The sequence below is a fragment of the Scardinius erythrophthalmus genome (assembly GCF_964197995.2).
Source record: "Scardinius erythrophthalmus genome assembly, chromosome: 17".
NCBI classification, from domain to species: domain Eukaryota; kingdom Metazoa; phylum Chordata; class Actinopteri; order Cypriniformes; family Leuciscidae; genus Scardinius; species Scardinius erythrophthalmus.
Genome location: NC_138237.1, coordinates 23,617,413 through 23,667,993, shown reverse-complemented (window position 1 = coordinate 23,667,993; position 50,581 = coordinate 23,617,413). Strand labels below are relative to the sequence as shown.

Genomic DNA, 50,581 nt, shown 5'->3' with positions numbered 1-50,581 from the left:
AACAAGTGTTCGGATGCAGTCTCAGAAAGTCTTGATGACTCCGTGAGTCGATGGTGTTAAAGTTTCAATAAATTTCTTCCATGTTGAATGAAGAAATTATGATGAACTTGCAATGTTAGCCTGACTCAGTCGTTGTCGAGGAAATTACAATAGTTGTTACTTGAGGCCCCTCCGGCTGCGCACCGGAGGAAAGGTCGGACTGGATGTTTCCAGCCTTCTCAAACGAACAGCAACCACGAGAAGAAAGAAAAGAGAAGAGTGCTGCGTGGGTTCTCTTTAACCTCTTCAGAGGTCACACCTCTCGAGTTTGAATTGGCCAATGAGAAAGGTGTAATTTTCAAGTGGGAAAAGTTCCTTTGTTTGGAAGTTGACTCATTTGTATGATTGGAGCAGTTTTTGTCCCTTCATGCTCTCATTAATATAACAAGCATAAAGTGCATGCTATAGGAAGCATGATACATATCAGGTTCCATTATCTAATGCTTCAATCACAAAGCATGCCTAAAACAAAATACAATGCAAGAGACAATAATAAAAAACAGTAATAATGGATACACTGTCCTGGGGATATGAATTTTCACTTATTGAACAGTTTGTCTGTAAATTAATGAAGAAAAGTCTGTTTTAATGTCTTTCTATGGCCTGTGCTTTTTCATGTGGTCAACTTCCACATTCTTTTGAGCAATAAAACTTATCAGATGATAACCATGGTAACCAGAGGCCTGTTCTGCCTTTTTGGGGTGTTCACATTTCACATTTATTTGTATAGTTTTTTTTTAAAATGCATATTGTTTCAAAGCAGTTTCTGCATTCAATTTAGCATTGGTGCATGTTGGTTTAGAGTTTGCATCATCTGAAGTCCTCACAGGAGTTGGGGCATCTGAAGTCTTCCGAAAGGGTTAGTTCACCCAAAAATGAAAATTCTGTCAGTAATTACTCACCCTCATGTTGTTCCAATCCCGTAAGACTTTCGTTCATCTTCGGAACACAAATTAAGATACTTTTGATTATATCTGAGAGCTGTCTCACTCCTCCATAGGCTTCTATGTAATTGAAACTTGTCGGCCCAGAATAGTTAGTAAAGACATCGTTAAAATAGTCCAAGTGACTACAGTGTCTCAACCTTAAGTTTATCTAGCGACAAGAATACTTTCTGTGCGCAAACCCCCCCCCCCCCCCAAAAAAAATAACTTTATTCAACTATTAATTTTCGTCTGTGTGGGCCTCTGAGTGAATTCACGTAATGTAACAGCGCAGCACTTCTGTGTTGTACGTCACACGCATCACACACATGACCAGCGTCAGCCAATAGTGAGCCTACGTGTGACGTACAACACAGAAGCGCTGCGCTGTTACATTACGTGAAGTCAGAGTTACCGTAAAATAATAATAATGCAACAAATAAGGAGCTTATGTTTTATTTATTTTAATCAGGTTTGTTAAAAGTGTGCTTGAATGAGGTTAGTTAGTTTGCGCAACCATGCATTTGCTATAACAATGAAAATATTTGAAAACCAGATAAAATCAAGTAATGATGCAATTATTTTCATGTCACATGTGACATATGTGACAGAAAAAAAGACAGTAACACCAGTCACACAATGAATCACCAAAGATCATTATTCTTCAATTATATCTAAGTAGATGAGACTAAACTGTTACATTTAGCATACAATCTAAATGAATAGCTTTGAATAAATTTTATCTATAAATGGGAGTCACTGGTGTTACCCATAAGAAAGGTGACACCAGTGACAGTAACACCAGTCACAATTTTCATGAAAAATTCATTTTTACAAAATGGCTGCTGCAAGGTATCAAACCACATGTTGTCAATCATGGTATACTAACTAAAATAAGTAGTTTAATCCATTTGTATTTTAGTTTTTTTTAGTTTTTTTTTACAATTCCCTAACAATAAAGCAGTTCAACTAAAGCTCCATATGAAATCATGAGATAAATGAGAAAATTTCAGATAACTGAAAAAAAGTGACTGTGGATTTACTATGGGCCTTTCTTCATAGATATTCAGGAAATTGGAAGAAGGAAGTCAAGTGATGTCATCAGTGTGACTTTTATTTCAAAATAAGAGATTTTTTTTTAATGGTAACACCAGTGACACAACTCCAGGGGACCAGTTATAATATTTATTCTGCATTTAGTTTTTTGATGTCATTTACATAATATATTTGATAGTTATGTATACATAATTGTATTTTAAATGGTGTAAAAACCTGAAAATAATCCTCAAAATGGACTGTGTGGACGAGCACTTCTGTGGTGCTTGGAATTCTATAAAAAAATCTAATATTGCCACATTGATGGCTCAAGAAGGTGTAATTGTTCAAATAACATATTGTTTTACTTTAAAATGTAAAGAAATTGTAATCCTAAAGTGTTTTTTAAAGTGTAATATTTATATAAATGCAAGGGACAGAAAAAATTGACATTTACATAGAATGACCCTTTTGGGTGAACTAACCTTTAAGAGGCTGGATCCAAACTGAAGCTGAGGTACTTTCTATTTAGGGATGGGCATCTTGAGATAAAGCAGAAAAGCAAATGGAAAATAATAAGCGTAGTTGCTGTTCATAACATTGATTATGCAAAGACAATCTTGCATTTGATCTCATATAACTGGAGTATAAGGTTATGAGATCAATTATGTGAATGCTTGGATGTGTTTTAGTCTAGATTTAAGCTGGGAGAGTGAGTCCGAGCACAGAACATCATCAGGAAAGCTATTCCAGAGTTTAGGAGCCAAATGCAAAAACGCTCTCCCTCCTTTAGTAGTCTTAGCTACAACCAGAACTCCAGAGTTTTGTGATGGATTGTAGGACGATGGAAGATTGGCTACATAAACAGGAGCTAAACCATTCAGGGCCTTAAAGGTCCGTAGAAATACTTCGTAATCGATACAGAACTTAGTTGACCAGTGTAAAGATGATAAAATTGGAATTATATGATCATATTTTCTTGACCTGGTAAGAACTCTAGCAGCTGCATTTTGGAATAATTGTTGCTTGTTTATTGAGGATGCAGGGCAACCAGCTAGTAATGCATTACAGTAATCTCCAGAGGTCATGAATGCGTGAACTATGCATCAGAAACAGCATGTTCCAGGGAGGTGGGAGAAGGCTGTTTTTGTAACATATGAAATATGATTTTCGAAAGTTGCTGTCTAATATAACACCCAGGTTTTTACTGTAGAGGATGAAGTAACAGTACATCCCTCTAAATGCAAATTTTAAGAGATTCTGTGTACAGGCTTTTGGTCCAATAATACAGTCTTATCTGAATTTAATAGAAGAAAATTACAGGTCATCCAATATTTTATATCCTTAATACACTGTCAACTTGGATAATAGATTGGTCCAGACGCTACAGTATTAATAAAAAATCTCCATGAGATTTGAGTGAATTAAATCGTTATTTAAATGAATTAATTCAATTATTTTTTGTGGCAAAAAGCTGATGAGAGATGTTATTTCTCAAGTAGCTCTCAAACTATTGGTGTTTACCTCTTTCTCAAACAGCTGACACCTGTGATGGGTGACCACAGGGTTTCTACAAAGACAATCATACTCTGAATGAATGTGCAACTGAAATGTTTCTTGATTTCACCCCTGAGAAATTCATACATCAAACCCATTGACACTTGTGATTGCCCTATAGAGAAGGAAAACTGATTGCCCTGAGGAAAACTGCCAATTTAGATTTAAGTAGCACACATCTGCTCAGGTAGTCTTTTCAACATAAATGAAAGTTCATAAGGAATGTGTTTATCTCACATGTGCTTCAAACCTTTTTTCTTCCGATACATACCTTCACACTGTACACAATGTCAACCCACTTCAAAAGCTTTCAAAAGCTTCAAATTGCTGCGTAACTGAAGTAGTCAAAATTATTCTTTTCACTATTTGAGCTCCAAGAGTATGCTCAAAAAAGATATGTAATGTGCACTTTATTTGATTTTTTTTTTTTTTTTTTTTTTTACTTGGTACTGGTTTTTCTTTTTTTTTTACTTCTTAAAGGTTGTAAAGTAAGGGTGAGCGGGGCACAACCTAACGCAGGGCTAGTTGTAACACACTTGTTTTAAATACTTCCACACATGCCAGCATGAAGAAACTTAGAGTATTTACTAGATGCAATATCAACAATGGAGAAGAAATTGCACCAGAATTCAGAAATCTTTGAAAGATATCACTGAACATTTACTTAATGAAAAGTAAATTTCTTACTTATGTTAATTTTGTTCATCTCTGTTTTTTGTGTTCATTTAAAATTAGTCAAATCTGATATTATTTTAACCTTATATCTGTTATTGAACGGTTAAATCCCATTTACGCAGGTGGGCCACATTGTAACACTGCATTACAATGTGCGCCTATTAGAACTATGCTATTCTATTACTTTTATGAATTCCATTGAGAAACCATGAGAAAAAGTTGAATAAAGACTGAGTCAATGATCAGGAATTATTCTGTATAGCTGTGTTTTGTGGTGTGTTTGTTGTCAAACTCAAAAATTAGTTTATTTTTAATTATTAAAAAATGTATATTATTAATGTTATTAATTAATATTAATGTATATATGTTATTATTTAATATATATATAAAAAAATGCTTTTTTTTTTTGAGAAAATATTTTAGTTTGTCTTGTATATTTTTTATTAGATCAGATAACATCTTAACATTTTAACATTTTACCCCCCTTTTTAACATTTTACTAGACGTGTGAAATTAATGCCAGAACTAATGGAACTATTTTCACTGTCAATGCAAAATTGAATGGCATATTGTATCTAAAATGTAAGTTACCCAATATTAACTTCTCCTTTATTGAACTGTTGAGTAAAAGCACTAGCAAGAATGCTGTTGGCCTGAATATCAGTAAGACAGTGAGTATAGTTTACTTATGATAAGTTACCCAGAAATAGTGCAAAATCAATGATATTTCACATCATAACTTTTCTTTGTTTATCATTTTTCAAACTTCTGAAACCTTAAATAAGATTTGAAATAGTTTTTTTTTTAAATGTGATCTCAGACTTTAGACTCCACCGTACATAATGCAATGATTTATTTAAGTGAAACACTTTGTTGTCATGTGATATGTCCTGCCCTGTGTAATTTTTTTTATTGCAACGACGTGAGTTGTTTTGCTCAGAGGTTGCACACATTCCAGTAAAGACTTAATGCTTCATCTTCACATCGTTTCCCTCTGTGCCACAGTACACAATGCTGCCCCTCATCAGATTAGTGCCCATCCGCCCCCGGTTTCCCCCCGATCTGACCCCGTTCCATCTCTCACAGGGAAAGCAGGACTCATGTGACTCCTTTCTCTCATTTTCCTAACAGTAATCAATGAGCATGCAAAGTGGACGCCTCCCAGCTTTTAGTCACTTCACCAAAAGCTCTGTTCATTTAGGGTTTGTTTCGTTTTTTTCGGCCTGAATGACAACCGACTGCAATCATGGTTCTCTGAAAAATGTATTAAGCTTCTCGCTTGAGTCCTGATGGTGATCTCTGCCAAATGCAGTTCTAAGCGTTTTTTTTTGTTCCCAAAGTGACATCTTAAAAGCTTGTAAACAGTGTGTCCACCACAACATCACACTATTTGTTGTAAAACAACTGCATCCTCTGTGTTAGGTGTGTCAAGAGCGGAACGTGGTGCACATGATCGGCAAGATTTTCCTCAGAGGGAATCTGCTATTCTGTTTTATTCTCTTTGAAGTGTGTCTCTGGTCATTGAACACGATGTATCTGTTCTCAGAAGCCAATTGCGGAGAAGTTTTTCAATAGCTTTCAAGTAGGACAGCGGGATTGCTTTAGCTATAACTACCAGTTCTGTCAGCGCTCTTATTAGGGAACTTGGTTTTAGTTCCAGAATATAACCCGAATGGGCTTGTGGAGTACATGCCCTGCGGCCCGAAGCAGAGAGGATCCATATGAACTGGAGCCCAATGTGTAACCAGGGCACCTGGACTTGAACAATTCACAATCACAAACAGTATGCATCAAACAACTTAAACGAAATCACAAGCGCAAATTTTCACACATCCTCAGGGTCTATTAACTTGCTTAACCTGCTCTTATACTGTGATAAGACGACTAACCAAATGATTATCCATTTTTGTTGATTATTACTTATTACAAAAAATAATTTATATAGTAGTTTTCGACTTTTAGTTTTATGATAATAACCCTGAAAATATCCTTAATATCCCTTTTTATACCTGTGGCTTTTGTGCCACAGGGTCTTGTTGTCCTCTGATCCAGCCCTCAACTTGAGTGAATTGTAAATAGAATCCTGGGTAACACTTTATTTTACAGTGTCCTTATATGTTACATGTACTCGCCATAGTAATAACAGTACATTATGAATAATTACATGCAACTAACCCTCAACCAAATCCTAATCCTACCCTAACCCTATAGTAAATATATAATTACACTGTAACAATGACACTTTAAAATAAAGTGTAACCGAATCCTGTACATAATGATGATAAGTTAACATCACAATGTTAAGATTTGGAACAATAATTCTTTGCCAAATAAGGAGAAACAATAGCAAAATAATAAATGAATCATTCTTATTTGGCCCAGAATTATCAGCATTGGCATATAGCCTAATCTTTGATTTTAAACATGATATGAATAAGCGACTCTGTCCAACTGAGAAGTAAATGCTATGGACATTTCATTACATAATTAAGGTGGCATTAACATTTAAATTACATTTAAAAGAGGATAATCAAATTTAGACTTTAAAAACCCAGTTATCCTTGTCATCTTATACAGCCTTTGACTGATCTAGTTCATTTTACATCATCAGATTGGGGGGAGGAAAAAAGGAATATTGCATGTATTTAATGGCCTTTGGATGACAAATTCACAACCAGGTTTGCTTTGCAGGCCTTTGAAGCCCGTCAGGACCGAGGACAGGGGCAAGAAGTCAGGTGTGCAGTGTCATCACAAGACTGGAAAACATGTGCTTCTAATCAACAAACAGTTGCATCGTTCTATCTGGTAATTGGCTATTAAATATTCCGAGATTTTAACAGTTGAACGTTTTTGTAAGTTCATTTCATAAACACGGGTTCAAAAACTTTATTAAAACGTCTCACATTAATGTCTTTGTACACTGAAACAATTTCAGGAAAGTGTCTGTGTCATATCTAAGATTTTTTGATCCAGTTGTGCAGTATTTTGAACATGTACTCCTATGAATTATGTATAATTTTTACATTTGACCTGGTCACCTGTGTTTTTTCGGAGGAAATAAACATACGGTATATTTTAAGTTCAAATCTCAAATATGAATACACTACATTTCAAAATATGTGCACAAAGAGCAAGAGAAATGCTTAGAGATCCTGTAAAACTATTTGCAAAGCACAGACAAACTCAAACAAACACAAGGCAACACAGACGATATATATGGGTCAATGACGACATTTGAGGTACTGAATCAAAAATACAACAATAAAGCAATTTATACTTAAATGCACCTTTTCTATGATGAAATGTTTTACTAAAATAAGTCACATTTATGTGGCATAAAGAAAAAAATGTCATGGTAGTGTAATAGCTGGAGATTGTAAACTGGGCTTTGTAAAAATAAAAATAAAAGAGAAAGGTTGGCATTCGTTATATCTTTCACTACAAAACAAGCAGTAAAGCAATTTGGTTTAAAATATTATTAATAGGTCCACCAAATCAAAATCATTGTGACTAACAAGGAGAAAGCCATTTTGTTTTCATGTGACAAGCCATAAAACCATATTACTGTGTGTGTGTGTGTGTGTGTGTGTGTGTGTGTGTGTGTGTGTGTGTGTGTGTGTGTGTGTGTGTGTGTGTGTGTGTGTGTGTGTGTGTGTGTGTGTGTGTGTGTGTGTGTGTGTGTGTTTAAATGCATGCTTGTTATTAAAGGGCATGTTTTGTTCAGCCAAAGAAAACTTCTTGATATTCATGAATCACAATTCATGATATGATAATAAAATATTGTTTGAAAACTGGTGAAGGAAAGAATTTAAGACATTAAGGCAGATGTGTTATATTATATTATATTATATTATATTATATTATATTATATTATATTATATTTACAAAAGATTGCCCCTCTGACATTGTCACTGACCCATATACATGTACGTACATTTACGTGCGTGTAGAATGCTGACACATTATCTTCTTGAACGCTTTCCTAAAGTCTCTGTTGAAAATGGTATAAATAATGGGGTTCACAGAGCTGTTGCAGTAACCAATCCAGAAAAAGAGATTGAATAGAGAATCCGGTATTGTGCAACTTTCTCGACATATTGCATGAAGGCTGTACGTGAAGAAGAATGGAAACCAGCAGAGCACGAACACCCCCATGACCACAGCCAGCACGAAGGTAAAGCGCTTCTCTCTCATCTGTGCCAGTTTGGACTTGGACAAAGACAGCTGACGCGCGGTCGGCTCCTGCTCGAGCTCCGACCCGCGGCTACAAGCCCATGACAGACGTCCATTTTGCTTTGGGCACGATTGTGCACCCTCCACCTTCCTGCTCTTGGCGAAGCGCGAGGTCCTCTGTCTGTTGGAGACGGTGCTCTCCTCCAGATCGATGTCGTCGAGCTCGCCTTTGCGCTCTCGACTGCCTGAGCTGTGGCTACTGGGGCTCCCCGTCTCGGACTTGCCTTTACGCACGAAGCAGGTCTCGGACTGCGACGGTTGTCGCTGCATCCCGTTCTTGGCCACGAACACAGTGGACGCGCGCTGTTTGGCCACCCTGTAGATCTTGCAGTACACCAAAATCATGATGAGACAAGGGGCAAAAAACGACACCATGCAGGAGGAAAGGATGTACCAGGTCTCGTTGTTCAGCAAGCACTCCAGCTCGTCGTGTTTGGTCATGAGAAGCGGCGGGAAGGAAATCACCGCAGAAATGATCCACACCACCGTGATCATTAACTTTATTCTCCGTGGGGTTCTCTTTAGGTTGTAGCTGACCGCTTTGGTGACTGACCAGTACCGGTCCAAACTTATGGCGCAGAGGTGGACAATGGACGAAGTGCAGAAGAGCACGTCCAGAGCCAGGTAGAAGGCACACCAGGTGCTTCCAAAGTACCAGTAGCCCATCACCTCGTTGGCTAGGGAGAATGGAATGACCAAAGTGGCCACCAAAATATCAGCAGACGCCAAAGAGACCAGAAAGAGGTTCTGTGGCGCACGCAGCGCGCGGCTGGTGAAAACGGCCACCACGACTAATACGTTCCCCACTATGGTCACCAAGATGATCACGGTAACCACGAGAACAATGAGCACCGCCATGGACTGTGAATGCGGAGGTGGTCTCGGCACGGTCGTGCTATTAGTATCCGCGGATGAGTTCGGCGATGTGAAGGTGATGGTGGTTAAATCCATTCTGATGACCCTTGGTGCTGATCCCCCATTTCCAGGCGTATTCTCACCCAAGATGCGCTTCGACTTCAAACTTGTAGCATCCAATCTTAAGCGCTGCGCAATCCGCCAAACACTCCACGCCAAACGTATCATACCAAAGACGGTGTGCTAACTTTTAAAACTCCCCGATGATTTGGATATGTTTATCTGTTTTAGCTGCCTTTTTGATGAGGCAGTAGTGAACCACACTGAGCCAAGACATGTTTTGTTTCCTAAAGAAGCGCGCGCCGAGACAGGCGGATTGAGTCTTCGGTGCGCTCCAGTGTGTCGCGGCGCTGAACATTTATGCGTGTGTTTGTGCCTCTCTCTCTCTCTCTCTCTCTCTCTCTCTCTCTCTCTCTCTCTCTCTCTCTCTCTCTCCATGACACGGGGCCCGGGGGTGTACTGTTTGTGCTGTCAAACTACACAAGCTTTCGAAGTGTGATTAATTAGCAATCAAGCATTTTAAAAACCATAGTCGGACGTTATAATAACTTTCGTTAATAAGGCATGAGTGTGCATTGTATATATATTAATCAAAGTTCGATTCCATTACCCAATAATGAATTATATAGTATTACATAATTATAAAGAATCATATAATACTACAGTTAATGTTAAAGAACGGGCAGCTGTTATAAGATGGCAATAAGGTAAAATGCAGCATGAAACCCCCTAATATACATAACTTTTCATAACAAAATGGGTTTAAGTAATAAATACGTAATAATGTATTAATAAATAGCTTTAGCAACAAATATCCCCATTTATCTTTAGAGATCTGTATTCACAAAACATTTAGTCTTACCGCTATGAGTTCTCCTAAATAGCAGTAAAAGTTCTTAGTTTCTTCTTAAAACCTATTCACAAAGCTGCTGAGACCAACTTTTCCTAAGGAATAGAGAGAAGGCTTAAGCTAAGAGTAAGGGTGGGGTTGACCTCGTTGCTATGATGTCATCACGCTTACTAACTATGATCACACAGTGATTGGCTAATAAATAGAATATTGTGATCAATATTGTAGAATGATGTATCTGGCTAAGTGTGACTAATTTAACAAGTATATGTTCAGATAATTGTCAGCCTCTTACATGTCTGCATCTCAAGAGAGTTCAACAAAGTTCGGGAGGAGCGCGTTCAAATTATCTATCAAATCAGCTTGAGAGGAGGCCTCACTGCTCACTCTCGGCTGGTTACTATTCCCAGCCGGGGATACGGGGGGCTAAATTCAGAGCGTGGAGCCCTCGATCCCCTCAGACAGCATGGCAAATAGTTCAATTAAAAACATTTCAAACACATTTTCATTATTAAAAATTCAATAATCCATATTCACCTTTCATATTTCACTTCCAAAATATTCAAACTGTTTAAAAATACAACCTATAATATTCAACAGGGAATTTTCGGTCCATTTTATTTCGCTTGGCAAAATTCGCTTCCACAAATTCAGTGGTTCAAATTCGACAGTAAATTCAACCGAACTGCAGGAAAAGCAATAGATTACCGAGATACTCTCCATCTGCTGTTAGTCAACCTCACCAGCAGGTGGTGCAAAAGCGCTTGTTGTTGACGAAGACAGAGCAACAGTTAGAGCAAGCCATTCAGTCATAAAACTCATTTAACAGCAATGCGAGTGTATTTGTGATTATTATGACGGCGGTTTTATGTTAAATTCAGTGTCTTCACGGTTACTCTCCCTGTGTAGCCTACAAGCATCTTTCTCTACCGTGAACAAGATTATAATGTTATTCCCCGATGCGGATATACAGATCCAATATTACATTTTTGAGGTTGACATATATTTCTCTTGGTTGTTTAGTTGCCTTAACTTTATATTGTGGCGATGTGCTGCATGCAAGCTATTAGGGTTTCCCTCAATACTTAAGGATTCCCCAGCTGGACATATAAAACGCTTAACGTATAGCTTAATGGACACAGTGATATAAAAGACCAAACTCGCAGGAGAGCAGATTGACTTGAGAATAACGCGCAAAGTTTAATGCTGAGCGTTTCCCAGTGATAGACTGGCATTGACGTTGGACATTCGCACATTTAGGGACCGTCTCTAAAGTGTATACTACTTTGGTATACACGTTTCTAACTTCAATAGCATTTGAATAGAACGACTTACAGTCATAAAACCAACTGTAAAGTGTTCATGTATGGGGGTATTATTGTTGCAATATTCCAAATAAATAGATTAATAATCACAAATAAATGTAAAGAGATTCACAAAAATGTATCGAATTCACAAATAAATAGATTAAGATCCACAAATAAATGTAAAGAGTTTCACAAAAAAATATAAAATACACAAATAAATAAAATGAGATTTGCAAATAAATAAAATATTTACAAATGTTTTATTATTTTACAAACACAACTCTGCAAAGCATTTATTTGTGAACCGCTTTCTGTGCATTTGTAAATAGCTGCACACATTTGTGAATCGGTTCCTGTGCATTTGTGGATTTTGAAACACTTCTAGCGTTGACGTGCAGACAGATCCACAAATAAGTGGACTCCACCCACCGCCAACTCAAGCCAATCAGATAACGGCCACATCGAGCTGGCCAATCGTAGCACGTTCTCGCTTCAACCAATCACGTTTGGCTTTACACTGGGCGATCTTGCTCTGTGCTCATTCATCATTCATCTGCATTTCAAAAAGTGTACGCGTAAAGGCCCATAAAATATGTTTAAAATTTGGATTTTGTTAGAATTACACCAAGCCAAGCCACAATTTGTATGAGCCTTGAAAAAAGCCAGAGAAACAGCCCTTTACATCTCTGTTATGGGAACAACGCATTATGGACGCGTCACGTTATTCAAGATAGAACAGAAAAGCATCAAGTAATGAATAATTGGGTTCAACCCATAAATAGCTACACGGGTTTTTAATTTGCATTGCACGATTTTTATTTGCAGAAAACGCTGCCCAGATAGCAAGCACATTTGGGCCGATTCCGGCTGAAATGCGTTACTGTCGGCTCAGTGTCGGCATCGGTGAAAAGATAATGGGCCAGAGTCGTGCCGACTGTGTACACAACACTTCTGTCTGACATACGGCTTTTTATGAAGGGCCAGTGTCGGCTAAAAGCAGTTTTACTCGCGCTGGCTCATATACGGCGTTTTATGAACGGGCCAGTGTCGGCTAAAAGCGGTGGTACTCGCGCTGGCTCATATACGGCGTTTTATGAAGGGCCAGTGTCGGCTAAAAGCAGTGGTAGTCGCGCTGGCTCATATACGGCGTTTTATGAACGGGCCAGTGTCGGCTAAAAGCGGTGGTAGTCGCGCTGGCTCATATACGGCATTTTATGAACGGGCCAGTGTCGGCTAAAAGCGGTTGTACTCGCACTGGCTCATATACGGCGTTTTATGAATGGGCCAGTGTCGGCTAAAAGCGGTGGTACTCGCGCTGGCTCATATACGGCGTTTTATGAACGGGCCAGTGTCGGCTAAAAGCAGTTGTACTCGCGCTGGCTCATGTACGGCTTTTTATGAAGGGCCAGTGTCGGCTAAAAGCAGTTGTACTCCCGCTGGCTCATGTACGGCTTTTTATGAAGGGCCAGTGTCGGCTAAAAGCAGTTGTACTCCCGCTGGCTCATGTACGGCTTTTTATGAAGGGCCAGTGTCGGCTAAAAGCAGTTGTACTCGCGCTGGCTCATATACGGCGTTTTATGAACGGGCCAGTGTCGGCTAAAAGCGGTGGTACTCGCGCTGGCTCATATACGGCGTTTTATGAACGGGCCAGTGTCGGCTAAAAGCGGTTGTACTCGCACTGGCTCATATACGGCGTTTTATGAATGGGCCAGTGTCGGCTAAAAGCAGTTGTACTCGCGCTGGCTCATGTACGGCTTTTTATGAAGGGCCAGTGTCGGCTAAAAGCAGTTGTACTCGCGCTGGCTCATGTACGGCTTTTTATGAAGGGCCAGTGTCGGCTAAAAGCAGTTGTACTCGCGCTGGCTCATATACGGCTTTTTATGAAGGGCCAGTGTCGGCTAAAAGCAGTTGTACTCGCGCTATAATATAAGTTAGCTGTGTGTATTTACCATCGGCCCGAGTTCGTTTTGTCACAAGCGGGCCACTTGAAAAAAGGTTTTGGCGGTTAATTTAAATCCTGAGGAAGATCTTGCAGGCTGCAGACGCAGACCAACGTTTTCGAGAGGAATCATTCATCTGAAAAAACGAGTAAGTAATTTAAATAATTTGTTGTTATAGTGCTGTTTGATGTATTAATTGTCAAGATAAATAGTGTTTTTATATATATCTAACGTTAGATCAGATGTTTACGATGATAATACGTTACTTCAGAATATCCATTCGGTCCCGGAGAGAGTGTTGAGCTACGGTCTCTTTTTAGGATAAATTTAAGGGGTTTTTTTATTAGGAAAAACTGCTGTGCTGTATCCAGTGCACTGGATTTTGGCTAATGTAATGATATTGAGTTTTATTCCTGTGCTCAAACTTAGTCAATTCGTCTTTTTCAACGAGTAGTTCATAGGAGTCGAATCATAGTCAGACTACGCTATCGGCGCCATAGTTCTCTATACAGGCGATTCTGATTTGATTCACAAACTCTCAAAAGAGTAATTTATTTGTGAATCGAACTACATTGACCACAGTGTACTACACCCGCGGAGACAACGTGTAACAGTTAACGTTAGGCTACAATCTAAAATAAAAAATAAGATTTATTTGGTTTTAACACTCCTGGGGAACTCCGAAAAGCGTTAGATACATAAGAGAAGCTGCAAAATAAGTGCAGCTTCTTAATTCATTGTCTTTGGCACGTCTTGTGTTCTTGAATGTAGCGTATAATCTGCTTTATTTTATTTATTTATTGCGTAATCTGCTTTAGAGCAGGTGCATTTTAGAGTTAAAGAAAAATTTAAAGCGTATACCACTGTGTAATGTTATTAAAATGGTAGTTCTTAACATTTTACTGCAGAGGGGATGTTAACTTACAATGATTAGGCTATGAACGAACATCTGAACGCACTGTTTGGAATCTGACACCAACGCTTTTTACAGATATTTTGGTAACACTACAATAAGGTTTCATTCGTTAATGTAGGCTAGGTTTACATTAGTTAATATGGACTAAGAATGCACAATACTTAAGCATTTATTAATCTTAGTTCATTTTCATTTTGACATTTGCTAATGCATTATTAAAATCAAAAGTTGTATTTGTTAAGATTAGTTAATGCACTGTGAACTAATTTTTATTATACATTTTTGTTGTATTTTTATTAACTAATGTTAACAAAGATTAATAAATATTGTAACAAATGTAGGCTATTGTTCATTGGTAATGTTAGTTAACACATAGCCTAATTTTAACAATTGAGACCTTATTGTAAAGTGTTACAGATATTTTAAACTGCTGTATGAACTCTGGCAACAACATTTGTTAAACCTATGTGCTTAAACTAATGCTTAAGATTTAATATTGACCTCACAGTATCTATTCCTTTATTTAAAAGGTGCAGTTCAGAGAAACCCTCACAGCTAATGCTGCTGAGATGGAGATCGAGGGATCATGGACTGGCAGCAGAACGAGGGGCAGACACAAGATACGTTTAAATCTATTTAAAAACACACACCTCTTTAACCTAGCATAAACATAACACACTCTCACATTTCTAAAATTCACATCTGTTAAAGGATTGTTAGGCTGCATAAATTCAGTCAACCAGAACCGGAAACACTTCCCATTACACCGAATGTACTTGTTACATCATAAGAAGAATGGCATCTATGCTAATGTTAGTCTCTCTGTCTCAGTCTTATCCCAAGGTTACTGAATTCAGCCAGATCTAGTCCATATCCAGACCAGATGATGGACCTGCACCCTCAGATGACCACAACAGCCCTGAATGCCAGACGAGAACATCACAACTAGATGAGACCTAGAAACAAACGCCATGAAGACCTCGTTGACACAACAGTCCTCGACACAGTCATCGGATCAGATCCACGAGAGCCAGACCAGTCTTCCGCACAGACCCAACGGCCAGCTTCAACCCCAGATGCTGGTGTGATCTTATGAAGGTAAAAGAGTAGCAACACTCCAGAGCATGTAAATGTGAGTTTGTGAATTGTACAATAAATATTTGTACTTGAAAACCTATTGAATGTTGAGATTTTCACTCAAAGACAATAGTCACAAACCTGTATTCTTTCATTCACATTCGCAATACAACCTCAATTAGGCATTTGCAACTTCTCAAATCTGCCATTGCTATTTCAGATCTTCACACATTGACTTTGCAACTATTTTCGCGATATATTTAGATGCCTAACTACTGTATAACTTGTGTGCACTTGCAAACTTAGTGGCGGTGAGAGAGAAAGGCGGGGCAATTAAAAAAATTGCAATGGCAAATTTGAGAAGTTGCAAATGCCTAATTGAGGTTTTCACATTGGAGGTTTTCACATTGGAGGTTTTCACATTGGAGCTGTGAGTGTAAATAAGTACAAATATCTATTGTACAAGTTCTCAAATTCACATCTACATGCTCTTGAGTTTTGCTGCTCTTTTACCTTGATGTAATCTTTTCCAACCTTCAAGCAAAAGGAGCTGAATAAAATACTCTGAATGATATCAATCCACAATCTGACTTGTGAAGCAGCCTGGATGCTAATACACACCATGTCCGTTGTTTGGTCAGAGGAGAACTGGTCCTTCGACTGAGCCTGTTTTTCTTTCTCCATTCTGTCACTGATGGACTCTGGCTTGCTAAGTTGGGGACACTTATTCTTAATAATATTGATCTGCCTGCATTGACACCATTATATGAGAACTGAACTGAGCTGGACGATGACATCACTGTTTTCTGCAGAGCTGCTTAATAATGAAAATGAACTCTTTTTATAATTGATATACTTTATACAGTTATTGAACAGAACTGAATCAACACTGAACTGAATTCAGCTGAACAATGACACTATTTTCTTTTTAGAGCAGCTTTACAGCCAAATTGAACTGTTTGCATCATTGATCATTGTCCTGTTTGACCCTGTAAAGCTGCTTTGAAACGGTCATTACTGTATATAGCACTATATATTTAATGGTGACTTGACATTTGCAAAAGGAATTTATTTAGTGTTAAAGAGAGTGAAAGATAGTTTGTGTGTGAAAGAGTGATGTTTTTCTTTTAATCATATACAGTAAATATAATTTACTTATTATTTTGTAGTTTAAAAATTGTGTTGTAAATAAATGTTAATAGTGTATTTGTTCATTGTTAATACATGCTTATATTAAAGTGTATTTGTTAATTTTATAATAAAAACCCTTAATCTTTTTAAATGGTTGAATTTGTGTTTCACTGCCAGTTTCTGGGCCACATCTGGCCCGGGGACCCAGCCGACTCTCAGCCAGATCTGTCTTACTGTGCCTGGGCCAGACCTGGGCCATATCAATAAATAAGAGTCATTTTACAGGGTGTGGGCCACATCTGGCCCGGGGACCCAGCCGACTCTCAGCCAGTTCTGTCTTACAGTGCCTGGGCCAGACCTGGGCCATATCAATAAATGAGAGTCATTTTACAGTGCCTGGGCCACATCTGGGCCAGAGGAAGTTGTTTGAGTCCGTTTTCAGTGTATTGCGCCAGTTTTGGGCCGGGGACCCAGCCAGAACTGGGCCAGAATTGAAGCAAGGATGAGGGCCAGAGGTGGGCCAGACAAATTTTGCTATGTGGGTGATGCTGAGGCTCGTACGTTCCATATTGGGTGGTCATTTGGGCTCATATTTGGTATTCTACATTACATTTATTTATGTCCTATTGCTATTTGTCACCGCAATTGTGCTTTAAAAGGCAAAATCGTATGTCCTGTAATTTCTTGCATCGTGTCTACCCCGTGCGAGGCTATCTGTCTAGAAGAATCTATCTTCTAATGTAATCTTTCTTCTATCTAGAATAAGGGCGGGCATCCGTTTACTATCAATGAATGCCCCGCGTCCAGGACACTATCACGAAATATGATTTATCAAGTAACCAGCACTAGTCAAAGTAGGCTACGATCAGAGCCGTTAAGAGTACGATTATGCAGACATGTCTGCAACTAAGCAGACGTCACATAGGGAATATGTGTTAACGTTTCAAACATGCTAGTTTTACATTATTTGAAACTGCTACGGCAGCAGTGAATAGATAGTGCCTATTTGCTTTTGACGCGCTGTGTCGCGCCTCTTGCCGGTGTAGAGACTGTTCATGATGCTCGGGATCTCTGATTATCATAATTCTCTGAGTGTATCCTGATGGAAATATAATATAAACTCCAACAATCTTTTGAAAACAGAGTGTTTTTACCACACAAACAGTTCAGCGCTACTACTGCTCCTTTCAAGGATGCAAGAATCAGTTCCCGCCCCGAGTGTAAAGCCAAACGTGATTGGTTGAAGCGAGAACGTGCTACGATTGGCCAGCTCGATGTGGCCGTTATCTGATTGGCTTGAGTTGGCGGTGGGTGGAGTCCACTTATTTGTGGATCTGTCTGCAGGTCAACGCTAGAAGTGTTTCAAAATCCACAAATGCGTGAGGGGATTCACAAATGCACAGGAACCGATTCACAAATGTGTGCAGCGATTTACAAATGCACAGAAAGCGGTTCACAAATAAATGCCAGGCAGAGTTGTGTTTGTAAAATAATAAAACATTTGTAAATATTTTATTTATTTGCAAATCTCATTTTATTTATTTGTGTATTTTATATTTTTTTGTGAAACTCTTTACATTTATTTGTGGATCTTAATCTATTTATTTGTGAATTCGATATTTTTTTGTGAATCTCTTTACATTTATTTGTGAATATTAATCTATTTATTTGGAATATTGCAACAATAATACCCCCATATTCATGTAGTGTCAGGCATAATGCGCACCCTTTGGATTTTTGATATTTATTCAAATAAATTAAAGTTTGCTATTGAAGTTAGAAACGTGTATGCCAATGTTTTATGCAACTTTTGAGACGGTCCCTAAATGTGCGAATGTCCAATGTCAAGCCAATTTTACATTTATTAGGCTACATTTAGTCATTTATTTAGCAGACGCTTTTATCCAAAGCGATTTACAGTTAAACTAACAATAGGAGGACAACAATATGCAAGTGCTATGACTCTTCTCTTCTTCTATTGACTTTATAATCCTGTTCATGTAGAGAAAGCTGATGACATGCTACACAGGGAAAGTAACAATGAAGTTATTGAATGAAACATAAACACAGCTTTTGTGTCTTTATCATCTTTTCCGCATATATACTGACACAGCTCATTTTCATTTTATGAATGAATGGCTTGCTCTAACTGTTGCTCTGTCTTCGTCAACAACACGAGCTTTTGCACCCCCTGCTGGTGATGTTGACTAACAGTAGATGGAAAGTATCTCGGTAGTCTATTGCTTTTCCTGCAGTTCCGTTGAATTTACTGTCGAATTTGAACCACTGAATTTGTGGAAGCGAATTTTGCAAAGCGAAATAAAATGGACCGAAAATTGCCTGTTGAATATTATAGGTTGTATTTTTAAACAGTTTGAATATTTTGAAAGTGAAATATGGAAGGTGAATATGGATTATTGAATTTTTAATAATGAAAATGTGTTTGAAATGTTTTTAATTGAAATATTCACAGCTTAAATATTCAACCATGTTGAATTTCAGCCCATAAAAATGCAAGCCCTAAAAATACAATGCATTAAAATGCAAGCATGGTTAATGCAATGCCTATTTTTTTTTTTCAAGTAGTGCAATTCAACAGGCTTTTTGTTTCAAAAACATTTGACATTATTTTACTTCCATATGCAACAGCCATTAGGTTTGTCTGTGATTTTGTCTTATAATACTCTTAGAGTAAAAATGTAGGAGTCCTAAAGTTTCTCCTAAATCGGCATGTTTATAAGGCTACCTTAAGATGTTTTGTGAATATGGCCCCTGGTTGTTAACTTGCCATGCAATTATTAAGCCGGTAATTCTAATGAATAGTAATCGAAAGAGATTCGTTGACTGCTAGCAAATTAGCTAGCATTTAAGATGTCAGTATCCAACTAATAATACCCCTGGACTTTTGCTATTACAAATCAAACTAAAATTAAAATGTTTTTATATATAACACCATGTTTTTTTGTTTTTTGGGTAAAAGCAGAATTCATGATTAACATTGCTGACCTATAAGTCACAGATATCAATGAAGATGATGACCCTTAATGTTGAATACTGAGAAATCCACTCACCACTGACGCATAGAGAATTTTGGTTCAGTGTCAAAATGAGAGTGTTTGCAGAGCATGGTGCTGAATTAATAAAAGTGCATAAAACTAGAAGATGAAAATAACAAGGGCTTGTTGTGTTCAACAGCAGTTTGTTTTTCCTTAAGCCTTAAAAATTTTCTACTTTTTTTCAACATCCCAAAAAGTTGTGTATTTCCCCATTTTTTATTTCTTTTTGAAATCCAGATTTTCAATGTCGTCTCAGAGTTTTGGGCCCAACTTTATTTTCAGGTCAGATGTGCAGTGAGAGAGGACAAAAAAAATGCTTTCGAAGTATTGCATTGAGAGGCTGGCGATGGTAGTATGTTTTCTTCCCTGAAAGAGGTGCTGTCAGTGTATACTGCATGAATGCAAAATGTAAATGAAAACTGAAAGTTTGACTCAACTTTCCATTTGATGGGTGAAATAAAACAGACTGGGCAGAACGGTTTTCAAATATGTGCATGTTTATTAAACATGACACCAAATCTCTGTTTCTAAAACAGTGCACCCCACTATTCTGATATGGAAAGCTCTAGGCAACACATCACTCAACTCGAAATTGATTTCAGTAGAGTTTGACATAAACATGTTTGCAAGCTAAATGCAAAATAATAGTAAACATAAAAATATACAGCTCGTAAAATAACTTTACAATTAAATTAACATTAAGCATATTTATAGTCAATATTTCTCTCACTTTTACTGAACTCTTCTTGATGCATTCTGTGATAGCCTTCTCTGTGAAGAATATATTTAATGCCACCTTTGAATTTGGCTAGTATATGTATCATAACCCTGTTATGCCTGACATGCTGTAAGAAATAACAGTCAGAAACAAAACTTTTTTTTTTCCAGAACATTGACAATGCAAAAAAAAAAAAAGTTTGCATTTGTGTATTTGTTTAATACATCATATTTGACACATCAGGCTTTTATGGCTCAGATATTATGTTATAGGAAAATATGGAGCTCATAGTTGAGGAGGAAAAGGAAGATGAAATTCTGGTGGCTTGGAATGTTAAAGCTATGTTCTACGTTGTACGCTAGTGCCTCAAACAACTTGACCCGTCCTTTAACGCGGGATTCACAAAACGCTTGCTCTTGAAAGATGGGTCAATACCCAGTATATTTGTACCAGCTTGCTCCTCAGAATCACAACCTGTAAGTATGATTAATAATTGATGTATATATTTTCTACCAGGTGTTCAATGTGTTTTATATTGTGTAGGTCTTCGGCAAACTGTCTTACTGAAATAGTTAATGCTAATCAGCTGTGTACCCACTATTACCTAAAGTTTTGTCTATTAATGCAGATTGTCTGTCGTTCTTATTATTTTGAGTAATGATGAAGGATTGAGCAAGATTTGTTTTACAAACTTTAATATTACATCAGTCATTCATGTTAGTCCTCGACTAACGTAAGCACCGTTATTGATACAGTTCCGCATATGCACTGCAATAAATTAGAAATATACACATTGGTTTGTTGATGGACATACACTTGTAATACTGATGGTTGAGGAATTACAGCTGTAACATCTCATAATGCACCTCAAAATGAGTAGCGTATCAATGAGAAATGTCCTGCTCAAGTCGTCATTACGATGGAGGTTTGGGTTGAATAACTAGTTCTTCCAATGTTTCATCATCGGACTTGAGCTCGGATTGATATGGTAAAATCAATGCCAATGTTACTGTCTTACAGTGTGTATAATCATTGAGTTTTAGGAAGCCTCCGGAGCTGAAGTTCAGTTGTGGTAATGGGCATTTAGCTTCTGACAAGCGCTGTAAGGTCAGAAGGATGGAATCGCCATCTGGCCAATCAGAGCAGAGCAGACTCGTGGAAAGGTGGGATTTAGAGAGTCTGAACATCTTCTGCCTTGTTCTGTGTATACTCAAATATCTTCTGTTATGTTCCACAGAAGGTCAAACAGTTTTCAAACAACATGATGGTGAGTAAATGATGACAGAACTTTCATATTTGGGTGGATTCCCATAATTAAGATGCGGTAACACCTATGATGCCTTAAAATATTGCCTCTGTAGGCAGCTCATGAAAAAGACACTGATGTGTTTTTCTGAATGCTGCGTTATAATGTCAGCAATGGACTCATAGGGTTTTGCTGGGTAATCAACCGTTCTCTTTTTATGGCCTGAAGGGCAAATGTTCTGGCTTAGAAGTGCTGATTGATGCAATTACAAATTCAGTTGAGCCCTCTTAATTGTAATTAAGGTCATAATTGCACAATGATTTCATAGCCAGATGCTGATATACTTTGTGCTTGAATAGTGAGTTAATGAATACTGAAGGTTCACAGTTTAATGAGTGGAGTGCACTGCGACGTTTTGCTCACATTTGGTTGCTTCGTTTACAGGAGTTAGTGCCAGCACATATATATCTCAGTCTAAAGATGTGTTATTGCTGCTGCTTCTTGTGATGAGCACAGATCTGTGCGTATTTCTTACTCTCTGTCTGCATATTGGCTCACATATCATGAATGCAATCACACAGGCTAACACACACTTATCTGTGGAATATCCCCACGGTCAGTGGGTTCTGGGGGTTTATGGACTCAGAGATGCTGAACTCCCTTAGGGTGTGTAATGACTTGGTGGGTTTACCAGCATCACAGCTGTAGCCTTCTATGACGCCATTGCCACACATTATACAGATACAAAACAAAATGTTTTACAAAACACAGCCCTGAACTGTTTTCCGCTCAAGCCTATTTTGGTTTGTTTTCCTGTTTCCCTTCAGCTAATGAAGCTCCTTATTTAAAGCTTCAAAGGGGGAGAAAAAAGTCAAATATATAGCAGTCTCATCAACCAAGATTTCGTTGTTCATTTGTGTTCATTGTCATCCTCTAAAGTGCTGTTGGGATTGATCACTGTCTCCATTCAATTCAAAGAGACAGTCTGAAAATCATCTAAAACAAATGTGCTGGGGAAAAAAAATGGAAAAAATAATATATTTTGAAGATTCTTAAATTTTACTTGAGAAAGACTTTAAGATATTAGTAAGATATTAAGACAATTTCAGAGGATAATTCTTGAATTAAGCTTATTGTTCTTACAACTGTCTTACATGATGTATGTATGTATGTACGTACGTACGTACGTATGCTGAAAACAAATAGTTTGCCAATAGGCAAATAAACTGAATTCAATAAATAATATAAGTTATAGAATTATTTTTAAGCATAAACTAACATTTTACTGAAAAAGTTAAATACAAAATACTAAAAAAGTAAATGGCGGTTAAATAAAACTTCTAATTAAGACAAATGCATTGCATAGAAATACTAAATGGATGCGGGATGACATTCACTGGAGGTTTGTATGAACTATTTTGCTCCTGGCTGTGTTGAATTTCTACACTATCAATCAATAGACCTTGGAAAAGAAGTTTTATACCTTTAAAATTTCAATTCATGAGGAAAGGCCAGATTCATGGCTAGTATGTGAAAATCCGAGTAAGGGCTGTAGCAGGACCTCTTCTTTCAGACTCAGTGATTTGAGGTCTTGACCATGTTGTGGTACAAGATGATGTAAACCCATGGCATGCCCCCAGAATGCATTAAATGCTCTGTTAGCCTGTGTTTAATAAACTATGTGGCATCTTGTCTGTGATGTTTTGGCCAGCAAGGTCCATCTGATGATTAATGGGGCATGTTGGTTGTGATTTTTCAAGCTTTAGGGGAGCTTTAGGCGAACATGCTGTCATGGTATATGTGTCCTCTCATGATGTGGCAACTGGACACATTGGCAGAATCAGATAGTAAATGAACTGCAACTCCACTTGACTTGACAATGTTCACGAGTTCACACTTGCACACAATTAGAGGGAGTAAAGTTTAATGCATATTTGGCGTGCTGTCCAGGGGGAGGACTCAGAGCTCGAACCCAGAGTACTCCCCCCCACCCGTATTTAAAGGTTTGGACTAGAAGTGTGGAGAAGGGGTGGTGGAGGGATGCTGCCAAAGAATTGAGGTGAGACTGCTGAATATATATATATATATATATATATATATATATATATATATATATATATATATACCTCTTATCATTGATTGCTGAGTGCTCTCCACTCGTGTTAATTATCTGAACGTGCTCCTCCCGAACTTTGTTAATAAAACATCATTTAGTGACATGGGAGACCATACAGTCAAGAAAAAGCTGTTAAAGGCTAAATGCAGCACTCATTATTTTTTGTGTTTAACATCTATCCGGTTTCACAGGCAAGGCTTAAGGCTAGTCCCAGATTAAAATGTATGTTTGAGCTGTTTTAACTGAAAGCAACCTGCACTGACATATCTTAAAATATATCTGTGCCATTGTTTGTCTCAAGATGCACACCAGTAAGGCATATTTATAAAAGCTATACTTAAATGTGACCCTGGATCACAAAACCAGTCTTATGTTGCATGGGTATATTTGTGGCAATAGCCAACAAAACATTGTATGGGTCAAAATTATAGATTTTTCTTTTATGCCAAAAATCATTAGGATATTAAGTAAAGATCATGTTCCATGAAGATATTTTGTAAATTTCCCACCTTAAATAAATAAAAAAATTATTTTTGTGAATGGATGCAGCACTATCGCCAATAGAAATGGACAACTTTAAAGGCGATTTTCTCAATGTTTCGATTTTTCTGTACCCTCAGATTCCAGATTTTCAAATAGTTGTATCTCGCCAAATATTGTCCTATCCTAACAAACCATACATTAATGGAAATATTATGTATTCAGCTTTCAGACGATGTATAAATCTCAATTTAAAAAAAATTACACATAAGACTGGTTTTGTGGTCCAGGGTCACAAATGTCCTAATTGAACTAAGGCCTAATCCTGGCTTAATCTAAGTTTTGTCTGTGAAACCAGGCCCTAAATCAATTCATTTAATGACCCACACTGTTTCTCTCCACAATGGCACCTGCGTTCCTCAATACTTGGCAGTTCAGGTTGTTATGCAAAGAGGAACATTGCTCTTATTTCTAGAGATGCACTCACTGGAGGTGAGAATGTGGGGGTGTGAGTGTGAGAATTAAACAGGGAGACACAACAAAGGAAAAACAACAACCTTTTTTACCTTGAATTATTATACGAGATGCAGAAAAGAAAATCTGTCACAGCTCTGTCAAAGGTCAAAATGTGACCCCTGTGACAAATTCCCAGGCAGCTTGAAGGGAAATCCCAGGACCCTCTCTGTTCATGATTCAGATCCACAGGCAGTTTCTTTGTTCACGTTGACTTGCAAACCCAGCTTCTTAGTTTTAAAAGAGAAACTGAGATGGCAAAAAAATTATATATTTATCTGATCTCTCACCTCTGCTTGAGCAAACGACATTGTTTCATTGTTACAATATTAGTAAAAAAAAAATTGTATTCATTAGCAGAATATATGATTCTGACTTTTCAATTGTATGGAGAATTTAAAAGGACATGGTGATGGTAAAATAAATTACATGGGAAGAAAAATTATTTAATTGCTTTTGCGTTCACTCACAAAATCTTTTTCTTGTTTTATTGCTTTAAAAAAAAAACGTTTTCTTGCAAAACATTTGCACTCTTTAAATCCAAAGTTTTGCAAGAAAATGCAAAAGCATTGAAATACACTATATAGACAACAGAATTGAGACAACTGACCATTACACCAACAAAAAGTTTAATGACATTGCATTCCATTGACAATATTATGGAGTAATAAAATTCCTCACCATGGGTCCCACTCAAGGTGCGTGTTGTCGTCGCAAAATGCTAACGACAGAAACTTCACGTACTGGCTGGGGAGCGGTCTTAGATGGATGACCAGCCCAAGGGATCTGGAGAGGTCATCATATCGATTGGCACATCAATTGCCTCGAATAGATGGCTGTATTTCTGGCTCTGAAGTACTTCCTCCACCATGTCCTGGTGCGGGTGGACAACATTACGTTAGTCTCCTACATAAATCGTCAGGCGGACTGCATTCTCGCCTTCTGAATGGTTGTGTCACTTTCTGATTGGTTCATTGTTTCATTAGGTTCAGGGGGTTCTTGTTGCTCATTAGTCTTTGTGTATAAATAGCCCTTGTGTTTCATTGTTCCTTTGTCTAGCTTTGATCCTTGTAACTGCTGTTGGTGAGTTTTCGTTCAAGTTTAAGTTCATGTTTCAAGTCAAGTCTTTGTTTATTTTATTTATTTGAAACAAACTACACTTGGGTTCTTCAACTCACTCGCCTTCAGTGGACTTTATTACAGATACATCTATGCTGCCTTCAAAAATCTTTCAGATGGAGGAATCTCAGGAGACAGGAAGTGAAGCTAACATTGGATTCGGACATGCCATGATGCCTTCATACTTTGGAATGCATCTGCCGAAGGCAGCATTTTTCAGCTTTCGGACGCAGCCGTGTTGGAGGTTTCACACCTATATGCGTAGCCTGGTGACCAATCTTCACTGATTTTACATTCCGTCAGTCAGAGCAGAGTGTGAAGGTTGAATTAGCAGAGCAACAGCACAACTGTACATAAAATATTGCAATCCACACAACATGGCATCTAAGGTAATGTCCGCATCAGTGATGGTTTGGGCAGCAATATCATGGCATTCCCTACTGTGCTTTATTCTGAGGGACCATGTGCATGGATTTTCCTAATGGTTCAAACATTGTACCCTGAAGGGGGTGCTGTGTATCAGCATGATAATGCATCAATACACACAGCAAGACTTGTGACGGAATTGTTTAATACATGAAAGTGATATTGAACAACCTCTCCCATGGCCTACACAATCACTAGATCTAAATATTTTGAGCCACTTTGGGATATTTCGGAGGAGCAAGTCAGAACACGTTTCCCTCCACCAGCATCACATAGTGACCTGGCCACTGTTCTGGAAGAGGAATGGCTCAAAATCACTCTGGCCACTGTGAAGGACTGTCATTCCCAATACGAATTGATGCTGTATTTGCCGCAAAAGGAGGCCCTACACCATACTAATAAATTGTAGTCTAAAGCCAGGTTTCAGTTTCAACCCCTGAATGTATTCCAGAGAGTCGCTAATGAATAAAAATTGACACAGGGGATTTATTGACAAATGATATTCAACACGTATAATTCCATCAAAACAAGCGCATTACAGATTTCCACATTAGAGAATGTGTCTTCAGACTCCAATAAGCCAATTACAAACAAAAGATGCTTAATCCCCTTTAGTTCAAACACGGAGAGTTGCAGTAAACAATAATTAATCAGTTTATTTTGTTCATTCCGTTTTTTGTACTCTTTGTATAACACTGTTTGATGATCTTGGCATTTCCCATAGTCTTGGTAACAGTCAAAGTAAGACTCTTTTTGAAGTTGTCAAGTTTATCTACACAAGTCCTCTATATGACTCAGTTGCACTGTACAACTGCCATCCACCAATGAATATGAATCAAAAGTGAACATGAAAGATGTGACTGGAAGAATTGGGGAGTAAAGAGAGATGGAAGTTTTATGCCACAGGGTCTCATACCATATGCAGCACTGCATGCTAAGATTAAAGATTTCCTTCTTTCTATCACAACCTTTCCCTTTTCCCTTGACCTTCAGTGCCTATTCATTAGAGATGGGAAATGATGACATTACCAGACTACTTTCCTACCACGCTGAGATAATTATCAAGTGTTTGATTTATATAACCCGAGGCGTTCGATTTCTTGAAAAAGCTGATAACGCCGACTCTTGCATGCTATTGAAAGCCATTCAATAGCTTTTGGCAGGGATGTCTCAATCATAGTCATTTAAATGAATCCTACAGTTCAAAGTGTTAAGTCACTGCATTGGAGAGCTTTCTGGCACACATCAGCACAGTAAGCGGAAGTGGGTGCTAGAAGATAGAGAAACACAAGATGATAGAACATTTGACAAGCGCAACCCTTGCAATGCTCAGATAAGTGAATGCGGCAAAAGCATCTTTCAGATTTCAATGGGTGGCTGCTAAATGAGGATGCTACTTAAACTGCCGCTTTTGAATGTAGGTGCTATAATTGGATGATGTGGATTCAGTTGGGCACATGTAGATGATAAAATGTTTACATCTCTGGTTAGATTTGAACTATAGAGCAGTAAAAGTTGGGGCTTGGTAAAATATATAAATTACAGATCTAATATTAGATCAGATATTGCAGTTTCAACATTCTTTCAAATCCCATCATTACCTCTTAACTTGTTGTTTATTAAACTTCAGAACTTTTTGTTAGATTAAGTCTAGGAAACTTTTTATCGTGTCTTCAACATATATTTTAGCTATGCATTTTACTTTGTGCAGATTTTATTGTCCCAGTCTCAGACTTTTAATTATAACGTGCTCCTATTATTCTATTTTAAAGGTTCCTAAATTTGATTTCAAGGTCTCTGTGATGGCCGATGACGTGGGCACACAAAAGGACAGTAACTGAGAACACATGCATAAGGTTCTTTGTGGGATGTTTACACATTATTTTGGGTTATTTTTAGTATTTCATGATTAAACATTTGTTGCAGATACCTTGGTTACAGATCACGCAATATACAGATTTCATAATAATGACAGACACAGATTTGGTTCATTTTCACTGTTTTATTTTAAATTTGTTTTCTGCCATAAATTACTAGTTTGTATGCACACTTTCTAGTTATTATTGATTTATTGTTAATGTTCATTTCTTTTGAGTTTAAGTTGTTTATCTGGGAAGAGCAGAGGTTTGGCACTGTCTGGGACACAGCACTTCCAAAAAGGACCGCTTGGTGTCGCCGCCAATTTGTTCTGTTGGGCTAATCCATGCTGCCAATTAGCCGGGGGGTGCAGGATTAATTGTATGTTTGTTTGTTTATTATAATTCTATGTATATTTTGTTGACTATAATTATTTGGGTATATTACGTTCTTTATGACCCATTTCTTCATATTTCTGAAATTAATTACTTTATTTATTTTAATTGTGTTAAGTGATGTTTGTGTTATTCCCTGTGTATGTGTAATGGACTAGTCCTTTGTGTATATAAGTTCCCCATGTGTGTTATTTATTTGTTTAGTTTGGTTTGCTTAGTTGTTTTGATTATTGTTAAGTTTGGTTCTGTTCAGTTGACCCTTTTTATGGGCCCAGACATGACATGAGTTTTCAAGTAAGTTAATTTGTAACTTTGCTTGGCATTTAATAAATAATTTTCTTTGTTTGGAAATCCTCCATTCTTTGCCCTTGACTGATTGGTCCCTCACAGTCTCCTACAATGCATCCAAGGTCAAAATCACTTAAATTTACTAATTGCATGTGCACCTTTTGCTTCAATCGGAATTGAAGCAAACAGTCACCATAAATCCACCCATAGTGTTTACATGAATGCTAAAGAAAGTGTTCGGGTTGATGTGCGTTTATATGTCACATGTGCAAACTGCAGACAGATTTACCCATTGTTTGCACATACCATATCCCATTACTTCTTTTCTTTGTTTTAAAAACCAGACTTAATATTTATCCATTTCGGGTCATATCTGAGACTATGAGCAAATGGAGATTTGTGCCGCTTGTGCTGCTTATATTTATCAAGCAGTAAAAACGCACATTCCCTCTCCCAAAACAAGGCACCAGTGGATGAGAGTCAGTAGCAAAGACTGTCCTGCATCACTTCACAGACAATGAGTGGAAGGAGAATTATAGATTGACCCAACAGTCATTCAGATTAGCATGGAGTACTTTCCATAAGATCATCTCTCAATGCAAATCAAACCAGCTATTAGGCTAACTGAAATAAAACCATGCCAATCTCTAGGTATGGTGAAGGCTATGTGATGATGTGGGGCTATTTTAATTCCAAAGGCCAAGGGAACTTTATCAGGATGCATAGTATCCTGGATCCATGAAGTAACTGGCCTTTAAAAATAAAAATCTGCCTGCCTCTATGAGAATTTAACATAGGGGTGTCCAGACTTATGCACCCTGTATTTTAAGGAAGAACATTTTAGTTTACGATACATTATTCAGTCACAAAGAAAATTGGTGTCCTTAAAGGTTGGATTTTTTTAATTAAGGCATTAAGTTCAATTTCCAAAAGATGATTTTTTATTCCTCTTTTTAGTCAACTTTAGCATGGGTGTCTAAACTTATGCATAGCACTGTATATTACACATGACAGGTAATATCCAAAAAAAGCATAGGGGCACTTTAAAATATGAAAATGTATCATCAAAAATATGATTGTTTTCAAGTACAACTATGATAATCTAAAATGTGCAACAAACATAAGCCATTTTAATATTTACTAAACTTTTTATCGTTTTATATTTTTATCATTTCCATTACACTGATCACTTTTGTCCCTTCTCAAGAATTTTAGTGTTAGTGTACCAAGGGGACAACCGTGTCAGACATGAGACTCGAAGAACACAAAGAAAACCAAGGTTAATATCATGTGAAGCTAATTATATTGTGTCATTTACAATCAAGCAATAATTCTGTCAAATTATGCAAAGGGTGAGAAAAACATTGTTTAATCGCGTGTATTTAGAATGCATAAAATGCTAGCTGTGAAATTAGCCTTAAGGAATTGGCTGTTTTATCTAAAAAATGTTCAAAATTTCATTTGAAATGTGTTGGAAATGAGACTTTCAGACAACAATGACAGAATTCTTCTGTGATGTATGTATCAATGAAGACAGAAAATACTTAAATGAACGTTCGGTTTACATATAAAATGCTTTGGTTTTAGATTGCATATTCATTTTGTTTCGGATTTGCTTTGTTATCTTTAATATCCTGAATCTGATTTCATTAAACAAAAGGCACGTTTCACATCAAGGTGTCTTCAAGGCCTCCGCCTGACCTCAAGATCTCAGACCTATTAATGTACTATCATGAAAGGTATAGCCTGGCTGCATGCATCATGATGTGGTAGATGTCAGGGATGAAACTATATTTAGCCCTCAGCAGGTGGGAGTGTGTTTGTGCTTATGGCAGGATTATTTCTTAACAGTTTCAGTGTTGTCACCAAATCTTTACATCCCACATTTCAAGCACAGTTTATTGAAAAGCCTGCATTCCTTTTACATATCAGTGGTGAATTAGGTTTGATATGATGTGAATTCATCAGCACACGATTTCTGTTAGTAAGGCCTGTGTTTGATAGTCATTAATGCTCAAAACGACTTGTTTGTAATGATTCCTTATGTTCCATTTTAATAATAGTTGTAGTTATTATTATCAATGTGCCATTTTCGTGAAGTGTTTTTTTCTATGTTTGTGGTTTACTTATGAATTAGGCCTAATCAGTTATAGAAAATGACACTTAAGAAATTATTTTCTCATAAATCTGTTAAGATTATGATTTATGAAAATATAAAAGCAATCCAATATGCATTACAGTTTGAAAAAAATCCTAAATAAATCAATGTAATATTACTGCATTTCACTATTATAGCCCAATCAAAATTCTAAAATTCTCTTAGGAGAACTGTGTCCACGTTATGCAAATTATCTGTATCCATTGAATACACAGATGAGCTTCCACACAGACCTTAAAGTCACCATGGTCCTCCACGTACTGCCAAAACAGCGCTGACCCACCAAGGCATGGACTCTTCAAGACTCCTGAAGGTGTCCTGTGGGATCTGGCACCAAGACATTTGCAGCAGATCATTCAAGTGCTGTAGGTTACAAGGTGGAGCCGCCGTGGATTGAACTTGTTGGTCCAGCACATCCTACAGATGCTTAATTTAAATTGAGATCTGGGGAAATTTGGAGGTCAGGGCAACACTTGACATCACTTTTCCAGGAGCACACATACATGGCCATCCACGTGACGTAAAATAAAACGGGAGTCATCGGACCTGGCGACCTTCTTCGACTGCTCCAAGGTCCAGTTCCGACACCGTGCTCATTGTGGGCACTTTCAAACGGTGGACAAGGGTCGTTGTAGGCTCTCTGATTGGTCTTTTGCAGCATTTGCAACATTCTAGTAATGTAATGCCTACTATTTCAGCTACTTTTGACAAAATAACAGGTATTGTTTTATATAGTGTGTATAGAGTAAACTAGGCCTATTCAATTTTGAACAAAGCCCTGATGTGTGTAAAGCTAAATGATGCCATCCAGTGTTTATCAAATGTACTGCAACCAAAAACGCATTTTAATTATAGCAGATTATATTTGATTTTCTTGAAAACTGTTTCTTCACATATTATTCTACGTGGTTGAAATAATATAGGCCTATTGGTAAGTTATACATGTGTTATAACTATAACATAATTATATTAAAATATGCGAATCATTTAATGTCTGTTAGCCTACTGTTACTGATGTGGTGTACAACTCACATCAGTAACAGAGATTAAATGATTCGCATATTTTGCACGAGTCGTGTGATTTTTAAGTTCGCATAAACGTCGATGCAATTAAAATCAGTGCAAAGCAAACCCATCTCTTACCAGTCACTATACAATTTCAAATAGCCTATTTAAAGTGTTACAAAACACGCCCCTATTTACTTACTGTGTTTCTTACATTTTATTTAATCAATTGTCATTACTATTATCATTACATAATGATATATAGCGCGTTTATCGCAAACTGCATCTTTGTTGTATTCTACTTGTCAACATCCGCAAAAATTGACCTATTTTTGTGACTCTCATTTTTGGCCTGCCTCGCTGGCGTAAACAGTTTGGAGGCGTCGAGTGGGCAAGCGGACCAATCAGATCGCTCGTTTCTGGGACAGCCAATGAGCGGGGCGCTTCTTATCGCGCCCTGAAACTCTCACGGCCGCCATGATGCTTGTTTGCCATCAGTGAGAAAGAGCAACGGATCAGAAACAAAGGAAACGCGCACTCGTCTTTGTGAACTGGTATGAGCTTACAGGTAAAACGAATACGCGTTTGAGGCGTTCCAGTTCTATCTAGTGGTATATAAGCACGGGAATATGTTTCTTTCCTACTGCTTTGCGCGTAGTGTTGGTCTAGTTTTGTGAATGTATAATCGCCTGTTAGCCAGTTAGCGTATAAGCTAATTCGCTCAATCTGAACAGAGAGGAAATGAAGGATCGGTAAGATCTCATCTGTATTTTTTCACTTTGCGTGCGTGGGCACTTTGAAAACTATGACGGATTGGATGAAATGGTCAACGAAGCGAATTTAAATGTTGAGGTCTGTGTTGTTGGTTATGTAAGCAGCCTGCTGTGTCCGTAGGGAAGCTACACAAGCTAACACAATGTATTTATTAACATCATAAAACCTCTTATTAGTTTACTTCTGTGTGTTCCAGGCGATTAATATCGCCCAAATGCACTTGCAAAGTTAAGTCGATGTTTGTCAAGAGAGGTTCCCTACTGTAAACGGGTAACGTTAGCGCTAACATTGTAGGGGGTCCGATCAAACTAATTCACTTCAGCAGTTAGACAGCAAATCTGTCTCAAGCACGATTTAAAGTCAATTAATTTCCTAAATGCTTGCCCTTAATCGACTCATTAAGACGCCTTGTTCCCCTCATGAGTCAGGCTCGCTCAGCTAGCAGTCCTAGCTCTGTAACGTGGCTCTGGGAAATAAACACGAGGTGGTGGTGTTTTTGTTTGGGTTGAGTTGCACAGCGATGATGAAAGACCAAAATTGACGCTCCTCTGGCCTGTTGGTTAAGTGATTAGTTAGCGATTAACGCTACAGTTATGTAATGGAAATGTACTGGCGCCGTGTTTATATGGAGTGCAGTTGCAAGGACTTCAGTTGCACCTTTGTTTCATGGGATTTGTAATATGAGCCGACTTTTTTTTCTTTCTTTCTGTGCCATGTCTGACTAAAATTGTACTCAGACGTGGTATAAATCGAATTCGCTTCGATATAGTAACTTAGCCCTTTGCCCACAGTGCCAGCTGCTCGCGCTAGAACGCGGATTTACCGGCGATAGGTGTTAGTTTCATATAAAACTTTGCTCAAAGTTTTTATTTGACTGCTAATTTGCCATAGACTATTAAAATCGTACTCGTGTTCGTTTTAATCGACGCCGTTTGAAAGCTGCATTATGTAAATTTGAGAAGCGTAGTGACGTCGAGTATCGTGCGAGCATCTCTAATGGAAAAATCCCCTCGGCTATTGATTTTGTAAATGTTTTTGTTTGTGTTCTCACTCCTCACTCCTAGAGGGTTTTCAGTGTCATTTTCACTAGGCATTTCACCTGTTCTTTGCACAGTTGCACCTATTCGGTTCCCTGTCAGGATTCAAGCAGCCTCATGTGTAAAGTGCACGTGCAATACATTTTCTGTAATGGTGTTTTCAGTAGTGAAAGTGATTGTTGTGTTTGTGTTTCAGTATTACAGGGATGCCCAAGGAAAAATATGATCCGCCTGATCCAAGGCGGATGTACACCATAATGTCCACTGAGGAGGCGGCAAATGGGAAGAAGTCATATTGGGCAGAGTTGGAGATTGTTGGTAATGTTGGGGTTCTCAGTGGGGGCCAACATGTCAAAGACAAATGATATCAAAATAGACTCAGTTTACGTAAATTTTCTAAATGCTACTTCTGGCTCATTGCTACTTTGATATGCACTCCTTTGTGCATGAATCATCTGTCCTCATTATTCCAAAGGAACATTTTTTTACTACGAGTAATGTTCTCCGTGCTGAGACAAGCTGGAAATAATGTTAAAGTCACCATGAAATTAAAATGGACTATTCTTATTATTTATAGACTATTGCAGTATTTATTTTAAATGATTTATCTGTGCCTATCTTTTTTTTATTTTTATAAATTGAGTGCTCATGATCTTTGATCAAAATTACTTGCTTCAAAGCAGAATTGATTCTGATTGGCTGTTAATGTTTTTATTGTTCATCAGCTGGGGGGGGGGGGGGGGGATCATTCTGAAAGTTATTGCAATGATATCGTTTCTCTCTGCCGTTAAAGTTGTTGTGTGGACTCTGCTACCTTTTAAATTAAGAATGCTTTTTAGAACTATATATCCTTTGGCCTTTAGGCTGTCGGTGTAGCCAATGTTGCACTTCTAAAATCTTGCCAATAAATAATGCAGTAATATAATGCCATTTAATGTTAATTAAAACTTATAATATATTTTTTTTTTTTTTTATTGTAGGTCTGTAATCAATAATGAAAATAATCAAAACTTTTGATTATCATTTAATGTGCATGAAAACATATGCAAGCGGTCCTGTCACTTTACAGTAGTGGATATAAATTATGTCCAGTTTTCACGTCTCAAAGCGCACAATTTAATGTTTACGTCCTGTTGTCTTTGCAGGGAAAGTGAGAAGTTTGAGTACATCATTATGGTCCCTTACCCACCTCACTGCTCTTCATATCAGTGATAACTCACTTTCGCGAATCCCGCCCGACATTGCCAAACTACACAACTTGGTGTACCTGGACCTCTCGTCCAATAAGATCAGGAGCCTGCCTGCTGAGCTAGGCAACATGGTATCTCTCAGGTGGGTGGCTAATTGGCTATGTATTTGCACACTGTATAAAGATTGTGGTTTGATGTTAGGTAGATGGATAAGGCAATTGTGGTAGTGTGCAGAGACCTTTTAATCCCAATACTTGCTTTTGTTTGAGTCGTTGAGCTTATGGGTATTGTTAATTAGGTCCCTTATTCTTCAAAGGTGATGCTAGTTTGCATCCAGGGCCTGAGCTCTGAACACCACTGTTCTCATATGTGGGTGACACAGTGGTTTACTCTGAATCAATTTCATTTGTCACAGGTTGAAATATGTTACCACTTCTCTGCTAGTGTGATTACTGCTGTGGATGGTTATAAATCATGTTCTGAGAGGAGCCTACTGTATTAGGTACCTTTTAAAGTGGTTGGGATTGTATCCAACAGCTGAAATGCACTGGGCTGCAATAGGTTTTGTGCAGTATGGGGGTTCATACGCTAAAATGGCCTGTTGACTTTGGATTTAATGTAGCATTTTGTATCCCTGTATGCTTCAGATGCTTATTGCTGTATGATTATTTTTATGGCGTGCAAATTTTTATCTTTTGTTTTGTTTGTTTCACAGGGAACTGCTTTTAAATAACAACCAGTTACGAGTTCTGCCTTTTGAGCTTGGAAAACTCTTTCAGTTACAAACGTTGGGTTTGAAAGGTACTACTTCCTTTTATAACCCATAAAACTCCAGTTGTGCAGGCCCAGATGGTCATTTTGCTTTGTATGTGCTGGTTTTAGGGACATCTACAGAATAGATGTAGACATGGTAAAAGTGTTCTTTTTATTTTTTTACTGAGCTTATTGGTAGCTGAAATGCATAATCAAATTAGACAAAAGACATAATAAACATTCAATGGCCAAAGAATATGAATCCATGTGGGCCTAGTTAATTGTTGATGTTTTGTTGCTCTACAGTAACTATTTTTTTAAGTGCATATAACACTAGTCTGTTATTTTAGACTGCTATCTGGGTCATTCTACAATTGCAGTCACTTTTAGATAGGAACTGTAAAGTATGCTTTTTAAAACGCACCATTCCATAAAGTGATGTAGGCCTAATATATATTATTTCATTTCTTAAAATAGGCAACATTTAATTATAAAAAGTGTGTATCTATAAAATAAGTAAATTTAGTTGGTTATCAAAATTCATTTTTTTGCTGTGCTTAAATTATTAGTAGATCTGACATGTTTCAAACCACATGTATGATTGTGGTTCTGATTATAAAGTACATGAATCCAAAAGATCACACTGCAATGCTGTAAGTAATTTTTTTTTTTGTTACTTTCCCTATTATGCAATTTATTTTCTTTTTTTCGTCTTAGATTCACAATTATGTAATTAGTGGAATTTGAGGGAAATCCAGTTGGAAATGCAATTCTAGTATGACCCATGTACTGGTTCTGTAATTATCCATGTTCCTGTCATGCTTCATGTTTGGTTGTGTTCTGTAGGAAACCCTCTTGCACAAGAAATCTTGAACCTCTACCAAGAGCCTGATGGGACACGCCGGCTCCTCAACTACCTGCTGGACAATCTTGCAGGCACCAAACGTGGTGAGTCAACTCTTGTACCGCTGCCCCGCTTGTACAGTGATCGCTGAAAAGCTTCAATTCTTGTACATGCTGTTTTAGTGCAGATTAATTTCATGCAATGAAATGAGTCATGGCATTGTTCTCTCATTGAACACTTTCTTTTGATTTGTTCTGAATTACTGTGGGGATTATAACTGTGTTCTTGCATGGCATTGCAGCGGTCGGACCATATCCATTTGAGTAATTGCTTGGTTTTTGAGAGGTTCACTCACTGACCCTTTTTTTTTTGGGCCATAGTATCCATAGACCAGCCACCATCTCGCTCATGGATACAACTGCAGGATACAGACAGAACACGGCCAGCAGGTGAGACTTTCACTTCAGTTCAGATGTGCTATCGTTTGTTCTTTCACTTCAACTTTACCCCGGTGCAGCAATTTATACCATTCTTTAAAAAAAAAACAAGAAACTTCATGAGATCTATGGTTGCACTATCAATCAAATCTTTCTGAATTTGTGATAAGGTGTTTTGCAATTAAGCCGCAAAATGCTGACATTTGATTAGACTGTCTGCAGCCACTGTTTCTGTAATATAGCCTACTGAAATATTCTTGGTATTTTAGCCATCTGTGTTTGATTTCCTAAGAAATCAGTCCCAAAAGCATCTAGCATAAGCATAAAAGGCATAATTGAATCAATCAAATTAAATTTATTAATAAGACCTTATGATTTCCTTTTTATTTTTCTGAAACTTTAAGTTTTTTGATTAACACAAATTTTATCAAATGAGTTCATGAAACGTGACTGTTTAAAGTCTTACAGTTGCTGTTGTCAAATAAAGTGCTTCACAGCAGAGGTTTGCTGTAATTATTACATTGAAGCACAGGTTTTAGTATACAATTTCAAGTTTAACCAAACTTTTAATTTTATGGTTTGTAGTAAATGTTTTTTTTCCCCTCCCCCAAATGAAATGTTGAAAGACTCATAAAGTAAACTTTAAAGTGTCCTTCTATAGTGATTGGGCATACGCAGAACATGCAGACTTGATATTTAAATGGCAGTCTCTTTGTGGTCTACTAATCAAGGACACTAGTCCATATTGTGATTTGAATTTAAATGTACAGACCTGCTTTGTTGATTCAAAATTTGCCAAATTCGCAAACATTTCACAATGTCTTAAAGGGATAGTTCACCCAAAAATGAAAATTGTCATCACTTACTCACCCTCATGTTGTTCTAAATCTGTGTAAGTTTCTTTGTTCTGTTGAACACAAAATATATTTTAAAAGATGTTTGTAATCAAACAGTTAATGGGCCCCATTCACTTCCATAGTAAGAAAAATAAATACTGTGGAAATCAACGGTGCCCATCAACTGTCTGGTTACCAACATTCTTAAAAAATATAATCTTTTGTGTTCAACAGAAGAAAGAAACTCAGTTACACTTTATTTTAAGGTGTCACTGCTAGAGTGTAATTTATATATTTAAGTACTGAGTAATATTAAGCAACTACATGTACTTACTATAGGGTTAGGGTAGGATTAGGATTGTAATTATGCATAATTTACTGTTATTACTATGGTAAGTACATGTAACATATGTAACAAGGACACTGTAAAATAAAGTGTTACCAGAAACTTGTAAAGGGTTAATGCCATATAAAAGTGAAGAAATGACTTCAAATATCAGGGTCAATGCTAAGGATTTTTTACGGGACCGATTGGGCCAGTTGTTTAAATTTGCTGGTCCGGGTCCATCAGGCAGTCCTTATTGTTGAGCCCTGAATATAATGCTATAGTGTAGTAATATTCTGTATCAATATTTTATTTAATGAGAAGAACAATAATGGTAGCAACTATGTCTTGTTGAATGAATATTTTGACATCCTCACTGAAATTTTGCTTCCTCTCCCTTCGTACTTTAGCGCTTTTCTCTGTAATGTGCTACAACGTGCTGTGCGATAAGTACGCCACACGTCAGCTCTATGGCTACTGTCCCTCCTGGGCCCTCAACTGGGAGTACAGGAAGAAGTCCATCATGCAAGAGATCCTCAACTGTAGTGCGGACATCATCAGCCTACAGGTTTGTCACCCACTCCCATGAATAACTTGAGCTGGAGAACTGTGCTTTAAAGCAGGGTTTCTCAAACTCGGTCCTGGAGGGCTGCTGTCCTGCACAGTTTAGCTCCAACCTGATCAAACACACCTGAGCAAGCTAATAAATGTCTTCAGGATCACTAGAAACTCACAGCTAGGGGTGTTTGATCAGGGTTGGAGCTAAACTGTGCAGGACAGTGGCCCTCCAGGACCGAGTTTGAGAAACCCTGCTTTAAAGCACAGTTCTTGTTGCAATCTTTCCTCAAAAGAAGTTTATTCCATTGACACAACATTGTTTATCACAGTTATACCAGTTTATCCCAATCCCAGTTCAATCCAGTCACAAGTTATCTGGCAGAAGTTTGACCATTATGGATGCAGTTAGGGTTGTGTGAAAAACATTGCCTGTGTCCAAAATCACATACTTTCTTAAAGAATAATATAAACATTTTATTTTAAATAAGTACTTTGCAACAGCTAAAAAAAGTATGTTTTGTATAATATGAATGTGTGCAGTATGAATGAATTCTGGACATGTAACATGTCATGTTGTCATTATCATGTGACCAGCTTTAGTTGCGTTGCTTCACTGTTGCTTAGTGTCCATCATATGCACACTTCAGATTCTCGCCGGAAGTTAGTAGATTGTCCGGGTGCTTTTTGCTTACCTTTCTGAGTACTGTGCATTACTATGTTCACATACTGTTTTCGTTTACTGAATAGTAGGGAAATTTGTGACTTTTGGATGCAGCCATTCACATTTGTTACATTTGTGCCCATTAGGAAGTGGAAACAGAGCAGTACTACAACTACTTCTTGGTGGAGCTAAAGGAACAGGGTTACGAAGGATTCTTCAGCCCTAAGTCCCGAGCCAGGACTATGTCTGAATCTGACCGCAAACATGTGGACGGCTGTGCCGTTTTCTACAAAACGGATAAGTGAGTCTGGCATAAATAAGCAGACTGCAGGGCTTTAGTTTATTTTTTTCTCAATCCTCGTCCTGGTGTTCTATAGGTACCCCAGGATTGACAACCACTGTATTATTGTGTAGAATGACTGCAAGATGACTTTTAGAACAACAGTTGTTCTAGCATATTGTGTACTCATCCTGACTTTGCTGTTTCTGTGTTGAGCAGGTTCAGTCTGGTACAGAAACACACAGTGGAGTTCAACCAGCTGGCTATGGCAAACTCCGAGGGCTCAGAGGCCATGTTGAACAGGGTGATGACAAAGGACAACATCGGAGTGGCTGTACTACTAGAGCTGCGGAAAGAGATCATTGAGCAGTCTGGTCTGTTTTCTTTTTCACTGTACTTTTCTCTACATTACAGTTGTACTCTAAATTTGTATGATTTACTGACACAAAAATATAAAATCACAGAATATATACAAATATTTTTAAACTTTTTTACAGTGCATGATTATTGACACTGTTAAAAGAAAAAGCATTGCAGTGTGATCTTTTGGATTCATGTACTTTATAATCAGAACCACAATCATACATGTGGTTTGTAACATGTCAGATCACTAATAATTTAAACACAGCAACAAAATGAATTTTGATAACTAATAATTATTCCAAGCAATGCAGTTTTCAGCAACATTTAGCAGAACGGTTGCCATAGAGGAATAATGGTGTAATGAGGTCACGTGTGGGTTTATAAGAGTACTTTACAACTGCTTTATGGCTCAGCCAATCATAAAGATAGTTTCAGTTCTTGATTATAATTAATTTAGAGCTGCATGAATAATCAATAAAAGATCACGATTCAAACACCCACGCAATCTTATTCCTGAATGACAACGATTCAGCTATGTATATTAAACCTTTGACAATCACAGCGAAACAATCAAATCTGTGTTCTGGGGTGCTCTGATTGATCAGCTACCGATTGCTATCAGCCGATAATCAATATCTCAATTTGCCGATCTTAGAAACCGTTCTCATTCTGACGACGCAAAAAGACGCGCACCCGCCGTGAGAGGTGTGGTATGACTTGCTTGCAGCATCGCCGTCTCGGTCTCTGTCCGGCGTGGGTGAAAAAAATAAAATAATGCTGAAGGTGATGTACACTTGTCACTTGCTGGGCAGTGTTGCATTGTCACCAAAGTTTATAATTTGCACATCTTTTTAAGTCTTGCCAGTTTAAACATTCAAGCATTTTTAAACCATTCAGCACTCATGCGCTCTCAGAGACTGTGCGCTCATGCACAATTAAAGAGCGCGCACATAAAGCTGCCTCACAAACAGCTCTCAGGTCTCTTCATGTATGGAATGATATTCCGGACATTATTCAAAAGGAATTGCAAATTGTATTTGCAATTGCGTTTTCAAATTGTGGACGCATAAAATGTGACATAATCCAAACGCAAATGCAATTCGCGCATTACCGTTTGCATTTTCGTTTAAGCGAACGCACAGTGACTGCCAAATTTAAAATGGAAATGCAAAGTCCGTTTGCAACTGTGTTTCCCATATCTAACGAGTCTTGACCCTGTCATATTTAAATAGCAATTTCAATTACCAAGTCTGCTTTTTCACTTTCTCAGCGTCGTGTATGTAGCCAGCCAAAACTCAAATGAAATCGCAATTCCCTTAGTATTTCCATTTCCGATGCCTTACACGGAAACCTGTCAATCAGCGTCAAGGGTGGGATTATGCTATGGGGCGTGTTCGTGTTGGGACGTGACGTCACTCACAGTCGACGGTTAAGAGGTGATGCCCTGAACAGACAGACGCCGATTTATTTTAAACAATGGAGGTAGTTGGTGAAATTGTGGAGGACCTGATGCTCGCGCAGCAAGTTGATGACAGTACATCCTCTACAGATGTAGGTAATGTAACAAAAGTCACAAAATTCCATGACACTGAGATAAAGATTTGGTTTTGGTTTAGTTTAAAATGAATATTTCTTAAACCATCATGTTGTCTTTGGGTTCTGTTTGGATCTCATTTGATATTTCCCCTCATTCAAAAAAAACATATCTCCCTTATCTCAGTGTCATGGAATTTTGTGACTTTTGTTACATTATTTGTCTAAACACACAAAAAAACCTGGGTTTGATTTAATTGGTCTGAAAGTAGCCTATGTATAATTTTGTTTTTGTCCATTTCACAGTTGAGATTAATTTAAAATGATTAAATCCCACATAAATCTAAACAAATAGAATACACCATAAATGTAAAGTGGAACAAACATTCTCTCTCTCTCACACACACACACACACACACACACACACACACACACACACCAGCCGCGGCGCTACATTTTAGGTCCGGGCCCATCCATTTCTACTATGGTTTTGTACGTTTCTTCATTCGGATCTATTTGCGATCCATTCAATTCTAAACAACGCAGTTTACATGCTTTGTCCTTGTTACATTATTCATTAAGTGATAATAATAATTAGTGATAATAATAATTAGTGATAATAATTATCAGTGAACTTGATAAATGTTGCAGATATGTTTTACTGCATGCAAACAAATGCCTTTCAACTTATGCGTGCAAAATTCAGAATAAAATGAATGTGCAGCAATTTGTACAAATAGAGAGTCTGTACATGTTGTAGCCATTAAATAAGCTCATTTAGTTTCATATTTGTTAAAATATTATAATGTTATTTTTTCATCTATGTTGATTATGAAAAGTGAACCGCACGAGTAAGATAGGATGCGCAATATATCGAGAGATGTGGGTCAGACATGATTTTGACCACTTTTTGTTTTGTAGAAAGCCTTTTTAAGTGAATTTCGTTTTGTAGAAATTGTATCTTAATTTTAATATTTTTTTTATCAACCAATAATTTTTTATTGCCTGGATTTAATAAATTAAAAAGGAAATATAGCAGACAATAAAATCATTGAGGCGCGGTCATTGCATTGCTCGTGAACAGGAGCGCATCTCATCCTACCTTAACGAAACTCAACGTATGCCTCACAGACATGAAATATATCTTAAGAAAGCCCAAAATGTATTTTTAACAATTTAAAACGAAAAGAAAAAGGCTACTCTCTGATTATGTAATCTATGATTTCTCTCTATAGGCGCGTTCACTATATGGAGATGACGATCGTCAACTTCATCTTTACAGCTGTTGTTGCTGTTAATAAACTAAAAAAATAATAGGCCTATAATTTTATTAAACAATAAATTAAATTAAACTGTAATTGTCTTAAAAAAGCAGCAAAAAAAAAACCTTTTTTTTTTTTTTTTAAACCTATGCTAACTACGCATTAAATTCAGGTATAGTTAGTCGCTGTCCTCGGTGCCGCAGAAAAGCACTGAAACGGAGATGAAGGGGAACCCGTTTTTTGTTTTTGGCTTATTTTAACTGGCCCATCCAGTTTTCTGGAGGCCCACCTACAATAAAAATCCTGCGCCGCTAGTGACACACACACACACACACACACACACACACACACACAGGTTTAACTGCAACAGACAGCATTTTTATTGAATTTCGCAAATTGAGAACACTTATTTGAAGGGGTGAGACCTAGCACCGACACTCAACTCTTGTGCTATGTCCAGTAAAGGACGTCCAGGTTCTTTAGTTGTCCTGTCCTTCACAAAAAGCCTATTATTAGCTACTTCACTGAGGTTGGCGAAGACAACATTACTGATGTTGATGTTGGTCAAGGCCACGAAAACATTTAACTTATCCAAAATGAAATGGCTTCTGAGTAAGAGAACATCTGTAGAGGATGTACTGTCATCAACTTGCTGCGCGAGCATCATAAGGTCCTCCACAATTTCACCAACTACCTCCATTGTTTAAAATAAATCGGCGTCTGTCTGTTCAGGGCATCACCTCTTAACCGTCGACTGTGAGTGACGTCACGTCCCAACACGAACACGCCCCATAGCATAATCCCACCCTTGACGCTGATTGACAGGTTTCCGTGTAAGGCATCGGAAATGGAAATACTAAGGGAATTGCGATTTCATTTGAGTTTTGGCTGGCTACATACACGACGCTGAGAAAGTGAAAAAGCAGACTTGGTAATTGAAATTGCTATTTAAATATGACAGGGTCAAGACTCGTAAGATATGGGAAACACAGTTGCAAACGGACTTTGCATTTCCATTTTAAATTTGGCAGTCACTGTGCGTTCGCTTAAACGAAAATGCAAACGGTAATGCGCGATTTGCATTTGCGTTTGGATTATGTCACATTTTATGCGTCCACAATTTGAAAACGCAATTGCAAATACAATTTGTAATTCCTTTTGAAAAATGTCCGGAAAATCATTCCATATTCATGGCTAATTGCTCTTTAATGTTTAAATGCACACGTGCAAAATTACCGTCTTGTCGAGCATTCACGTAAACGCAGTCGATCATGTCTGAAGTGAACACAAACGTTTTAGAAAAAAATGCATGTTTAACAGTATATTGGAACCGTGCATCAGATTTTAAAGTGGCAGGCTGGCAGCAGCCTATAGATGCCTGTTGCTGTCTGTCATTTAATGTTAATCAAACAACAAAAGAGAGAGAGAAATCACTCGCTGCTCTTGACTGAATAACTTTTGTGACTTTAAATGTTAGGATTAATTGGTATTTAATTTATTCAGGGAAGACCATCTAGTGTTATTTTACATTTGATTCCTTATTCAATTATTAATTAAACTTAAAGCACTGTTTTTCATTTGTATCTTTATTGCATTTATTTGTGCTACTGCTTGTAATTTGTTTATTTGTTCTCATTTTATTACTGACTGCTTACTTTGTCTTTTTAGTAAATGTAATTCAAAGTTTGATATCAGGCTTGTGCTGTGTAAGCTATTGTGCAACAAAATTGCCCTATCGTAAAAACAAACATTTGATCAATGTTCAGGTGAGAGAATTGTAATTAAAAAAAAAAAAAAAAAAGTCCCCCACCACCAACATACTCCTTAAAAAAAAAAAAAAAATCCCCCCAAAAGAATCACTTAAGGGGGGAATTTCCCCCCATTTTCCAAAATGAAATTCAAGTCCTGAATTAATGTCTTTAAGATCCTGATCATCCCTATAAATAATGCTACATGATAAAAAGAAAAAGAAGGCTTCAAATAGACCCCATGATCTGTATTGGTGATCGGTATCGGCCGATACTGCTTCCTGTGATCGACCTGAAAAATCCTGATCGGAGCAGCCTTACTGTGTTGACGCTGCCACTGACCAAGAAAGAGCAGTTGTCATATACATAGGTATGAAACAGCTTCACAAAAGTCTTTACAATCACACCGTATCGTTATTTCTGTTACTGAGATAAGTTTAGTTCCAATATAAACACTGATGTCTATGGTAGCGATTTAAAAGTCAACTTGTGTAAGTAATTCGGTGCTTAAAATAAAACTTTTATCATTACATCGTTACACCTGTAGGTGGCGACAAGTGACCGTTAAATTTTGTATTTGTCAGTAAATTATTCATTCAAAAGATTAGTTCATCCAGTAATGAAACAAGTGGAGAATTTGATTATTTTGAATCATTCAAACAGATTTTTATTTATTTATTAAAACTACACATTTTTAAATAGACTGCAGCAATTGACATTGTCAGAACCTCTAGTAAATTACTTTTTGTTATCTGTTCAGAATCATGGGAGAATCGTGATCTCTATTTGAAACAAAAATTGTGGTTCTCAATTTAGCCAGAATCGTGCAGCTCTAATTAATTGTGCTTTCTAATTAATTGTACATTGTCTTAGTCTTGTTTTAAATATAAAACAAGACCAAGACAACATTTCTTTCATTTAGATTACTTGATATACTAAAATGAAAAATTAAAAAGTATTTAGACAGATCTATAAAAACAAAGAAAAGAAACAAAACAAACTAAAATTTAAAATGATAACCGAAAATGAAATTAGAAACTAATTCAAAATATCAAGAAATATAATAGTATCTCATTGATGCTAAGACTCTGATGAGCAAAGACTCTAAGGTCGGACACGTATCTAAAGCAGTGTCTCTCTTTTGCTCCATAGCTGGAAAGTCTCTGCATGGCATGGAGAAACAGCTCCTCCTGGTGGCCAATGCTCATATGCACTGGGACCCCGAGTACTCGGATGTGAAGCTTGTCCAGACTATGATGTTCCTGTCTGAAGTGAAGAACATTGTGGATAAGGCCACTCGCAGTCTGAAGCTCTCCTCAGTTTCTGGGGAAACCAATGCCATCCCTCTCGTCCTGTGCGCTGACCTCAACTCTCTACCTGACTCAGGTATGTATGCCAGTACCAGAGTGTTTCGAGATTTGATTTTCCTTCTTGCTCTGTTCCTGATGGAGGTTTTGGTGCACACACAGGTGTGGTGGAGTACCTGAGCACAGGTGGTGTGGACAGCACCCACAAGGACTTCAAAGAGCTGCGATACATTGACAGCTTGACCAACTTCAACTGCAACGGCAAGAACGGCACCTCCAGCACCAGGATCACGCACGGCTTCAAGCTGAAGAGTGCCTATGAGAACGGCCTGATGCCTTACACCAACTACACCTTTGACTTTAAGGTTTGTTTTAGAAGGTTTTCATTTGTTTTCTAAAACTTTAAAAGGCTAAACTGGGGCTTTCACTGTATCAGTTTTTTTCCTGACTTTTTGGCCGCAAGAGTTCATAATATTGTGATACAAATAAATCCCGTATGTGTAATAAATAAATTTCTAAATAACAATAATAATATAATAATAAATTACATTAACATAATGAAAATCTTTCACACAGTGTTTCCTCTAGGATTTATTTTAGGGGGGGTGGTAGATTCCCGAAACTAGTGTCGCGGAGCGGGCGTGTTATGGATGCGTAGTGTAAAATTTTTTGTAATCAAATCATGTCTAATTAATTGAAATCATGAAACTTTTATTATAAACAATTATTAAACTTATACAATATTTTTAAAAAAAATTCTATGAAATGTTTTTTTTTTTTCACACAAATTATTTTTTTCTTCTGCTAATCAGATGAAGACAACATTTATTCAATTTCTTTTAATCACATGAAATTAAGCAACTTTTTTTCAAACAACATGCTGCACAATGAGCTTTACTGTTACAGTTAAAACATGGAAGAAAAATGTATTATTCATTAAATAAAGTTTTGATCATAATTTATTTGTATTAGTGTTAGTATTACTACATTGAGATGTATCTAAATTTTACTGTACAACAGTAATATTTCTGTCAAGTTAAACAAACTTATTTTGACGGTTTGCCATGAAGACCTTTGAGTTTCTGTGTTTGACATGACGATAGTTCAATGCTCACAAAGTGACTTTCAGAGTGGATCTAGGGTCTGGAGAGGAAGTTCATGTATTCGTGTCCTCATAAGCAAAAAAAACCGCTTGAGCGTCTCACGTGCTTGTGTGTGGTAAATGAAATGTGAGTGGATTCATTCACACAGAACATGTAGGATTCGTATTTAATATTCACACTAGTCTATTGCGATTTGATTTCAAGTGTACTGAACAGATATTTCGCGAAAATCATAGCTGCTAAAGTTACTACATAGAGCTTGCGCGTCTTTTTATATATATATATATATATATATATATATATATATATATATATATATATTTGTCATTCAGGGGGGGCTGGGGTAGTTTTGGTAGGGGAAAAAAAACAATGGTAGGGGAAACACTGTTTCACTGTATTCCTTGTTTATATATCTGCAAAATCACACATGCGTACGTAAAATATGCAAGGGCTGTCTAAATTAATGTTAATTTTTTATTATTTTTTTCTGTTTAACGTTAAATGATTTATTGCAATTAATGCTGCATCTTATTTTTTCCCCTGGCATCCTTTGGCAAGTGTTACAGTATATAATCTCATTTATTCAAGTGCTTTTAAACCATTAGGCTTTATGCAGATAAGTATGGGGGGAAAAAAGAAAGAGCATGGAAAAAATATGCCCTATTCTAAAATATAAAATTAAAAATATTCATCACAAAAGTTTAGTGTTTGTTGAACACAACCGAATTAATTCAAGGTGCACATTTTCACTGTGCCAAACTTTTTTTTAAGCTGTTAACTGGTTTCTTTACCATAGGCGAGTCTTTTGTATGAATGTGCCGTTCAAACCAGCAAATGATCATCTTATTCAGAGTGTACTTTTGCACTTTGGTGTTCATGCAACATCAAACCACAATTGCAGCATCAAACTGTTGAATATACTTGGGGTTTAAAGCATTTAAGGTTTCTTCTCATTTAAGTACGTTATTACTTTGAGAGAACCCATGAAAAAAAAATTGAGTTGACTATTATATACCAAATATAATGCTAAAAACAATGCAATATTAATCATTTAAATTTGGTCTGAAAAACTCTACAGAGAGGTTTGGAGATTTGAGCCTGGAAAAGTATGGACTTTTGAAATGGATGTATAGGAGCCCTGTAAACCCAAAACACTCGCACAGAAATCAGCTTCAGACAGAGCGCCAGTACAGATTTGAGTTCTTTTACATTGTATGAACGTTGACATGCAACTGAAACGTTGCTTTTTTTATTAATTGCGACCATGCATGTTGGTGAGAATGTGAGATGGCTTAGTGTGATCACAGCGGTTGTGATGTAATTATATAAATATATAGTCTGACGTGCTGTGTTTCAGAGTACTGCACCAGCACTGCTTTCAGTTTTGATTCACAGTAAATGCTACTCAAGTACTCAATTTAACGCCTATAATTTGCATTTGGGATTGCAACATTTGTCATGAGAATTGTTTATAAATCTGTTGTTGTCAACCAAGAGAAGCGATTTGGTGTTTCTGTGGTTTCCTACCAAAAATAAGCTCAATTATAAATAAATGTTAGTATTGTGATTTTACTGTTGTTCTGTAAAATAAAGTAAAAAATAATCATTTTCTATTAATACTTTAATTATAACATGTATTGTATTATATACCGTTGCTCTTCCATAAGCGCCACCTACTGTCTGAGAATGAATTTGCCCTTTCATTCAGTCCTTGCTACAGATATTTTGTTCAAGACCAGTTTGGCCTTTAATAAAGCAAATAAACTTGTTATAGAGCGCAAACATTTGCTTAAAGAAAAATTAGCCATATTTAATCTTCATGTTAAAGTTTAAAACCATCAATGGCTCAATTGTAATGTTGTTTTTCTTTTTTCAGGGCATCATTGACTACATCTTCTACTCTCAACCTTTGCTCAACGTGCTGGGTGTACTGGGTCCCCTGGACCCCCACTGGCTCCACGAGAACAGTATCACTGGCTGCCCCCATCCTCACATCCCCTCTGATCACTTCTCCCTGTTTGCACAACTGGAGCTGCTCCTGCCCTACCCGCCTGCTGTCAACGGCATTCATCTGCCTGGTCGCAGGTAGTTCTCCGAGCCAGCAGGGGGAGCTCCGGCCCTTTTGCTCTCTCGGTGGCGAGGGAACGAGGCAACGGGCTGTTGTGTATAAATCTGAATCTCTTATGAGGAGATGGGGTATGGCAAACTTTTATTCCCATGGATTTTAACTGAAGCAGACACTTTTGTCAGTCTTATCTATACCACCTCTCACACACTTTTTCTTTTTGTTTAATTATCTCCCTCCGTTTCTGGGCACAAGTTACCATTCTGTACTTTTTTTTTTTTTTTTTTTTCAAAACCCTAAGGGGCCCCAAGTGATCATGTAAGTTTTACCTTAAGACAGGAAAAAAAGTTTGTTTTATATAAATAACTAAATGGCAATATATTTGAAACATGCAGGGAGGCCAGCTCAAGCGAAATATCATGAAATGCATAATTTGGATCATGCTATAATGAGGCCAGTTTAGAGCGAGCAGCTGAATTTGAAGACAGGAAAAAAACGAATTTCACCAGCTTAGGCCAGAGAGTACGATCTCCAGGAGCAACCCTTTAAAAAAGGGCTTTTAATGTGTAAAGAGAGCGGGCCGAACTCTCACGTTTGCACTCAATGGTGCTGAGGCCTCTCCACGGATGATCTGCCTCGCGCTCTAGCTGTACACCAGTGACAGGTTTGCGCGGCCCACCATCACCTACTGGGCCTTTGCCCGTCTCATTTAGTCCGTTGGATGCCAGAGCAATTGATGTACCTTTTTTTTTTTTTTTTTTTTTTTTTTTTTTTACTCATGCTTTTAAGAAAGCAACATTTCAAGAGCCAAAATGGCCTAGTTATGAAGTTGTCAAGCTTCATGTGCCATAGAGCCCTCCTTGAGCTGAGGTGCCCGCAGATCTGGTGCGTACAGCCGAGCAAGAGTTTCAATTAAGGGAAATCATCTGGAAAGGGCCAGCTGTGTTTTAGCAAACGCCAGTGACCGTAGCCTTTGCACCTGAGGGAGTTTAGCAGGAGATCACGTTAAGATGGCGAGAATATGCTAGAATGGGCAAAGAAAAGCACATCTCACTCATAGACGGATAAATTAAACCCTCAATGTCACCAGTAGACGCTTCGCCCAGGCGAGACTCCAGTTCACTCCTAATTATTATTATTTTTTTTTTTTTAATTTTTTTTTTCTCTACATGATTGTATACAAGCAACAAATGTCCTGATCTACTGCATCTATTTTTTTTCTTTCCTTTTTTTTTTTTTTTTTTTTGTACGTACACTTTTAGATTTGGATGAAAATGATTGTATTGTAAATGAAAGCGAAATTTCTATCATTTTTAGATGTTCATCCTAATGAACATTCAAAAGACCAGCGTGTGTAAAATAATTTTTTTCAGGTATCTGCTGTGTAAAGTTGCACTTGTCCAGGTTCCCATTTTTATCCAGTGTACCAGGTTTTTTTTTTTTTTTTTTTTTTGTTATTATTATTTTGGATGTATTCCACTGAGGCAGATATCTGTGGTCCTGTTACCCACTTTGATATTCAAGAACACG

The 50,581-nt window shown here is 37.4% G+C and overlaps 2 protein-coding genes across 2 annotated transcripts; one reads left to right on the top strand and one right to left on the bottom strand.

Annotated features, from left to right (window-relative positions):
- Positions 1-8,165: 8,165 nt before the first annotated feature.
- adra2db (adrenergic, alpha-2D-, receptor b) lies at positions 8,166-9,545 on the bottom strand (the record flags this gene model as incomplete). The annotated part of the gene is made up of 1 exon (XM_081391911.1): positions 8,166-9,545. The coding sequence occupies one exon, from the start codon at positions 9,543-9,545 to the stop codon at positions 8,166-8,168; it is 1,380 nt and encodes a 459-aa protein (XP_081248037.1).
- Positions 9,546-32,445: 22,900 nt separating this feature from the next.
- On the top strand, positions 32,446-49,540 carry cnot6a (CCR4-NOT transcription complex, subunit 6a). Its single transcript, XM_081391739.1, has 12 exons — positions 32,446-32,543; positions 33,983-34,104; positions 34,932-35,118; positions 35,692-35,777; positions 36,576-36,677; positions 36,954-37,022; positions 38,582-38,739; positions 39,537-39,691; positions 39,890-40,044; positions 45,729-45,962; positions 46,046-46,248; positions 48,863-49,540. Exons 2-12 carry the CDS (start codon positions 33,993-33,995, stop codon positions 49,073-49,075), a joined length of 1,674 nt encoding a protein of 557 aa, XP_081247865.1. The 5' UTR covers positions 32,446-32,543; positions 33,983-33,992; the 3' UTR covers positions 49,076-49,540.
- The last annotated feature ends 1,041 nt before the right edge of the window (positions 49,541-50,581 follow it).

Bases quoted from the DNA above. Each gene is read 5' to 3' on its own strand.
- cnot6a (XM_081391739.1), top strand. From the start codon at position 33,993: ATGCCCAAGGAAAAATATGATCCGCCTGATCCAAGGCGGATGTACACC. The intron at 35,119-35,691 runs GTGGGTGGCTAA...TTTGTTTCACAG, and splicing joins GGCAACATGGTATCTCTCAG to GGAACTGCTTTTAAATAACA. The intron at 36,678-36,953 runs GTGAGTCAACTC...TTTGGGCCATAG, and splicing joins TCTTGCAGGCACCAAACGTG to TATCCATAGACCAGCCACCA.